At 47.5% G+C, this 71,505-nt stretch overlaps 2 long non-coding RNA genes across 3 annotated transcripts in view; both read left to right on the forward strand.

The window, feature by feature from the left end:
• The first annotated feature begins 24,205 nt into the window (after nt 1-24,205).
• On the forward strand, nt 24,206-52,729 carry LOC132682222 (uncharacterized). 2 transcript variants are annotated; one of them, XR_013554126.2, is made up of 2 exons: nt 24,206-24,332; nt 49,013-52,729. It is a non-coding gene; the product is annotated as an uncharacterized LOC132682222 (long non-coding RNA). The 2 variants fall into 2 exon arrangements; XR_013554125.2 differs by lacking the exon at nt 49,013-52,729 and adding an exon at nt 40,495-44,625.
• Nucleotides 52,730-59,703: 6,974 nt separating this feature from the next.
• The window catches only part of LOC145715410 (uncharacterized), a 16,232-nt gene continuing 4,430 nt past the window's right edge, over nt 59,704-71,505 (forward strand). Inside the window, exon 1 of the long non-coding RNA XR_014137532.1 lies at nt 59,704-60,285. This is a non-coding gene — a long non-coding RNA (uncharacterized LOC145715410). The remainder of the gene's footprint in view (nt 60,286-71,505) is intronic.

A 71,505-nucleotide genomic window follows, 5' to 3' on the forward strand; every position in this document is an offset into this window, starting at 1 on the left:
CGCCCGATGCAAGCCCTCAGAGAGGAAATGCATATTTAGGACCCACAGCGCTCTCCGGGATCCTTTACCAGACCGATATAGAGGGGGAAAAAAAACAAACAAACCTCACAGATGGTTCTGGCTTTCTCTTCGCCTCATTTAAGACCTTTCGGTTGCAAGCAATCCGCTTGAGCTGGCTCAAGCAGCCAGGGAAATGTGTGCAGAAAGCAGCGTCTTCCTGAAACTCAAGGGCAGATGGGTGCTAGGAACCCAGGCAGGACACCTTCTCCAGCTTTTGTCTCCACATCAGGTCTCTCTGTGCAGTCAGCTTTCCCTTCTCCACGGGCCGGGCCGCCAGCCCCAGGGCAAGACACCCCCTTAACAACTACCACATCTACTTCTTCTCTAGGGAAGAGATTCTGGCCCAGGACGGAAAGTGTGAAGGGTCCAGCCTGGGTCAGGTGCACAGCCCGATCGAAGTCAGGGTGGCCACAGGTGGGATCCCCTACCGCGTGACTGGCTGCCACGCGGGTCTTCCAGACAGAAGAAGGAAGCGCGATGGGCAGACGTTTATAAAGCGTGACTATCCTGGGCTTCAATCAAATTAGTTATTGACATAGAAAACGTGGAATGGTGCGGGTGGGAGTGTTGAGGAACGATTCAGACACTGGAGCCTAATTTCCGGAGTGATAAATTGTCTCTCTTCGAGCTGTGTCTTTTTAGGTAGCAGTTTCCTTATGATGCAACTCCTATCCTCTGGGCACTATTAAGAAAGCCCATCAAACAGACATCTTAATCTTTTTTTGTGTTTTCAATGTTTATTTATTTATTTTTGAGAGAGAGAAAGAGTGAGCACAGAAAGAGAGGGAGACACAGAATCTGGAGCAGGCTCCGGGCTCCCAGCTGTCAGCGCAGAGCCCAACCTGGGGCTCGGACTCACGAACTGTGAGATCATGACCTGAGCCAAGGCCAGATGCTTAACCGACTGAGCCACCCGGGCGCCCCAGACATCTTAATGTTTTATGTGACTATCGTATATGTTTTCATCCTGTTGATGGTGTGCTAGCTTAGACAGATACGAAAATGAAATAAAAGTGTAATTTGAAACTTATGTGTGCTGAAATACATATACGTGCACACACACATGTTTTTAAAAACCCCACCTATTTCCAAAAAGGATTGGAAGCAACTTCTAATAAAAACACAGAAGAAATGTGACCAAAAGCCATTAACACTAAAAAAAAAAAAAAAAAAAAAAAAAGTAAAAGGGATGCCTGGGTGGCTCAGTCGGTTGAGCGTCTGACTTCGGCTCAGGTCATGATCTCGTGGTCCATGAGTTCGAGCCCCATGTTGGGCTCTGTGCTGACAGCTCAGAGCCTGGAGCCTGCTTCCGATCCTGTGTCTCCCTCTCTCGCTGCCCTTCTCCCACTCATACTTCGTCTCACTCTCTCTCAAAAATAAATAAATGTAAAAAAAAATTTTAATAAAAAAAAAAAAGTAAAAGCCATGTAGCAAACAGGTTGCAGATGAGTGGAGTGACAGAGGCTGGACAGGCTCGAGTTCCCGGCCTGAACTGATTCGTAAACCTCGTTCTGAACTTTCTAATATTCAAGGCAAAGAAGAAAATGTTATGAATGACATTGCTCTTATTATTTAAATAGTGTCAACCTCTAGACTAGTTCTCAAAATATAGTCCAGGGACTGCTGTCATCCTGAAAACCCCTTCGGGGGGTCCGCAGATCAAAACTATTTTCGTCATGATACAAAGGCATCGTTTGCTTCTTTGGCTCCCATTGCGTGGTGCGTGTCCAGTGGAGTTTTTAGGAGCCACGTGTCATGTAACACCACCACAGAATGCAGAAGCGAATACGCGAATCCAGCTCCTACCGAGCCAGACATTCAAGAGATTAGCAAAACTTTAAAACAATGTCACTCTTCTCACTAATTTATTTTTACTTTTTTCAAAATGTTCATTGTATTTTTGAGAGAAGGAGAGAATGCGCTAGCCAGGGAGGAGCAGAGAGAGAGGGGGACAGAGGATCCAAAGCAGGCCCTGCGCTGACCGCAGTGAGCCCACCCCCGACGTGGGGCTCAAACCCAGGAACCGTGAGATCACGACCTGAGCCGAAGTGGGACGCTTAACCAAATGAGCCACCCAGGCGCCCCATCGCTAATTTATTCCTGTTTTGGAAATTTATTTTCATAAAACATTAATTACGTTGGTGTATTATGGGTTTATTGCTGTTATTTTAAATGAATTAGTAAAGAGTTAATTTTTGTTTTAATTTCTAATATGGCAAATACCTTGGATATAGCCTAGATACATAAAAACTCTTTAGGGTTCTTAATAACTTTTTAAGAGCGTAAAGGGATCCTGTGACCAACAGGTTCGAGAACCGCTGATCAAGAGTATTACTATTATTTATGCATCTGGGATGGTAATTTTTGCCCCAAAAGTTCCTTTCTAGAAGGCAGTGGTCACGGCTACATTTGCTCCCCTGCAAAATTAAAATCATTATATGAACAGATGAAGTGTCTTTTTTGTACACATACATTCACATACGTTCATTTATTCCTCATTATATCTGTTCAAGAAATACTTATTGAGCACCCGGTGCATATATTCCAGCTTTATGCCTGACTCTGTGAAGATAGTGAAAGGTAAGAGAAACATGACCCCGTCCTCACGCAGATCTGTGATCTAATTTGCAAAGGAGAAACAATGAGGACTTGAAAATAATTCAGGATCAATATAAAACCAGATGGAAATTGCTTTTGTTTATATTCACATGAAGTACCAATTAAAAAATATATATATATACTCGGGGTGACTGGTGGCTTAGTAGGTTGAGTGTCCAACTTCAGGTCAGGTCATGATCTCAAGGTTTGTGAGTTCAAGCCCCACATCGGGCTTGCTGTTGTCAGTGCAGAACCCGCTTCAGATCTTCTGTCTTCCTCACTCTCTGCCCCTCCCCCGCTCATGCTCTTGTGCACTCGCGCTCTCTCTCTCTCCCTCGCTCTATTTCAAAAATGAATAAACATTCTGGGGCACCTGGGTAGCTCAGTCAGTTGGGCGTCCCACTTTGGCTCAGGTCATGATCTCACAGTTCATGGGTTTGAGCCCCGTGTCTGGCTCTGTGTGGACAGCTCAAAGCCTGGAGCCTGCTTCGGATTCTGTGTCTCCCTCTCTCTCTGCCCCTCCCCTGCTTGTCCTCTGTCTATCTCAATCTCAAAAATAAGTAAAAATTAAAAAAAATTTTTTAAATTTTATTTATTTATTTATTTATTTCATTTATTTATTTTTGAGAAACAGAGTGAGACAAAGCGTGAGCAGGGGAAGGGCAGAGAGAGAAGGAGACACAGAATCTGAAGCAGGCTCCAAGCTCTGAGCAAGTGATCAGCACAGAGCCTGATGTGGGGCTCGAACCCACGAACTGTGAGATCATGACCTGAGCCGAAGTCGGACGCCCAACCGACTGAGCCACCCGGTACCCCTAAAAAAATTTTTTTAATGAATAAACATTCATTTATATATGTGTATATATATATATCTATATATATATATATAGATATATATATACACACACACACACTATTTATACATTTATATATAAAAATATATATATACTATTTATACATATATATAAAATATATATACTATTTATACATATAATATATATGAGATATATATATATATATATATAGTTATGTTACTGAGTCTGAAAATTTGAGGTTAAAGAGTTTCCTGACAGGAGTACATCTTTGACAGGTATTAGATTTTTTTTTTTTAATTTTTTTTTTTTTCAACGTTTTTTATTTATTTTTGGGACAGAGAGAGACAGAGCATGAACGGGGGAGGGGCAGAGAGAGAGGGAGACACAGAATCGGAAACAGGCTCCAGGCTCTGAGCCATTAGCCCAGAGCCTGACGCAGGGCTCGAACTCACGGACCGCGAGATCGTGACCTGGCTGAAGTCGGACGCTTAACCGACTGCGCCACCCAGATGCCCCGACAGGTATTAGATTTACTGGTGATTCAAGTTATAGCAGCCCTGATCTGTTATTATTGTGTTTCAAAGTACGATGTGTTTTGAGAAAATTCAGTGTAGGTAAACAGAAACCTACATTAGAAAGTACTATACTTGCAATACAAAAGGGTTTTTCATTTTTAAAATACTATAGTGGACTTCCACAAGGCATGATCAATAACCTTATTGAACAGTTCATGTATACTTAAAATACAATTCGCATTGTCACAATTGATTCATGACTTTTCAGTTACGTGCATCATACATTTAGGAAGGTAAAATTGTATTGTACAGTTACAGTAAAAAAGCAGGAAGAGAGTTTCTAGTTGTGGCCAGTGACTAATGTCAGTGGAGCCTTAGGACAGGAGGCAAAGTGGAGAATTGGTAAAAGAGAGGGGCCAGAGGAAATACGACCTGTGAGGTGTTCTACTTGAACTTCATTTCTTTGTTTGACAGTATGGTGGGGCTGAAAGGTCAAGGCAGGGCATGTAAATTTCAGTATGGCATCAGACAAAATTCTCTTAGAGTGTCTTTGTTGATTCTTGGAGAGATGTAGGGTAGAGGTAGGGCAAATTAGATTGGTTTGTAGCTGGCTGAACAATCAACTTCCCAAAAGTCTTGAAATGGATCCATTTCAATTTTGATGGAGGTCCCTAGTGACTTGCCACGGGACTCTGCCTTCAGCCCCACTCAGTACAATATTGTTATAAGTGATATCCTGAAGACATCTGTGGGTGACCCATATGGGAGGAACAGCTTACACATTAAGATGCTAGAGCCAGGGTCCAAAAATATTTTCAAAGTTGGAACCAAGTGTCACGTCTCATAAGATAGAATTTAATAGGGAAGCATCCCACAGTTCTGTACCTAAAAGCCATCCAGACAAGTTGAGGATGATTGGAACCTGGCATGTTTAAATGGAACCAGGATAAGGCACGTACAAAAATGTACCTGTAAAGACTTTGTTATGAGTCGGCCACCACCCGGCATCTAGGATGTTTCCGGAAGCTCCCTGGTATCGGTAGATGTTATTCCAGGGAACAGGAGGCTGAGGGGAGAGAAGAAACTGAAGTGGGGAGTGTGGTTTAAGAGGGCGATATGCAAATGAAAAAATAAAACCTTCTTTTTTTTTTTTAAGACTGAACTCCTCTGTTTTAATGTTTTATTTTTGAGAGAGAGAAAGAGAGAGGCAGAGTATGAGCTGGGCTGGGGCAGAGACAGAGGGAGGCAGAATCCACAAAGCAGACTCCAGGCTCTGAGCTGTCAGCTCAGAGCCCGACGCGGGGCTCGAGCCCGTGAACCACAAGATCATGACCCGAGCCGAAGTCAGACGCCCAACCGACTGGGCCACCCAGGCGCCCCAAAAATAAAAGCCTTCTTAAAATGGTCCACGAGAGGCTTTAGATTGTATCATTTGAAATCGCATGTCTAGAATAAAGGAGGGGATTGGCCCGCTCTACTCCGCAAGTTAGCCCTCTCCTGAAATGTGGGGGGCAATTCTGGCTTACTGCCTCTTGTGGAGACTTTGACCAGCTAGAATCTCGCAACTAATATGGAAGAAGTCTTGAAATGATGTCATGTCTCTCTGTCGTGCCGCTCTCAACAGGGCAAAGTATGGCCCTAGACCTTCAAGGCCACATGACTCCTGCTACCTGTCAAACCTCCCTTCTCTCCCTTACTTCTCCATTTCAGCCTGGCTCGCCTCCTTGCTCTTTCTCAAACGTCGAGCGTTTATCCTTGTGGGGTCTTTGCTCTTCCCCTCACATAGTCACATGGCTCACCCCTCAGTTCGGTCACGTCTTCACCCCTGTGTTACCTCCTCGTTTGGACCTCCCTTAACCTCCCAACCTAAACACTCCCAGTCTCTTCACCTTGCTTTTCCTTCAGTGTATTTATCATTCCCTGACATTATGTTATAAATTTACTTAACTGTTTATTTTCTGTCTTCGTCAATAGAACGCAGGTCCCAGGAGGGCTGGGGCTTCGTTCGGTTCCCCTAGCCATTCCCTTGCTGCTGATACACCTTAGGTACTCCCTGAGCACTTTTTGACGAACTCGAAGGCCACACTGCAAACCCACAGAAGGGAGGCCTCCGAGAGCTACAGCAAACACTGAAGGAACTACTTTGTGGAAGAGGCCTCTCCCACATGTCCAGGCCACAACGATGAGTGGGCGCTCAAGGCCAAGGAGCTCTGGGACCGACTCTCAAATATTTCTCAGAGTTGGAAAGGGTGGGCGGGCCGCCTGGACCATCCCCGCCACAGGTCATGGTTCTTCAGAGGTGAGAAAGTTACCCGGCAGAGGCATTGTTTGGGACTTGAATTCAATGACACTTAAGACTTTTTTTCTGTTCTGGGGGTGCCTGGTGGCTTAGTCGGTTAAGCATCCGAACTTTGGCTCAGATCATGATTTCGGGGCCTGGGAGTTCGAGCCCCGCATCAGGCTCTGTGCTGACAGCTTAGAGCCTGGAGCCTGCTTCGCATTCTGTGTCTCCCTCTCTCTTTCTCTGCCCCTCCCCCGATCACATTCTGTCTCTCTCTCTCTCAAAAATAAATAAACATTAAAAAAAAAAAACCACTTTAAATAATAATTTTAAAAAAAGACTTTTTTCTATCCCAAATTTTATGAGATTGTCACAGGTCAGACCACCTCTTTCTTGTGAAAACATTTCTGAATTTGGTCTGCTGGAATAGTTTTGCCCAGCCTTGTAAATAATTGCAAATGTTGCCTTCTCAGTATCTTTCTAGATAAGATATGGCATCTGTTCCAAGGAGAATGATTTCAGCACTCAATAGCTGAGAGAGGAAATGAATTCTCCATTGTGGCTCCTAGGGCGACTTAGGTAGTCAGGCATTATCCCGGGATGGACAGACAGACAAAAGGGTAAACCAGATTTTGGTATGCTTTTTGAACGAGGCAAAGTTTTCTTTCCGAACATCGCACTAACCATTTAACCCAGAGCTCAGAGAACACCGAACACAGAGGCCTGTGTATTTTTATAAATTAAAACAAACAAGAAACTCTTAACAGTGCTTGCAGAGGACTCCGTGTTTCTCACTTGGGGAAAAAGGGACAGAATATCAGTGTGGAGGGACTCCAGGTGCCTTCCAGTTAATATCTCCAGCACTGACTTACTCCCACAGTCCTGAAGCAGGCCAAGAACAGAGATACGCTTGAAAGTGTGCCATGGGAATTTGTGACTGCTTCTCTGGCTGTGTGATGAGATTTTAGCTGCCTGTAAATGTCTGGGGTTGGAACCCCATGGCTAGTGTTCCGTTAACCTAAAAAGTAGGAGGGAAAAAAAAAAAAGGCCTTCCCGAAATTCTAAATTTATAAAACGTATTTCAAAAAGCAAACAAAAAGCCCAAACATCATGTCAGCACGTTAAAACAACCACTACTGAGCGAGATAAAGGCAGACACTTCTTTCTCTCCCAACAGTCAGATTCTAGAACGTGATTTCAGGAGACGGGGAGGGAAGTATATGGATGTGTTGTACAGAAAGGGAGCCAGTGAAGCCAGGTCAGACCCAAGACGGGAAATGGGGGTGCTTCTATTACACCTAGGACATCCTGGGTGTCCTAGGACATGGGACAACTGATGTACTTCCCTGGACACCAGCACCTCACGGTGACTTTCCTAGGGGACTCTACGTTGTTTGGGTTGGCCTTCGGGTCCTACCCGGTGCTGCTGACTGGGCCTCCCTTTCTTGGGTCCTCTTGTACCCTACAGAGTAAATCAGTGGAATCAAGACAGCTAACCAGGATGGGCCGGGGGTCCGAGACGCATCGCAATTGTTCATTATGTTTTCCTGGCCTACTGCACGCTGGGCTACCAGTTCCTTAAGGACAGGGACGATATTGTCACCATTGTCTCCCCCGCACCTAGCACAGCCCCAGCCCCAGCCCCAGCGTCAGCCCTCCGTAGAGGTATTGTTGTTATTGTTAAATGATGTGAAAAGGTCCAAAGAAATGCAAGCCCGCCTTAACCTTCTTCTAACCAATGGCACAGATTACATATTTTTCATGAGCGCGTGGTTTTCTTCCTCCATGTTGTTTTGGACCCTCAAGTAATGGGCATCACATACATCTTGTCACCTGATGGATTTCTCTGGTGGTCTGGGTAGTGAGCACAGCGTCTGAGTCCTTGCTCACCACTGAATCTCCCATACGGTGGCCGGCACCCCATCGATGATCAAAAAACGTTCGTTAAATAAGTAAAAAAAAAAAAAAAAAAAAAAAAAAAAAAAAAAAATATATATATATATATATATATATATATATATATATATATATATTAAATTAAATTAAGTTTAAAAAAATAAAGTAATCGCTACCGGCCTCACTTGCACCTACCCGGCTGCTGACATTACCCAATAAAGGGGCCTCTTTCAAAACTCGACGTGTTAGGAAACTGAATTTCCCTAAAGGGAAAAGCTGTGAGGACAGCAGGCCCTTTTTCCTACTGCTTTCTGGGAAAGGTGAGGAGAAACAGGGGACAAAGGTTCCCAGGGTCCTGGTCCTGCACTGCCCGATGGCCTTTCAGAGGTGCCCCGGAGCCCCGGCCTCGCTCATCAGACCATAAAAGCCCCAGAAAGGAGAGCGGTCAGGTTCGCAGGCCAGGAAGGCATTTCGTCCCCCGCGCGACGAGGTAACTCGTCTCCCACCAAGGGTTCCAAAGGCGAGGACGGGGAGAAATGTGGTGGGGGGACAGAGGGCGACGCGGCTCTCCGCTGCCCCCGCCTCCCGGGGCCTCCATTTGGTGAGTTCACCGTGGGCCCCAGAGCCAGGAGAGAGACACCTGCCGGTGGCTCGCGGCAGTGCGTGTCCCCGCGAGTCCTTGGGACGCGCACGCAGGGCCCTGGGAGGCCGGCGCCGGCGGGGAGGGGGCCGCGCAGCACGGATCCCCCCCTTCCTCGGCGCACGACTTCTTGGACCCGGCATAATCTCTTCTTTGGACGTTCTTCGGATTTTGTATTTTTTTATTTTTTTAAAAACACACATGTTTACGTATAGGGGAGACCAAGTGTCCCCGTGCCTGGGCCCTTCTGGACATCTTGAGCCAGCGAGACTCCCCACACCTGCTTCTCTGGCAGTTGCTAGGCTAAGGCAGTACAAGAACAGGCTCAGCGGTCCTTGAAAGAGAGGGCAAAGTCTCACTAGGTTTCTCTTTCTCTCTTTCTCTTTCTTTTCTTTGTCTTTCTTTTCTTTCTTTCTTTCTTTCTTTCTTTCTTTCTTTCTTTCTTTCTTTCTTTCTTTCCCTTCCTTCCTTCCTTCCTCTCTCTCTTTCTTTCCTTTCAGTTATTTATTTATTTTTTTTTAATAGTAATCTCTGCACCCAAGGTGGGGCTCGAACTCAGGATCCCCAGACCAAGACTGAGTCAATCCAGCGCCCCTCACTAGGTTTCTTTAACGTTGTCGGTTAGCCGGATTGCTTTCTGGGAAACAGTCACCCTCACCGGTATTCGGCTTCAGGCGGAGTCCCAAACGGGTGCTTGCCCCCACGCCCTGGGTTTCTGCGCGTGCATGGGAGGATGTGCAAGGCAAAAACGGCATGTGAAGCCATAATGAAAAATGCGAGTTAAGTGCCCTGAGAACAAATACCTCACGATGAATGAGCCTGGGCCCTTGGGAGTACAGGCTGGTGGGAACCTGGCAATTCTTATTCATCGTTTGCCACGAACCAGAAGAAAGAACCCCATGAAGACTGAAGAAGTAAAAGGTCTTCTTGGGGCTGCTGGTCTGGAGCGAGTCCCTGCAGAAAGAGGAATTGGAGTCCTTGGAAGGCAAGGGACGAACAGGGCATTCTATTTCAGGAAAACGGTGGCTTAAGGTGAGACGCTACTGGCCAGGTAAGGTCTGTGGACCACGTGACCCACAGGGACCCGCAGCCGGTCCTCCGCAGTCCGGGAAGTGCATGGAACCTCTGGAAATTCCTCTGTGAAAGCAGCCAGTCTCAAAGCTGCTCTGGCCTCCGGGGAACTTCTTAGAAATGCAAATTTGAGGGCCCGCCCTAGACCTACTGAATCATAATCTCTGGGGGTGGGCCTCAGTCTTTAAGAAGCCCTGTGGGTGATTCTGATGTTCTATAAAGTTTGGGAAGCCCTGGATTAGGAAATGGAGAAGAAAGGAGCTGACTGGATGGCAGTCCAAGTGCGGGGCAGTGAGAGCTGAGCTCCCCGTGTATAAATAGGGGGGAATATAGGTGTACCACCGACGGGTATAGGATATGGGGAAGGGGGTTCAGTTTGGGAGGGGGAGAGCGCCAGATAAAGGTCATTTTGGGCCTGTTGAGTTTAGTGTGAGGGCAGGGCACCCATATCAAAATGCCTCGAGACAGTTGGAAGTCAGGGCCTGACACATTGGGGAGAGCGGGGATGGGGTCACGTCACCTGCGTGGAGTGGAAATGAAAGAGGGGGTCCGCTCACTGTGATCAGACAGAGACGGGAGGACAGAGAGTCCAAAAGCCTGCAGGGAAAAGCTGGTCAGAGAGGAAGGAAGAAGCAGCACAAACAGTGTGGTGCCACTGAGGCAGAGAAAGGAAAGAGATCTCAGGGTTGGTGAGTTTGAGCTCTGTGCTGACAGTGGGAACCCGCTTGGGATTCTCTCTCCCCCTCTCTCTCTCTGCCTCTCCCCTGCTCACACAGGACTCTCTCTCAAAATAAATAAACTTTAAAAACATAGGTATATATATTTGGGTGTCAACTATACTTTGATTTTTAAAAAGATGTATTTGGGGACACCTGGGTGGCTCAGTCCGGTTGAGTGTCCGACTTTGGCTCAGGTCACGATCTCATGGTTTGTGGGTTCAAGCCCCGGATGGGGCTCTGGGGCTCTGAGCTGACAGTTCAGAGCCTGGAGCGTCCTTTAGATTCTGTATCTTCCTCTTTCTCTGCCCCTCCCCTGCTTGCATTGTCTCTGTCTCTCAAAAATGAATAAACGTTAAAAAAAATTTTTTTAAAGATATATTTTGAGTGGGGGGGGCTACATCATTTCTGTGGCATTCTTGCCAAAAATGTCTAATTTCGGTACAATCATGAAAAAATATTAGACCAACTGAAAGGGAGGGACATTTGACAAAATAATTGATCAATACTCTTCAGAAGTGTCAAGGTCATAAAATTCAAGGCCGATGAACTCTCATAGATTCAGGAGACCAAGGAGAAATAATGAAATGCCGCGTGAGACACTGAATGGGGTCCTGGAACCCGAAAAGAGACATTAGCAGAAAACGGGAGTCCCTAGTTCGGTTGATAGAACAGCACCAATGTTAATTTCCTGGTTTTGACCATTACACTGGGGGAAGCTGGATGAGGACTAGGGTTCCTGCTGCTGTAACAAAATGGCACAGATTGGGTGGCATTTAAATGGAAATTTATTTCTCAGCCTCTTGGTTGGAAGTACAAGATCGTGGTGCCGGCAGCTTCCATGTCTGGTGAGGGCCTGCTTCCCCACTTACAGATGGTGCCTTCTTGCTACGTTCCTCGTAAGGTGAAAAGGCCTAGAGAGCTCTACGGAGCCTCCCTTGTAAGGGCACTAATTCCATCCCTCCCCGAGGGCTCCCTCCTCATGGCCTCCGCACCTCCCAACGCCCCAGCTCCTAATACCATCACTTTGCTCGTTAGGATTCCCACCTATGAATTTTGAGGGGGCACACGCTTTCGGACCACAGCAGGGGCTGTACGGAAATCCTGTGCCGTCTTCCTGCAACTTTTCTGAAAGTCCAAAATGAGTTCAGAACACAGTTTAAAAACAACACGTATTTTTGTCTGTGTGAACCGGGCGGGGGAGGGGACACGAAACAAAATGCGGTGAGTGGCGGTGAAAGAAGTTTGGGAGCCACACTTCCCCGGGGTGTGGAGGGCCTGTGCACCCGGCAGTGAGGGTGAACTCCTGCCCGCTGAGGTCCTGGGAGACTTTGTGCGTGTTTGTCGGGGAGGATGAGAAGCTGCAGGTAAAGGTAAGGGGTCATGGTCGGAGAGGGGGCCGGGCTTGTCCCAGCGCGTGCAGGCTAATAGATGCAAGCCTCCAGTTCTGCTGTTCGACAGATGCTGTGCATTCCAGAAGGAGAGGAATTCTGACCCCAGGAAATCTGCGAGGTGGGCAGGCAATGTGGATGTTAAAGCTGTCACAGCGATATCCTGTTACAACCCACAGCAGCCACTTGGGGAGAAGTCACAGGCCAGAAACGGATCCCCTGCTCCCCAGGGGAGAGTGGCATTTGTTAGTCTAGGGGTGTGTCCTTTCTTTGATTTTTGCTTTTTGGGGTGGGAGGAGGAAGAGGACCTAATTTCATCATCTAAGTTTCGCGATCAAAGTTATGATCGAAGACTTATTTTATAATTGAAGCCTCTCTGAAACCCCAAAGCTCTAGGCAGATAACTGTCCCTCCTTCATGAGGAATCCTTCAAGCAACCTGGAGGAATGGAAGATTCTGGTAATTCATTAGCTTCTAATTTCGCAAATGTTTTGAGTTAGAGCCTAGAGCCGTGGTTCTCCACTGAGGGCGATTTTGCGCCCTCCCTGCTCCCCGTCCCCCCGCCCCAAGACTTTGGCATTGTTTGGAGACACTTTCGATTGTCATGACTGGGTGTGCACAAGACAGCCCTTTACCCCTCAACAGAAAATTATCCAGCCCAGAATGTCCATAGTGCCGAAGTTGAGAAACCCTGAATTAGAGGAGATGAAAACCTGAGGTCTGTTTATGGTTAGGAACGTTGCCTGGGTGCCTCTCACAAAAGAAGGGTATTAAACTTCATTTCTTGGCTTCATTTCAAGTGGATAATTATAACCTGCCTACCTAAAATTTACACTTTAATTTTCAATGGGTATCTTTCTTCAGTTCATGCTTAAACAGGCTTGGTGTGGCTGTATTCTTGACAACAGGGCGATACTCTGTGCCTGAGTCGGTTACAGGTCAATAGCAGGTGAAACCATTGGTCTTGAAGTGATTTGAAATCTTTGGGCGGTAAGCACGAAAACCAGAAAGCTAGGACATTATCACCATTAGTAATTATTAGTAATATTACAGCACTCATTCTGCCACTCTCGGGATCCCCACAGGATTGCCATCAGTACTCAGGTCAAAAGCAGATTCCTGACCTTCGGTCGAACGAGACACCGCCCAGAATTAATAGATCAGCAGTTAAAAGCAGGAGCTGTCGCTCTGCTCGGCAGGGCTGCCGCTCTCAGCGTCTGAGAGGCTCCGAATTGGCAACATTGAGCTTCAAAGCAAATCTTCAATCTTCTATTTGTACTGGCTGTTCCCATATTTAGAACAGAGCGGCACATACTTGTCCATTGCTTCAAGGCAAGAGCAAACTCTGAAGGCATTAAACAGAGGCTTACTTCAAGCCAACAAGAGAGCCCCGGAAAAGTTAAGGGCAAGGCTTCACCTCTCTCTCTCCTTCCATTCTCAAGCTTTGTAATAATTCAGGGTGGCAAAACTTAAAATCACAAGTCAGGCTGCCAATTAATTGACAAACCGAACGATTACCTTTTTACGAGCCACGCCGATCAGTTTATGCAACCCGTTTTGGCTTTAAAGTAAAAAAAACAAAACAAAAAAAACCCCAGTATTTTAATGTGAAACAAGCCTAGACAGCTACATATTGGTATACAAAGAGCAGGCTGGGTTTTCTTTAGTTTGTAAAGGTTTTGTTTGTTTGTTTTTGTTTTTTTGTTTTTGTTTTTTTTTTTAAGTTTTCTTTATTTTCCCCTAGGATTTCTGTCTTTAAAAGCTTGTGGCAACCTCACCCTTAGAGATGTGAGCTTTGGCAAAGTATGATTTGGGGATTTTAAATAGTGATGTATGGTGCTTCTTTGCTTGACATGTCTTTATTTAAGTAGGTTTGGAATGGAGACTCTCCTGGCACGGTTCTTCCTTAAAAATCCATATTATTTCATAGTACAAGTGCTTTCTTTCATAAATGGGTAACATGCCACTGACTTTAATTCGATTTTTTTTAAGTTTTTTAAATGTTTATTTTTTTTTTAATTTTTTTATTTTATTTTTATTTTTATTTTTATTTTTTTTTTTGAGAGAGAGAGACAGACAGAGCACGAGTGGGGGAGGGGCAGAGAGAGGGAGACACAGAATCCGAAGCAGGCTCCAGGCTCCCAGCTGTCGGCACAGAGCCCGACGCGGGGCTCGAACTCACGGACTGTGAGATCGTGACCTGAGCTGAAGTCGGCCGCTTAACCGACTGAGCCACCCAGGCGCCCCAAGAGTTAATATTTACTGGCTATTTAGTATGTGCCAGCCTGAGTCCCAAGATTTTCTGTGGAGTGACTCACTTAAGCCTTGTCACTGGCCCCTTGACGAAGCTGTTACCTGTGGCCACTATTTCACAGCTGAGGAAACTGAGGCTCGCAGAGGTCAGGTACTTTAACCCAAGGTCATGGAGCAGAAAGACTCTCTAGAATTTGTAACAAGCCATCTGTCTCTAGAGCCCTTGCTCTTGACTCTTCCCAGCAAACATGTTTAAAACCTGAGTAAGATTAGCATGTGAAGGGCACCTGGGCAGCTCAGTAGGTTAAGCCTCAGACTCTTGATTTCCGCTGAGGTCATGATCTCAGGGTTGGTGAGTTTGAGCCCCGCAAGGAGCCCCGGGCTATTAGCGCGGAGCCTGTTTGGGATTCTCTCTCTCTGCCCCTCCCCCCCCCACGCTCTCTGTTTCTCTCTCTCAAAGTAAATAAATAAACGTAAAAAAAAAAAAAAAAAAGATTGGCATGTGATAATTATATAGTTTGCTTTTTAAACGTTCCAAGCTGTTTTCACACTCAGTGCCCCTTTTTGCCCAGGAGGCATGACGGTAACCAGAATCCTGGAAGGAGTCTTTTCACAAAGATTAGAGTTGAAGATGGCTAGACGCGGGCACACACGCTCCCTTTTCCTATACAACTCGAACGGGAGGCCTGCTCGCACACACTGGGTGTCCCGAGAGAGCACGTCAGTTTTCTTTTCCTTCTCCCGAAGATGAATTTAGCTGGTTGGGTGTTTTAGGTTGCCTTTCAGCAATACCTTTCTTTTTCCTCGCTTTTCCTGAATGGGATGCAATTGATACCCCTTTGAAGTTTAATTACACCTCTGGCCTCGCGTTGCACGGAACATTCACCCACGGCTGTGCTTTTGGAAGCGAAGTGTATGGCAGGAATGACGTATTTATCTTGGAATTGAGACTTGAGAAGCAAGTTCCTCCCTTGACCGTGGCCTGAGATATATCACCTCCCCGCCTGGGATTCCAACCTCAGGTACAGAAGGGAGCCAGCAGTAAATTTGAACAGTAAAGAGAGTAGGAAGACATTTGCCATGAATTTAGCTGAAAGCGGATGCCGGGCAAAGGACAGCCATCTAACATTTCGGTGGGCTTTTCGAACTGGCGTGTTCAGTGCACCTCCCCACCTTCCCACTCACCGTCCTGCAGGGGGAAAGACAAGAATGGCTGGCAAATCATCACTTTCAACAAAGTCTGCCCTGGCTTAAATATGGCCCTGGTGCATCAAGTTGAATACGGAACATGTTGATAACATACAGACGATTCTATGCTTCCGAGACATGTGGCAACCTGTTGGCATCATCTGGGAGGCCCTTTGAAATTAGTTCCCAACCTGCCCGGCTGGCTCAGTCAGTGGAACGTGGCCTCTTGATCTTCAGGGTGGTGAGTTCAAGCCTCACATTGGGCAGAGAACTTTCTTTAAAGAAAGAAAGAAAGAAAGAAAGAAAGAAAGAAAGAAAGAAAAAGATCTTTCTAGATCTAGCACCTGCCACTCCCTATCCTGCAGCTATACCAGATGGCCTGCACCTTTTTAGTCCAGGTGGGGTAAAAGGCCAGTGGGGGCCACATTTCAGAATTCCCAGGATTGGTTTTCTGCCTCCTCTAGGCTGTACCTTTGAGACCGGGTGATGTGGTCCCGAGATGACCAACTCAGGTGGCCCAAACCCGCAGAGACAGAGAGTATTCAATATCTTACTTAAAAAAAATTTTTTTTAATGTTTATTTATTTTTGAGACAGAGACAGAGTGTGAACGGGGGAGGGTCAGAGAGAGAGGGAGACACAGAATCTGAAACAGGCCCCAGGCTCTGAGCTGTCAGCACAGAGCCCGACAAGGGGCTCGAACTCACGGACCGTGAGATCGTGACCTGAGCTGAAGTCGGACACTCAACCGACTGCACCACCCAGGTGCCCCTCAATGTCTTACTTTATTTTTTTTTTCAACGTTTTTTTTTTTTTTTTATTTATTTTTGGGACAGAGAGAGACAGAGGATGAACGGGGGAGGGGCAGAGAGAGAGGGAGACACAGAATCGGAAACAGGCTCCAGGCTCCGAGCCATCGGCCCAGAGCCTGACGCGGGGTTCGAACTCACGGACCGCGAGATCGTGACCTGGCTGAAGTCGGAGGCTTAACCGACTGCGCCACCCAGGCGCCCCTCAATGTCTTACTTTAAAGTAAGAGACACCTCATGCCTCCACACATTTCATTCATGTGGATCCCTCATCGTGGGATGCTTTCCTTTATTTTGTCTCTAGAATTATACTTTTCCTTCCATATCCAATCATTTTCCAGCGACCCAACCCTCTGACTGAGATGCCCCCTCCATGCTGCCATAACACCCTGGGCTCCTGCGTTGTAGCACATGCCCCGGGGAGACCTCTTGGTGGTATCACTTCGTCTACGTTCCTACTAAACTATACAGATTCATTCTGGCTGCTCGTACGGGATCAGTATGGTTGTTGAAGAAACGATGTATCTTTCTTTCTGACAGAGCCTATTTGGGAAACAATTCAAGTCCGAAGATTACTTAGTGAATATAGAAGGCCCTCGGATGGGCTGAGCCAGAAAAGTCCCGAATCCACGTCTGAAGCCAGCTATCCTGTTTCATAGCCTTGCCACTCCGCCAGGTTGTTCTAGGTTCTTTAAACTCTCCCTTCTTCAGGACACCTGAAGGGTGTGGCTCAGTCGGTTGAGCGTCCGACTTCGGCTCAGGTCATGATCTCACGGTCTGTGAGTTCGAGCCCCGCGTCGGGCTCTGTGCTGACAGCTCAGAGCCTGGAGCCTGCTTTGGATTCTGTGTCTCCCTCTCTCTCTGCCCCTCCCCTGCTCATGCTCTGTCTCTCTCTCTCTCAAAAAAAAAAAACAACAAAAAACAAAAAACATTAAGCTCCATTTTTCAATGCTATGAGCATCTCTGTCAGCTCCGGTGCTATCAAAAGGACCCCCAAGTGGGTAATAATGTCCTTGGTTTTAAGCTTGGCCGTGACTGCAGTAAAGAAAAAAACCCAGGGGCGTGTGGGTGGCTCAGTTGGTTGAGTGTTCGACTTTGGCTCAGATCATGATTTCATGGTTCATGAGTTCCTGCCCCACATCGGGCTCTGCACTGAATATGGAGCCTCCTTGGAACTCTCTCTCCCTCTCTCTCTCTCTCTCTCTCTCTCTCTCTCTCTCTCTCCCCCTCCCCCACTCATGCACGCATGCTCTCTTTCAAAATAAACAAATAAATTTTGTTTTTAAAAAAGGGAAAGAAGAAAACCCGAGAAGACTCTCTCCTATGTTGAAGAAGTGATGTTCCTTCTCACCTGGGGATCATGAGTGGAGCTGGCCCAGCTTTCTGGGGTGTTCCATCCGCAGAAGTGTCCCATGTCTGTCTGCCTCTGGGCCCCAGCGATGCCATCCACCTGCTTTTTGAAAGGGTGTTAAGAATGCTTCTGTGCCGGTGGCGATGCAGGACACAGAAACGAGGAGGAGAATTTTCCCCTCAGAGACAGCTCTGCGTGAAGGGAAAGGAGGGGGCCTTCAACAGCTGGGAGGAGGGAAGCGGAAATGTTTGCTCGAAACGGTTCCCTCACTGCTCGCTGCACTGACATCCCACCATCAAGTCCAAAGACCTCCCGGAGAGGCTTGCGGACTTAGGAGTCTATTAATCTCTGCTAACACATTAGCACAAATTTATTGTGCAAGGACAGGGAGGGTCCTGTAGGAGCCTTTTGACCATTTTGACCTTGTAGGAAGGCTTCTGTAAGATCTATAAGTGCAGGGAATAGAGAAACTTCTGGGCAGTATGAGAATGCTAGCTTGGACCATTCTCTTGGTCATGTTGGAGGCCTCAGCCAAGCTCTCCGTGTGTCATTGTATCCTACAGTTCTGCATGGAAGTTACCTGTAGCCACTAGGACCTAATCAAGTGTAAATACCTTAAAATGCCATCAGAAGCCTGAGCGGCACTGGTCAGATGTTATCAGTGACTAATAGTGCATCTGAATTGCAAGATTTCATCCTTTTTTACGGCCAAGTAATATTCCATTGTGTATGTATACCTCATCTTCTTTGTCCACTCATCTATCAAAGTCTTGCTATTCACGACAACACAGATATTATCAGAGGATTATGCTAAGTGGAAGAAGTCAGACAGAGATAGACAAATATCTTGTGACTTCTATTCAGAATCTCAAAAACAACCCTAATGAGCAAACGCACAAACCACAAAACAAAAAACGGAAACAGATTCGTAACTGCAGAGGGCAAACTGGCAGTTGCCAGAAGGGAGGAGTGTGGGAGAGTAGATCAAACAGAGGAAGGGGCTTGAGAGGTACAAATTTCCAATTACAAAATAAATAAGTGATGGAATATAGTCAATATTGTAGTAACTTTGTATGGAGATAGATGGTAACTATATTTATGACAGCGAACATTTCACAATGATGTAACTGTAGAATCATGTGGGTACATCTGAAATGAGTTATCACATGTCAACTACACTTCAATTCAAAATGAAAAAAAAAATAATGAATCTGATCTCCCCTGAGTCTCCAGCATTCAGCACAAGGGCGGGCCCGCCCATCCCTTCATCTCCCCGAGCTTCTGAGAAGACTGGGCCATTCCCTTCTTCATTTTTCCATTCTTTGTGGCACTCACCTCAATATTTTACACGTAGGTGCTCAATGAATATTTGCGAATTGAATTGAATGCAACCGCCAAGGATTTGTATTTGGATGAAATACTACCTTTGGAGAGCCCAAAGATCTAGGAACTTGAGTGACTTTCGTAGCTTAGCTGGAACAGTCTGTCAATGGTGAGCCCATGAGACCCGCTACGCAGTCTGGAATTTTCCAGACGGCGTTGGATTGAAATAATCTATCTTGCCCTCTGCCTGAGTATACTGTACAGATCTTATTATACCCGAGTTCTTAATTTGGGACTTGAAAAATGTGACTGCTGTACCTGTGGGACATCCAGCATAACAACAATAACATAATGATGCCACCCAGTAAAGTGAACGTTTGAGAAGTGCCCAGCACGGAGCTAAGTAAGCACTCTTCCAAATGTCATGATCACCAAGGAACCAGGTCGATGAGAGGGTAGGCAGCGAGGATCTCTATTTACAGCTTAGCCTTTCTTCCGCTTTCCCTACAGACTCTTCCACCGTCTTAAGGTTCTTCATCACGGGCTCAGTATGGGTCTGACTGATGAAGGAGGACGCAGGGACCAAGTTGCTGGAAAGCTGCAACAGAAGTCCCCCATAGAGGCCTGTTTTCATGTTTATGGATTACTTATGGCAACTGTTAGCGGTTAATATAGACATCAATCTAAGGCCACCCTAACCACCAGCCTTATTTCTTCCAAGGAGGCCTGGGGTTTTTCCAAATGAGGATTATCCTTCTTTTCTAGAAATTCAACGGACCTTGTTTACTTAGAGTTAGGAAGTACAAGCTTTGTATAAGAATAGAATATTCTTTATGGTTTCCGGTCACACGCACTATCCTATTGTATGCTAAGTCATAAAAACGAGGGCAGGGAACATTCAAAACTTGGTGTCTCTACTCTCTTCTGATGCTTCCTGGGATCTTCTCTCGATGAAGGAAGGCTTCAAGGGCTTCCCCTGAAGCCCAGCTGTTTTGCTAACACTCCAAGTATTTCCTATGACCTGAAAGATCTGTTAATAGGCGAGAGAAAATTTACTAGTGCAAGCAAAAAAGTGTATCCCAAATCTCGAACATTTTCCACTGGAGGCAGTGAAATCTAGTCGGGCAGTAGGGTTTGATCCATTGTCTTTCTTCTTCCACGCCACAGATTCTCTTTCTAGTAAATCAGATTAGTGGGCTGAAGGGACTGGGTGAGGAAAAGGGTGGCCTGATGAAGGAGGAGCCCTCACCTCTCTGGGCTGTGGGCTTCACAGAACCAAGGACAAGCAAGATGGCACCACGGCCCACGTGGCCGCATTTTAATTTCATTTCTTGGACGTCAGGAGGGTTAGGACCAGTGAGTAAATCCCATGGATCCTGCAGATACACAGGGCACAATACACAACGCAAAGATGGTTTGAGACTACCTGAAACTCCAAAACTGTGTAGGTGATACTCTGACACCCTTCACCTTTTTTTTTTTTTTATTTTGGCAAATGGCACGCCATATCGAATTGAACCTCATAACATCTTAAAGCATACTCTTCAGTGGCATTAAGTACATTTACCTGTTGTAAATCGCCAACGTCCATCTCCAGAACTTTGTCATCTTCCCAAACTGAAAACTGTCCCCCTTCCCAAACTGTCCCCCTTCCCAAACTGTCCCCCTTAACTACTGACTCACCATTCTCCTGTCTACCCAGCCCCTGACAACCACCATTCTGTTTTCTGTTTCTATGAATTTGACTCTAGGTCTCTCACATAATTGGAATTATACAGTATTTGTCTTTTTTGTGATGGGTTTATTTCACTTGGCGTCTTATCCTCAAGGGTGGTCCATGTTGTAGCACCTGTCAGAATTTCCCTCCTTTTTTTCTTTTTTTTAATTTTTTTTTTAATGTTTATTTATTTTTGAGAGAGAGAGAGAGACAGAGCGTGAGTGTGGGAGGGGTAGAGAGAGAGGGAGACACAGAATCCGAAGCAGGCTCCAGGCTCTGAGGTGTCAGCACAGAGCCGGACGTGGGGCTTGAACTCACGAACCGTGAGGTCATGACCTGAGCCAAAGTCAGACACTTCACCAACTGAGCCACCTAGGCGCCCCAGAAGATTTGACTTTTAAGTAATCGCTCGACCCCGTGTGAGGCTCGAACACACAGCCCCAAGATCAAGAGTCACACACTCCACCGGCTGAGTCAGCCAGATGCCCTTGGAATTTCCTTCCTTTTTATTTATTTCTTTGTTTCTTTGTTTATTTATTTTGAGAGAGAAAGCATGTATGTACATGCATTTGAGCAGAGGGGGGAGAGAGAGAGAGGGAAAGAGAGAGAAAAGCCCAAGTAGGCTCCATACTGTCAGCACAGAGCCTGGGGTAGGGCTCGATCCCAGGAACCAGGAGATCACGACCTCAGTTGAAATCAAGATTCAGATGCTTAACTGACTGAGCCACCTGGGTGCTCCTCCTTCCTTTTTAAAGCTGAAAATATTCTTTTTTATTTATTTATCTATTTATTTATTTATTTATTTATTTATTTTTTAATATATGAAATTTATTGTCAAATTGGTTTCCATACAACACCCAGTGCTCATCCCAAAAGATGCCCTCTTCAATACCCATCACCCACCCTCCCCTCCCTCCCACCCCCCCACCAACCCTCAGTTTGTTCTTAAAGCTGAAAATATTCTATTGTATGTGTATCCATCCGTCCATGGACACTTGGGCTGTTTCCACCTTTTGGCTATTATGAATAATGCCACTATGAACATGAGTGTACAAATATATATTTGAGTCCCTGCTTTCAATTCTTGTGGATATATACCCAGAAGTGGGATTGCTGGATCATATGGCAATTCGACGTTTAATTTTTTTGAGGACCTGCTATATTGTCTTCTTTTCTTTTCTTTTAAAAATTTTTTATGTTACAGAGAGAGAGCGAGAGAGAGAGCACATGAGCGGGGTGGTGGGGGGAGTGGCAGAGGGAGAGAGAGAACATCAAGAAAGCTCACTCTTAGCATGGAGTCCAACGTGGGGCTCTCCCACAGCCCTGAGATCATGACCTGGGCTGAAATCAAGAGTCGGACACTCAATGGACCGATCAGGAAAACAAGGGACTATGGGAAGTATTATTGAGATCGGCTGGGAGAACAAATTAGGTTCAAAATACCCAGAGTTCCCAGGACCAGAGCCTATGCCTGTGCCCTTCTTTCCTCCGGTGTGAGCCGCCCCTCCTTCCATGGCACAGGTCAGGGTTGGGGGTGGCTGGAGGCCACGTCTGGGTGACGAGGGTCTGGTTATCGGTCCTGCTTATCACACACAGATGCCGAGGACCTTCTCTGAGGTCCTGGTATAAAGGACCACGCTCAGCCAGCAGACCATCGTGCTGCGTCTCTGACTTTTGTTTGAACTTGCCTCGTTCCCTCTCCTTTGGTGTGCTGTATAATTCCACAGAGAAGAGTGCCTACTCAATGACCATGGAAATCCGATCAAGATTTCATTGAAAACTTGATAGCTCCATTCTTTCTCTTTGTCTCCCCCTTTCTGTCCCCTGGCCAGTTCTTATTCAGGATGTCAGAAGCCCTGCCAATTTCAGAACACTTTCACTCTCTGATCCACCTCAGGGCTGCCCCATACCTAGCCCTTGGGCATCTTGTCCTTGGGAAGGCTGCCCAAGGCCATACCTCACCCCTCCAGCACCGTGGACGGTCTGGCCTTTCGGGTAGCTCCTGCCAGAGTTGCTGGGGTGTCCTCTGAAGGGGGGCTGCGGAGAAGCAGGGGAGCAGGGGAGCAGATGATCCGGCTGGAATTCTGGGCGATGCCTCGATCACAGCTCAAGGAGGCATCGCTACCGGGCATTTCTGCCGTATCTTTGGCCATGCCGCCGGCAGCAGTGAGACGTCTACACGACGACTCTGGTCCGCGCCGGATCAGGAACGGGGAGCAAGGACTCTTCGGGGCTGAATAGGAGGTGTCTAAGAAACAAGATCACACCTGTATCCGCCCGCAAAGATTTAACTGTTTCCAAAGCACCAGCTGGCCAATTATTTAGTCTCCAGTGGCCCTGTCATCTGAGCAATGGCTGGACCACAGAAGGGAGTCTGACAGGCTGCTCCCCCAGCCTGGACAGGCCTCGTGGGCTTGGCCTCTTGGAGATAACTCTCGCTCCCGGAGTGAGGGCCCCCGGCTGCAGGGAGCAGGCTCCCTGTTCACGCCTGCTTCCTCAGCACCTGGAATAGTGCCAGCCAGAGGACGCACTCGGTCAGTATCGGCAGAATGAATGAATCCACAGCTGAAATCTGGCCTGTGCTGGAGAGTGGGCTGGCCTCGTGTTCTAGAAGGCAGACGCGGCTGGAAAGGGGGCTGCTGGGGAGAAGCGCTTTGCAATTCCATTCAGAGAAGGCCTTGGGCTACAGATAACCAATGTTATTGTTCCTCCCTGGTCCTTCTGTAATTGAGTCATCACTGAAGACTACCCTTAGAGACAGGAGGAAGCAAAACATTGCACTGGGGGGGAGGGGAAGGGAGGGGAGTATTAAAATGAGCAGAGTAAGGATGTCACCTTCTGAGGGGGCTGGGTCCCTTTGGAGGCAAATCTGCATACGTTTGCATACCTGTGCTCACCACCACCCTAACCTACGAAGGGACACCCAGCTCTTCCCACCTATAAACAGACTAATCCCTTCGCTCTCTCCTTTGCAGGATACGCTGAATCAAAATTTAACTGCCAATGTTCTAGAAATCTCCAGGCGGGGGTGGGGGGGGGGGGAACCCACCCAACGAACATGCCATTTACATTTTAAATTTCAAAATGTCACTCTTAGTTTGTATTTTTTTCTAAGGAGGCAAGAATGTGTGTTGAAGACTTTCCAGGGAGGGAGACAGGAAAATAGTGAAAGGTCAAACCAAATCCTGAATCTTCGGTTGAAAAAGAGACTGGATCTCCTCCTTTTCCCTTTATTTATATGCATGCACTAGGGATCCTAACCTTATCCTAATAAGAAGGTTCCGGGGAATTGGGTCTCTTCTTTTTTCAGGATCATCATGCGTCTTCCAAGAGGAAAATGGACTCTCACTTTGGAAACCATAAAACCGTGTTTGTTCTATGTCCCTTAGCAAACAGCTCCCTGCGCCGGGCGGAGACAGGCTGGGCGCTGGGAGCCGGAGCCCAGGGCGGCAGCGCGTTGTGTAACCCGCCTGGGAATCACGTTGCACGGGCGAGATCCGCAGGCTTTCAGTGCAATAATAAGCTTGATCTTTTTATTCAAATACAAGGAACAACCACAGCCGGCTCCAAGTCACGTGGCCGGGTCACATGGTGCCGAGACACAGAAACCGGCTGGCAGTCATTAACTAATGCTTACTCCCAGGGAGAAAACGCAGGTTTTAAAGACACGAGCTCTGTTTTTGTAAACCACGCAGCACTGCAAGAGAAGGTATACAGGGTGGGTGTGTGTGGGGGGGGTGCCTTAAGCTTGCTAAGTGCTTTCCAAGGAAAGGAAAAGAGCCAACACATACTCCCGGGTGTCGTTCCGCTCCGACTCGACGAACTTGCCCGGGGTCACCCGCTTCCCAAACCTGGAGGAGCCTCGGGCTGCAGCATCCCGGGCGCTGCGCGGAGGGAGGGGGCAGGCGGCTTGGGCGCGGGGCCCAGGCGTTCGCGAACGGGGAGGACGCGGTTCTGAAATTAGCAGAACGCTACATTTTCTCTTCCCTGTGAAACTCGTGCTCCTAGGAGCCGACGGCGTGCGGGGAGGGGTGAGGGGGTGGGAAAAGGCAGGGCGAGCTCGTGGGCACTTCTGCTGGCGTTTTCATGGAAAGGAAGACCAGCCTCCAGAGCGTGGTTCCTTTAAGGCTTCACGTGGTGGGAACAGAGACTGGAAGGACGCTGCCTACCTGAATGTTTCCTTGTTCAGGCGGCTGAATTTAGAAAGAAGTTCTTTCACTTTCTCCAGCTTGTGGGGTGTTACTCTGTGCTTTCAAAAACGAATGATCCAGCTGAGTTTGTTTGATTTGGGTGTACAAGCGACAATAGCGAGCGTGAATACAGTTTAGAATCTCTGCTGGAGGCAAGGGATAGATAAAGGACAGATAAAAGATTTTAGCAGAAACTAAACTAACTTTTTTTTTTTTTTTTTTTAAGGCTAGGTGTGTTTTATTTCACGTTATGAAAAAGTACTTTCCCCCCAAACGCCTTGCGGTATGTGCTCAGCCTTGCAAGGAAATCCACCAGAATAGTCTGGAGCCTTGTATATTTACTTTATTTAAATCCTTCCCGATAGAACGGATACATAAGGAATTTCCAGTTTTCTAGATTCACTGACCAGGCTGTAATTATTTCAGGAAATTTAGTGAGGGAGTTTTATTGTCTCCATTCTCACTCCCCCCCACTCCGCATTCTACCCTCTTGAAAAAGATAAAAGTAGGTGACTCTAAGGGATGGACCCAGGTTTTGTACAGCCCGAAGCTTATAGGATGTGAGAGCCCCTTTTGAAGGGAATATAAAATTATAAATACAAAATTAGGTATTAAAGTATCCTCAAATTCAGAAACATACTTCTTAGTTGCTTATCATATAAGCAGATTTGCATATAAGCGTATTTGCTTATCATATATCAGATATTTACCTCTGATATCCTTTGTATCCTGTATTTTGGGGGGCGTGTTTCTTAGGTGGTCTCAAATTCATCTTGACCAGTTATCAATTTTAAGTGTGCCTACAGTTAGTTGTGAAGTTTGATGGTTGGAAAAGTTTTCCCCAGGCCAGCTTCTAACTAGTCTGTTTTGGTTGTGTCTATGCCACATCTTGATTTTCCTCCCCCGGGCCACGCTACCCGTGGTGCCAGAAACCACGGGACACATAACTTGTGATGTGACCTCTGGATCTGAGCCTTCATATCTCCATGCCGGGTGGGTCAACCCAGTGGGCCGTAGGAATGGTGCTGGCAACCTTCCCTGCTCCAGAACAGTTAGCAGTAACTGAACTGTAAATATATAAAATTTAAAACATAACCTGAGCCCAAAGTAACGGTATCTCTAACTCCTAATTCCTCTTAGCCAGATCCCCCAAAATACCCATGGCCACTCCAAAGTCACCCAGGGGCACCTGGGTGGCTCAGTCGGTTGAGCATCTGACTTCAGCTCAGGTCGTGATCTCGTGGTTCATGGGTTCGAGCCCCGCATCCATCAGGCTCTGCGCTGACAGCTCAGAGCCTGGAGCCTGCTTCGGATTCTGTGTCTCCCTCTCCCTCTGCCCCTCCCCCACTAGTGCTCTGTCAAAAATAAACATTATTTGTTTGTTTCAAACAAAATAAACATTAAAATAAATAAACATCAAAAACAAATAAACATTAAAAAAAAATTCTTTTTTCAGAGTCACCCAAAAGGAGGGGAAATGTGGCCCAAGGGAATTCAGAGTAGAAAGAGGCAGCGATCTTAAGCAGTCAAGGTCAGAGTATCTTACCACCGCCAAGTTTACAAAAGCCGATGGCCATGAATGCGTTGCTGGGGCTCCTGCCTGGGTGAAAGGCCTGGAGCTTCCTTTTCATCAGCTTCAAGGTAAACCTGTTTCTAGTGACCCTGGGGGCATACTAAGTGTATCTCAGGGAGTCGTTTTCTGGGTCCTAGAGTCAAAGATCCTTGTTTCGGGCAAGCTTGCTTATCTGAACATCTCTCGGGAATGATTTGTAAAAGTAGATTCCATTAATACAAAGCCTCTGTTGGGCTCTGACTCCGCCCCTTGCACCTCGACTTCACCCAACCAGGCTCTTGGGGGAAAACCAACCTCCCTCTCTACACGTGCAAGGGAAGGGAGGAGGGGAGAAGGTGGGTCAGGGCATTTATTCCGTGTATACTTTACCCCTCGGGTTTTCTGTGCCCAGCACCACCCAGTGCCCGTGTCACACACACATCACACCCTGTACTTCCCAGGACGACCCCGAGTGGCTCTTGCGAGTAGTTCCGCTCTGCAGATGAGGCACAAGGTGCAGAGAGATTGTTTTCTGCCGGGAGTTGCGTGGCGAGGACATTTCAAAGCGGGGACTCGGAACCAGGTCTGTCTGACTCCCCAGGCGGGTGCTTTCGTGACAGAACTCTGACCTTAAACTTCTCACGAAGCGAATGCCGCACGCATCTTGTTTTAGGTTCTGGAGTGAAGCCAACTTTATTTGCAGCGGTATCTGGTTATAGCTCCCCTTTCTTTGAGTCCGCTCTCGTGGAGGATGATCTCATCGCGTGCTAAAATAATTAGGGAGTGGGGCCAACAGGATTCCCTGACCAGCTTTAAAGTTCCTCTCTTCCCCTCTGCTGGTAGTGCTCTTTCCTTGCTTTACCTGTCAAAGCCCCCTTTAACCTTGTCAATTTCACACTTCTCTCCCCCCCGCCCCCCCCCCCCCCCCCCCCCCCCCGATTGCCCCTAGAACATGCCACCCGCCTTTATTCCGCGCAGCAACAAGAGTCACCTTGTTGAATCGCTTGCTTAGCTTGTCAGGGCAGTGTTCTGAGTGTGGACTGGCTTGCCAACGTGCTGTTTACGGGGGAAAGGAGGCTGTCCGTTCAGACAATCCGCAAATGCACTAATTAGCCCGGTGGAGAAAGCCCCACATGCAGGCGGTAGCATCTCCCCGGCAGGTGAGATGACCCGTCTGATACAGCTTCCTGCCTGCAGTAGCAGTGATTTTTCATCATCCCAGGCCAGGCCGGGGACAAGGGTTGAAGAGCAGGACTGACTCCTTTCGCTCAGGGTCTCCCACCTTCTACGCCATCCGACACCGGGGCCGGACCGGACCGGAGGTGGGGGAGTGGAGAGGCTGGCTCGTGCCATGGTTAGTAGCGTCCCCGGCTGCCGTTTAATACTCCTCCTCCTCCCCACCCCCAGTTGTGGTGATCGAACATACCTTCACATGTTGCCGAATGTCCCCGGGAAGTGACGTTGCCCCTGGTTGAGAGCCGCTTCCCGAGCCCTGTCTACAGATGGCCACCCGTAGCTTCCTGTTGCGTTGGTTCTTAAGGGGTCGGGTCGGGAGACAGAGTGGCTTTTGGCTGTCATAGGGAGGTGACTCCCAGTGGGAATGTTCTAAGGTAGACACGGGGCTCACGGTGCCAGCCCTGCTCCATGAGGATATTGTGAGGAAGAAGGCATGCTTGGGTATGGAAGCATATTCATTGCTCCGGTCAGTTAACCTGAGACGGAGGTGGTCACCTGAACGGTTCAGCTTGGTGGCTAAGATGTCTGTGGTCAGAGACCCCGGTTTGAATCCCAGCTTTGCTCTTAATTAGCTGTGTGACTCTGGATAAGTTACTTTACTGGGGCGCCCGGGTGGCTCAGTCGATTAAGCGTCTGACTTTGGCTCAGGTCATGATCTCGCGGTCAGTGAGTTTGAGTCCCGCTTTGGGCTCTGTGCTGACACAGCTCAGAGCCTGGAGCCTGCTTCAGATTCCGTGTCTCCCTCTCTCTCTGCTCCTCCCCCACTCATGCTCTGTCTCTGTCATCTCAAAGATGAATAAATGTTAAAAAAAAAAAGTTAAAATAAAAGTTACTTTACCTATCTGTGTTTTGGTTTCTGTATTTGCAATATGGGAATGAGTGTTTGAGAGAGAGAGAGAGCGAGCGAGCAGGGGAAAGGCAGAGAGAGAGGGAGACACAGAACCTGAACCAGTCTCTAGGCTCTAAGCTGTCAGCACATATGGGGCCTCGAACCCACGAACCGTGAGATCATGACCTGAGCCGAAGTCGGACGCTCAACCTACTGAACCACCCAGGCGCCCCTGATGATGATGGTTTTTAATGTAGATAAGTAGATCTCTGCTCAGATTGTCCGGATAATTGTGTCAACCTCCTGCTTGGCTGATTCCGGAAACAGGGTATCAGGCAGCAATTTAGAGCCTCCTTCTTGCTCTTTTTTTAATTTTATTTTTTATGTTAAGTAGGCTCCACGCACAATGTGGGCTCAAACTCACAACCCCAGGATCATCCTTCTTGAGGTCTTGCACGGTTATCAACGAAGTTCGGCCATCCTGAAAAAGCTCTGCTCGCTGCCAATGCCCCATCAGGGTTCTTGGCCATGAGCCCGTCGGTCTACAGTGTGCTTGGTCTGCTCAGGCTCAGCCCGAGGTGTTTTGCAAACATTTTTAACCCCATCATGTAGGGGCACATAAGGGCTTACTAATATATTCAATCCCAAACAAGAGATCATTTTAAAAAAAATGGAAATCAGTGAAAAAAATAGTGAATGTTGCCCTTGTGTGTGGACTGAGTCCTTCAACATTAGAGGAGGTTCTAAGGGACAAAGGGTAACTGTGTAATATATAGAAGCCGCCTTGCTTCTATAGTCGGTAATCAGCAAGAAATAGGACAGGCAATAAACAAAAACGAAAGGGTTCGAAGTGCCATGGCTTGCAGGCTCCCGTCCACAAAGAGCCTACCAGCCTCCTTCAGGAGCAGACCAGGATTTTGCAGAAACAGAGGCCGGAGTGATGATTTGCTTGCCCCAGGCCACGGATATTTCCTCCTTACAAGGCCCCTTTGAAGTGCCTGACTTCAGAGTCTAGGGGGGCAGTGGATACAAGTTAAGGAGATTCCCACAATATTTGCAGATCTTCTCTCCCTTAATGTGTTTTCGATGCAGTGAAGAACAGCTTTGTTGGGGAAAATATGCCAGAGGGAACATCTATCGGCCAAGAGGGGGGAACATGTGCTTGATTTTATTTATTAACACAATTTTTTTAAATAGATACTTAAAAATTTTTATTTTAGAGAGACAGAACATGAGCGGGGGAGAGGGGCAGAGGGAGAGAGAGGGTCCCAATGCGGGGCTCCATCCCACAACCCTGGGATCGTGACCTGAGCGGAGATCGAGAGTCAGGGGCTCAACCAGCTGAGCCACCCAGGCCTCCCGTGCATGTGCTTGATCTTGAAACACTCCTGTCTGATGGCCCCCAGTCTGAGGGCTGCAAGTGGAAACTCCTTGTCGGCAACCGGGGTGATAAACAGTGCGATTGAGAACCACCTTTCAGGACCTGACCTCCTTCCTCGGGGAGGAGCTTCTGAAGGGGAGAAACCCTGCCACTGCCTGGCAGCTACTTAGTTATTGCCCAACAAACGTGACATGTAAGCTCGGGTTTGTAAACACGGGGATCGGTTTTAAAATTCCGAGGACATAAACAGATGGTCTGGTTCCCACCTAGACTATGCCTTCTGTGATCTTTCAGACCCAAGAGGAGTGGCTTCCAGAGAGGTCAAGGTCGGAGCTCTGCAGGGTGGGAGCTGAAAGCCGCTTAGAAGCACACGGGAAAGCAGGCTCTACCCCCCCCTGGCCGTTTGCTCCCTTTCCCCTTTTTCTCATCCAGCAAAGTCCAAGGCCTCGGAATTCTGGCCAAACCTGTTGGCCGATGTAGCAAAACGAGCGGGGAGAATCAGCCAGCCAGCTGGTCCAGGCACCAGAATTCACCATTAGGTTTAAGCACTGGTGCCACGAGCATCTGTGAGACCACATCGGAGGTACCTCGCTGTGGCAGGTCAGCTAAGGATGTAAAATGACATTTTACCACAGTAGGTACTTTTTCAAAAGTTATTTATTTAAGTAATCTCTGCACCCTACGTGGGGCTCGAACTCACGATCCCGAGATCAAGAGTCGCATGCTCTTTCGAGTGAGCCAGTCAGGCGCCCCATAGTATGTACTTAAAAAAAAACACACAACTTTTATTTTGCAATAATTTCAGGCTTACAGAAGAGTGAAAATAGCACAGAGGGTTTTCGTATATCCCTCACCGAGCTTCCCCTAATGTTTACATCTTCTAGAATCTTGGTACGATGATAAAAACTAAGAAATTAACTTTGGTACAAATACTATTAACTAAACCATAGGTTTAGAGGGAGTTTGCCAGTTTTTTTCACTGACGGCCCCTCCCCAGGATCCCACACTGCATTTAATTGCCATTTCTCTTCAATCTCCTCCAGTCTGTCACAGTTCCTCAGTCTTTCCTTGTTGTTCACGATTTTGTCACTATTGAAACAACAACAACAACAAAACTACCAGTCAGTTATTTTGTAGCGTGTCCCTGGATTTGGGTTTGCCTGTTGATTTTTCATGAATTTTTAGCAAGAACACCATAGAAGTGATGTGCACTTCTCAGGGCATCAGACCAAGGGGTTCGTGATGTCAGTAATTCTTATGTTTTTATGCTGATTTATTTTGAGACAGAGAGCAGGGGAGGGACAGAGAGAGAGGGAGGGAGAGGATCCCAATCAGGCTTCCTGCTCGTTGTGAAACCCAGCTCGGGGCTTGATCTCAAGAACTGTAGAAATCGTGATCCCAGCTGAAATCAAAAGTTGGATGGTTAACCGACAGGGCCACCCAGGCGCCCCCCGCCCTCCACCCCCCTGCGATAATTCTTATAGCTAGTGATGTTTACCTTTTTTTTTTTTTTAACTTTATTTATTTATTTCTTGAGAGAGAGAAAGAGAGAGAGCATGAGCAGGGGAGGGGGAGAGAGAATCCCAAGCAGGCTCTGTGCTGTCAGCACGGAGCCCGGCGCGAGTCTCAAACTCGTGAACGGCGAGATCATGACCTGAGCCAAAGTCAGAGGCTTAACTGAATGAGCCACCCAGGCGCCCCATCTTCTACATTTGTTAATTGGAATTCTTCTATAAGGAAGAGCTACCCCTTTCTCCATCCATCTATCCATCCATCCATCCATCCATCCATCCGTTCACTCATGTATTTATATTAGTGTGGACCCATGGGTATTTGTTTTACTCTATGGGCTGTAATCTAATTATATTACCATTTATATTGTACTTCAGATTGTTCCAACTCTGGCCATTGGAAGTGCTTTCAGGTTGGTCCCTGTGTTCTTTGCATCCTGGGCCTTCATCCTTGGGGGTAACTTCTTACCTTCTGGCTTCACAAGATACTCCCGGGTCATCTCCTATTTCCACTCTCTGAGCTCGATCAGCCACTTCTGAAAGAGCCCTGGTTCCCTTTAATAGCTCACAGCACTTAGAGACCAACATCGAGGCACTAGGTGGGCTCACTCTTACTGGGGTGTCATTGCTTCGAGGCCTGCTCAGCAGGCAGAGCTAGGAAATATATGCATGTATAATAAGCCAAGTCTATACACATATTTATGTTCATTTCTTTGTCTATTGAACTGTGTACATATTTAAAAAAAACACGAGAGTTCATGTCGATACCCTTGACTCCAGTCACACACCACAGGGATTATTCTAGCCTTTCTCCGTTCCCTATGTGTAACTTCTTTCTCTGACCGTGAGAAGGCCTGGTTCTCGTGCTCAATACCGTATTTACTATTCCGTTCGACCCTAGCATCCACATAAGTAATTTGAGAATTGCTAACCCACAGCCCTCTGAGAAACAAATGTACTGACTAGAATGCATATTTGCATCGAGTTCTTTCTGTCCGAAGCCTTACGGTATCCTGTTAAAACACCGTTGTCGGTGGGGGCGGGGGTGGGGTTGCTCGATTAAGCCTCCGACTCTTGGTTTCCGCTCAGGTCATGATCTTGCTGTTTGTGAATTTGAGCCTGAGTTGGGCTCTGTGCTGCCAGTGCGGAGCCTGCTTGGGATTCTCTCTTTCTCCCTTTCTCTCTGCCCCTCCCCTGCTTGAGCGCTCTCTCTCTCTCTCTCTCAAAATAAATAGATAAACTTAAAAAAAAAAACAAAAAACCCACTGTTTTCAAAATTCTTTTCACCCCTTTCATGTGGTTATGTTATTCGTTTATAATACACTTAGGTGAATTTGTTATGGTTTAGATCCCTGTGGGGTTCCCTCCCATACCCTGATTCATTTGGTTTTTTAAATTTATGTACAGCAAACTTCACACTTGCTGGTGTACGGGTCTGTGGGTTTTGACAAACGCATAGAGTCGTGTGTCCACCACCGCAGTCATGATATAGAATAATTCGATCACAAAATTTCCCTCACGCTGCCCCTTTGCAGTCAACCCCTCCCTGCACCTCGTTCCCTCGCCATCACTGATCTGTTTCCTGTTCCTGTAGTGTGGCCTTTTCCAGGAAGTTAGACGAACGGAATTCTATAATAGCCTTTTGATCTGGCTTATTTCACTTAGCAAAATGTGTCTGAGAGTCAGTCATTCCGTTACATGAATCGATAATTTGCTCCTTTTATTGCTGAATTAATATTCCACTTTTTAGGCACCTCAGGCTGCCGTTGCCATTGCCGTCACACTGCCTTGAGGCACGGCGGGATATTCTGGGAGACAAAAATGTTACAATTACTGCTGGTTTGGGCGTCCTCTGGATTCTGGTCTCCTATCTCAGTCTGCCTGTTCCCGTTGACTTTTTTGATTCCCCAAACAAATGCTGCATCGTTCTGTCCGGGTTTTAGAATGGCAATCCATGGGAGAGTCCGGGCGGAGGGTACGTTCACCGTCGTACCCAGAACCGGACCCTCTGTCCTTTGTCTCTTGGCTTTGAAAAGTTGGAAGTCGATGTGTTTCCTGATCCTTGTAATTGACCAATTTTATCTTCATGGAAGCCCGTAGGATCGTGTTTTGTTCCCAGTGGGTCCCCAGGGGTTAGAAGTTGCCCAGTGATGTTCCTTGGGCCATTTTCGTCCGTTGTGTTGGGTCCGTCGCGCTAGACCCTTCCATTCTAGAATAGCGTGTCCTGTCCTTGGAGAACAGCTCAAGTGATTTTGTCGATGATCAACCCTCTATTTCTCTTTTCTCTCTTGCTGAGATCTCTTCCATTCTTTAAATGTCAGACTTCTTGGACCCATCCTCTACTTTCTTTTCTCCTTCATTTTCCATCTCTTTGTCTTTTTTGCTGTCGTTTCTGGGATACTTACCATCAACTTCAGTTTCCAGTCTCTCTATATTTAATTTGTCATCTGTGCAGTTTCGTTTTTAGTTCCCGAGAGCTCTTTGGCTGTTGTTCTCTATGTTTCTTCTTCTTCTTCTTCCTCTTCTCCTTCCTCCTCCTCCTCTTCTTTTATAGCATTCTTTGCTTAGGTTTTCTTTTGCTTGGATCGTCTGTCGTTGCTCTGAGGATATTATTTATTGTGGGGAAAGTTTTCGTCTCCCTGCATAGACTCCAGGTGGCCTTTTTCTTTGGTTTGTGGTGTATCTATCTCCACGGTAGCGTTGGGAACCAACAAGCCAGAATTGGAAGCTCTGAGCTCAAGGTGGGGGTTTGCTGACTGTAAGCTTCCCTGCAGGGTGAGCTCACTGTGTGGGCTATTTGTTGAGCACTCCCTAACTTCAGTATCTTTGGGAGGTTTCTCTGGGGCTGGTCAGATTCTCCAGAGGAGAATTTTAGTCTCCTGCCTGGAAGCTTAACATCTGGCTGCCAAAGTCCTGGGAGCTGAGCTGGGGGGATGGAGGTCTCTCTCGGCACTTGGCACTCATTGTGTATACACTCGTTTAATCTTCTTTGCCTGGACATGGTGCTTCCAAGTTCCCAGTCCACAGACTTCTATTTTCCACTCTTAGGAGGATGAAATCCCTAGACTCTGGTTAGATGGGGTAAAAGCAGTCTCCCGGGATACGGCGGGGGGGTGGGGGTGGGGTGGGGGTTGGGGGGGGAGGAATCTAGAGATCTGTCTTTGGGGGTTTTCACCCAGTCCTTCCCGTAGCCACCCCGTATATATCCACCACTGCCTGGAGCTGTTGGTTCCTGACTTTTTTGGAAGATTCTATAGTGCCAAACGGGTTGATCCTCAGCTTTATGTACTGTCAGCTCAAGGCCTGGTAAGTCCTTTTATCACTCACTCACCTGCTTCCTGCCTTCTATCATCTTGTTGCTGTTTTCTCCTCTCTTGTCCTGCCTGTCTTTGTGGGGTGTGTCTTTAAAGAGTCTCTTTTTACCATAACGTTCGTGCATTTGGGGAGGAAGCAAGTTAGATGTATATATTCACTCTTGCATCCTAAAAAAAGAAGTTGAGAATGGTTTTTGTTTTTGTTTTTGTTTTTTTTTAATATCAGAAATCATGACTCTTAACGCCAAAATGGTGGTTGGATACCACTTTTGTTGGGCCTTAGTTGGACAGGACTCGTACAAAGTCACATAGCTAGTTAGAGGAAGAACAGTTTTAGAACCTGGGACCTGACTTCCTAATTTTGTTTCTACTGTACCAGCACAGTGCCCCTTATCATTATCAAATGACATTTAACGAATCCTTTATTTTGAACTAGTTCCAAAAAATAGAAAAGAGGGTTCCCGTGTGTCCTTCACTTAGTTTCCCCCGACAGTAAAGTCTTAGATGACAACAGCACATTGTCAAAAACCAGGAGCTTGACGTTGGTATAATACTGTGACGAAGGTCAGGTACAGACCTTCAGGCAACGTTTTTTGAGTGTCTTAAACTTGCGTATTCTGCTCAGCAAAAGCCAGAAAAAGACTCAATCTTTTCATACGAAGGAGCCTCTGATCTAAATAGACATACAAAGATAACTCACCAAATAACGACACTCAAGTACAGTCCAAAATATATTTTGGGGCCATCCTCCAGAAAAGCAAGAGGTGGTAAAAAGAGTGCAGGCTTTGAAATCAGACAAACGTAGGTCTGAATTCAGCTTTGTTGCTTAAGATTTGCGTGTCCCTGGCCGAGGAATTTCCCTGAGCCTCATTTTCTGGGTGTAAAATGGTGAAGATTATTATCTACTTCTTAATATGGTGGGAATTAAATCACATATACTATAGTCTGGAACATATAGTCTTGGTACATAGTAGACATTCACTAAACAGTCACCATCAGTGTTATTTAATAAGGTCATAATCCTCAAGGGTCATAATCCTCTAGCTGTCCACTTGATCTTGAGTCCAGCTCAAACACCAGGTAGGATTCTACCTCTTAATTCACTCTGTTGGGTTTAGATAGAAATCAGAGAACAATTCCTCCCGAAGAGAGGCCTCACGGGGCCACATGACTTTCCCAAAGAGGTGGCATAGGTACGTCCTCTGGGCCTCTTGCTTTTACACCAGTGTTTCAGTGAAGTATGGGAAGATGGTCAAACATTTAACTAAATGCAAGTAATTTATGAAAACTTTGGAAAAGGACTATGATTCTTTTGGGTGGAGTGCAGAGTAGGGACGCGTATCTGACGGCTGAAAGGATGATGCTTAGCTCTTGCCTACATTATGTTGACAAGCAGTTCATCTTAAGCCCAGGTTAAGACACTTGCTCCTCCCCACCCCCCAACCCCCTACCACTCCATTTGCAAGGCCAAGAGTCTCAGGCCCAGAGAGGAAGTTGCCGTCACAGGCACAGCAAGAACGCTTTGGAACTAGAAACCCATGCAAATTCGAAATCGAGCTTTGTTTGATTATCTAAACAAAAGTACTTACAGGTCAGTGTGCGAACTAGCGACCTGGGGCTTTTCAAAGGCCCACACTTGGGCCCCTCTCAGCAGGGGGTTGTCCCATGAGCATCCTGCTTTGTATCACACCTGATCTCCCCGCTTGCCCACCTCCGGCTTGGATTTCCTGCCCTTGGCATCCACGGAGAGGGGGGCTCAGAAAGGCCTGGGCCCACAGCAAGGGAGGAGCTCTGCGTGCAAACCTGGCCGTTTGTTTAGGTGGTAAAGTCATGACTTTCCTTTGGGGGGGCGGGGTGACCCTGCAGTCCATCAGACTACTTGGTAGTCTGATGGTAAGACAGGATCTGAGGATAAAGAAAAAGCTACTTCATGGTCCTGTCTCTCTTCCTGTTCTGTTGCCTGCCAGGCTTTCCTCTGTGTCTCCAACGGGGGTTGGAGACCCCCAAAGATCTCACCAAAGATCACATTTCCTTCTGCCAGTTTCTCTCTTGCCTGTCTGCGGGGTGTTTTTTTTTTTTTTAGGGACTCAGGTACAGCTTTTGGTAGTTTAGTCGAGGGGCTAATTCACGAGATTCTCTCTTCTATTAATCATCTCGCTACTCCCACAACCAGAACATCCTAAAGGAAATTAGGCTACATCTAAATGAACTGTGTGGTAAGTGCTGTCATATAAATGGAAAACCATGTTTGTCACAGGCTGAATTGTGTCACTTCCCCCACCCCCTGTTGAAGTCCCAACCCCCAATACCTCTGACCGTGACCGTATTTGGAGACAGGGACTTCAAAGAGGTAATTACGTAAAAGTGAAGCATTTAGGGTGGGACCTAATCCCATAGGAACACGTGTCCTCTCAAGGATATTAAGACACAGACAGGAGCAGGTGTAGAGGGAAGACCAGGCGAGGACACAGGGAGAAGGTGGCCATCGACAAGTCAAGGGGAGGGGTCTCAGAAGAGACCAACGCCGTTGACACTTGATCTTGGGCCTCTAGACTCCGGAGCCATAAAGCAGTAAATCTCTGTTGCGTAAGCCATCCAGTGTGGTACTTTCTATGGCAGCCGGGGCCGACCAGTACATGGTTTAATCATAACTGCGCTGTGGTTCTAATCAATCAATTCACAAAAGTTAACGGGCACCTATTTTTTGCGATCACCATGTAAACGGGGTGTACTTGCTGTCTTCTTTTCTTTTTAGCAGCTTAACTGAGGGATAATCAACGTCCGATAAACTGGACAGACTTTAAGCGTACAACCTGATAAATTTTGACACCTCTCTACACTCAGAACCCCATCACCACAATCAAGATACTGAACATATCTGTCATCTTCAGAAGTTTCCCTGAACTCCTTCGTGCTCTCTCTGGCCCCCTGCTTCCGCATTTTCCAGGCCACCACTGAATCCGCGTTCTGTCACTAGAGGTGAATTTGTCACGTCTAGAGTTTTACATACATGGAATCGATCACACAGTGTGCATTCTCGTTTGTCTAATTGCTCTCACTTTGTTTAATTATTTGGAGATTCATCCAAATGAATTTGGATTGTTTGTGTTGAGCAGTGGTGGTATTCCACGGTACGTATTCGCCAAGGTCCATCTACTTACGTGTGAAAGGACTCTTCCCGGCTTTAATTTTCTTTCCAACAAAAAATAAGTTTTCATTGATTAATAATATAAGGTGATTAAGTACCACAATGTCTTTATTTACTGTCTTACCCATGTTATTTTATTTTAAGGATATGAAAATAATTGTAATAGCTTTTCTGATGGTACCAAGGGTCTCTATTGTTTTCCAAAAAGGGTTTAATGTCTTAATTATTGGGGTGCCCTGGAATAGGGGTTTCAAGACCGTGATCTGGATTTTAGTTGATTCTTAGTTATTATCTTTGATCATAATGGATTTTTTTCCTCCTTTTTCACCCAATTTAATCAGGTGTTTGTTTATAATCGTTTGAGATTCTGAGTAGAGTTGCCATAAACATGCGCAAGTCTTTCCGTGGACATATGCTTTCTTTTCTTTTGGGAAAATACATAGAAGTGAGATGGTTGGATCATATGGAAGGTGTGTTTAACGTGTTTTTTAAAAAATTTTTTAATGTTTATTTATTGTTGAGAGAGACAGACAGCATGTGAGCGGGGGTGGGGGGGACGGGGGCAGAGAGAGAGGGAGACACAGAATCCGAAGCAGGATCCAGGCTGTCAGCAAAGAGCCCGACGCGGGGCTCGAACCCATGAGCAGTGAGATTGTGACCTGAGCCGAAGTCGGACACTCAACCGACTGAGCCACCCAGGTGCCCCAGTGTGTTTGATTTTTTAAAAATTGCCAAGCTTTTCCCAAAATGGCCGTACCATTTTGTCCCATCCCCAGCAGTAAATGAGAGTTCTGGTTCCTCTGCATCTTTGCCAATATTTGGAATAGTTGATCTTTTTGACTCTAGCCATTCTAAAAGGAACGTAATGGCATATCATTGTGAGGTTAATTTGCATCTACCCAAAGATGTTGAGTATCACTGCCGTCCATGTATCTTTTTTTGGATGACATGTCTGCTCAGATCGTTTGCCTATTTTTAATTGGGTTGTTTGTTTTCTTATTATTGAATTTTGAGGGTTCATTATATGTTCCAGATACAGGTCTTTTATCAGATATATACCTTGCAAATATTTTTTTCTAGTCTGTGATTTGTGTTTTCATTCTCTTTTAGTAGCATCTTTCAAAGAAGAGAGTTTTTAAATCTGACGAAATCCAATTTATCGGCTTTTTAAAAAATTTTTTATTTTTCATTTTACTTTTTTATAGATTGTGCTTTTGGCATCACATGTAAGAAATCTTTGCCTACTCTTGTCACCAAGATTTTCTCCCACGTTTTCTTCAAAAAGTGTCTCGGTTTTAGGTTTTACATTTGCGTTTAGAGCCCCACTTGAGTTAATATGTGTATATGGTGTGAGGTAGGGGTCAAGATCCTTTTACTTATTTATTTTTTCATGTGGGTGTTGAATTGTTTCAGTACCATTTGTTCTTTCTCTAGTGAGTTGCCTTTGCATTGTTGTCGTAGATCAGTTAGTTGTCTTTATATGCATGGGTTTATCTTTGGACTTTTAATTCTAGTCTAGTGATAGGTTTATCTGTCTTTATGTCGGTAGCCATGTTGATTGCTATAACTTTGTAGTAAGTCTTGAAATTAGGAAGTGTTAGCTTCTCAACTTTGTTCTTTTGAATGTCTTTTGTAAACAGCATGATCTTTAATGCCTTCATTGCCACACAGAGATCCTTTTGGGTGGGCTTAATTGATTTCCTCTCTGAATCTCCACAGTGGCTCTTACAGATTTGCGCACTTCTTTTTTTTCTCTTTTATTTATTTTGAGGGAGAGAGAGAGAGAGAGCACGTGCATGGGGAAGGGGCAGAGAGAGAGAGGGAGACACAGAATCCGAAGCAGGCTCCAGGCTCCAGCTGGCAGCCCAGAGCCCAACACGGGGCTCGAACCCATGAGCCTTTGAGTGGTGAGATCATGACCTGAGGGGAAGTCGGCCGAGCCAGCTTCTTAAACTTTAGCATGCATCAGAATCTCTGGGAAAGTTTGTGTGTGTGTTTTGTTTTTTATTTTGGAGAGAGAGAGAGAGAGAGAGAGAGCCCATGTGCATGGGAGAGAGGAGGAAGGGCAGAGAGAGAGAGGGGGGAGACAGAGAATCCCAAGCAGGCTCCTCGCTGCCAGTGTGGAGCCCAAGGCAGGGTTCGAACCCACAAACCACGAGATCATGACCTGAGCCGAAATCAAGGGTTGGACGCCTAACCGAATGAGCCACCCAGGTGTCCCTATCCGGGATGGTTTATTAAAGCCCAGTTTCCTGGGCCCCACCCTGGAGTTTCTGATTCAGTGGGCCTGGCGTGGGGTCCGAGAATTTCCGTTTCTAGCAAGGTCCCAGGTGCTGCTGACACTGCCAGTCTAGGGGCCACCGTCTGGGAACCAGTGGGTTACAGAATGGTCACAAGGGCTGGAGACAGAGGCTCCAGACTGGGCCTCCAGACGCAGCCCCCAGAGTCTCGCTGCAGAACTGGCTTGGCCAGATAGTTGGTGCACCTGCTGCTTGCACCGCTGACCCAGAGTCACACTGCCTCTGCTGCAGGCGGGGACAGCTGCAGAACCGGGAGGCTGTGCTCGGTCCCCGGGGGGTTAGAGACTGACCCACGTTAGCGCCTTTGTCACCCTCGCTGGGGACGGCCCAGAGCATCTCCACCTCCGTGTGAGACAAGGGAGCCTGGGAAAAAACTGCCTGTTTTGCCCCTTTTCCCGTTTCTCTTCCAGCTAGGACCTATACGCCCACCTCGTAGAACAGATCGCGTGTGTCCCCCTTGTAAAGGTCAAGGAGTTCGCGCTTTCTTTGCAGTCTTCCAGCACAAGAGGTCAGATCAGAGGAGCGACCAGAAGAGGAATGTCTTCCTTCCCTCCTGGTCCGTATGAAGGTGTTCCAAGACCCACTGACTTACCAAGACCCCTGACGCTCTCTCTAGCTCCTTCCCTCCCAGCGCTCAGAGACTGGAACCCCGGTGTGGTACCTCAAACCGGTTTGAGACCGACTCCATTCCTGGAAGGAAGATCTGATATCCTTCTCCTAATGAGTTGCAAAGTGTTTTGGAGCCAATCCTCTCTCCCCGGAGCTTGCAGACCTTCCGGTGGTTTCCAGTGGACCCTGTGGGCCATAGATGCAAATAGCCAAGGTGCCTGTTCCCTGCCATTAGCTCAGGTCAAGGTGTCACTTAGACGGCTTCTCAGGCTTGCTCGGTTCTCCTGCCTCCGAGCCCAGAGGTGCGGGTTGGGGACACAGGACGGGTGTGATCAGAGTTCAGGCGATACTTTCTCCCATCTTAAGGTACAGCCTCTTCCTTTAAAGCCACGCTTCAGTGCCACCCACAGCCTTTGCCGACCATGACATAAGCCAACTGTTTTAAAATTTTGGCAATGCTCATGGCGTCGGAAGCCAAGCCTTAAACAGAGAGGCATCATGACACAGCGGAAGGAGCATGGGATTTGGAGACAGAAGGTCTCCAAAAATTGACTCTTTTCTCCCTATTGACTCCTGGTGTGACCCTGGACACATTTCTTAACCTTTTCTTGCCGCAGCGCCTTCACCTGTGAAAAGAGAAAACGCTGCACCCGAGGCTTGTGAGGATTTAGTATTAAGTGCTTGGTACATATTGTCGAACGGCAGCCGTTAGTAACATTTATAGTGGGGAGCACGGAGGAGGGTGACAGGCCCATGGCTCATTTGCCTGTACTTCTAAACACGTGTACCGTCTCCGTAAATGTATGGTCTTAGTGGGACAGAGACCGTATTTAGAAATTCTATTCATTGGCCCTTTCACATCCTGTCTAGAATAAGGCAAGGTATAAACATTATTTTTTATGTTGCACACTCACTTAGTAAAGCGAGCTCTTCCCCTGTTCGGTGCCGGAGAGAGATCTGAGCAGATCTGAGAGAGACAGCGGCTGACCTCACGGACCTCACGGTCAAGGCGGCGAGGCCATCGCGCACCTCTGATCACAGGCAGTGAGATGGGTTCAGTCGCAGGGATGCGCCCGAGGTGCTAAGGGCCCGGGGGGAGGGGCAGCAAGCGCCATCTGCAGGCACCTGCACGCCGGACCAAGGAGGTGGGACTCTTTTGTAGGCGGTGGCACCACGCTAGAGAGAGCTGGCTGGGTGTGCATTTGGAGCCCTCACTGCTGCAGCTGGGGCTGGAGGGCCAGGGGCACAAATGCCACCGTCCAGGCGAGCAGTGGCAAGGGACTGGAGCCCACGGGCCGCTCCCAGGGCTGGCGAGAGGGCCACTCAACAAGATGAGGGGGCTGACTGGATGCAAGGATAAAGCCAAGAGGCAAGGACACGATGACTTCAGGGTTCCTGGCTTCTGCAACCGGGTGGATGGTCGTGCTTTGGGCCACATTTTCTCTTCTTTTGTTTTCTTTTTTTTTCTTTTCTTCTCTTTCTCTTCAAATTTATTTATTTATTTTGAGAGAGAGGGGAGCGCGGGAGGGGCAGTGAGACAGGGAGAGAGAGAATCCCCAGCAGGCTTTGCACCATCAGCGCGGAGCCCGATCGGAGGCTCGAACTCACAAACTCAGATCACGACCCAAGCCGAAGTCAGATGCTTAACCGCTTAACTGGCCGAGCCACCCCGGGCGCCCTGGGCCACATTTTCTTTGAACGCAACGGCAAAAATCATGGCATGTTCTTAGTAATTCTGATTTCCTATGGGTGACTTTTGTGACCAGAGTTTATTTACTTGTCCCATTTTCTCTAATACAATTCTATCTGGTAACTAGTAGGGACTAGAACAGATAAGAACAGAATAAGGGCATGAGTCTTTGCCTTCTGCTCCACACCCCCACCCCCCCGCCCCCAAATAGGAAGCAATTCAGGGTAATTTATGGGCTGTTAACTTACACAGCTAGGACAGAGAGCGGAGTAGGAGTGGCAGTCTGGGCACGGATGGGGAGGTTGCCCAGTTGCTGGGCAAGTGCTCAAAACAGCTTCTGGCTTAGCCGCTTTGCCAGGCACCAACCTCCGCCCCCCCCCCCCCCCGCCCCCGCCAGGTTATGAAATATTTAATACTGTATTTTTATGGGAGAAATGCAACCAGGAGAAAGAAATGTGCCATAAAGGTGGCCTGACCAGATTTTGCCCAACTGACTGGCTTCAAGAACAGGAACGTTTCTGGCCAGTGCATTCAAGGAAGAGAAATGAGAACAAAAACAATCAAATTATATTTTTCTGAGAGTTGGGTGAACCTGAAAGGAAGGTGTTTTCTCAGTTTGAGAGAAAATTTTTTTTTTTTCCCTAATGAAGATGAATGTAAAGTTTAGTTACAAAGACCCCAGGTAAACTAAAAATCTACTTTGGTGAATTTTATTTTGTTATTATTTTTTAAAGTTTTCTTTATTTATTTTTGGGAGGGAGACAGGGAGAGTGAGTGGGGGAGGGGCAGAGAGCGAGAGGGAGAGAGAGACTCTCAAGCAGGCTCTGTGCTGTCAGCACGGAGCCCGATGCGGGGCTCGAACTCACACACGGCGAGATCGTGACCTGAGCCGAGACTAAGAGTTGGACTCTTAGCCGACTGAGCCACCCAGGCGCCCCTGGTGAATTTTAAAAGGTAAAAGAATTCATGTTGGAAGAAGTGGACTCTAGCCGAGTCTTAGACGGCTCAAGCATCTTTTGGTTTATTGAGTATTGAGATTTTAAGCTGCGGAGTATATATGCTTACCGTTGCTCTGTGTGTGTGTGTGTGTGTGTGTGTGTGTGTGTGTGTGTGTGTATTTCACACCAAAGACCGAAATCGCAAAGAAGCCTCCGTTAGCAGGTGTCATGATTATCCTACAAACGCAGCGGCACACTGGATTGCTGCCATGGAGTTATTTTCTTCAAACCTATCTTTCTGGTATAATGTTCTCTTTCCGGAAGCAAACAACTTCTAATGCGGGGAGTCTTGAGTGTATCGTTAAGCCTCCCCGAGCACAAATCCATCCACTGCATTTTAGAAGTAATGGCCTGCATAGCTAGGTATCTCTGTGACTGGAGGGACGTGGCCGAAATGGGATCTAAGAGCTGTTAATGAAGGAACTATCCCCGAATAGCGAACAGTCAGAACGGAGCCTTCGATCCACACCAAAGAGGGGAAGGAAGGTTCGAATCCTGACCGCGCGTCTCGTTAACCTGCAACCACGCAGGGGTCAGACGTGTGTCTCAGGGCCCTGTGGCGTCTGCTTGGAGCCCCACGGCTGGCGGATCGAGAGCTGTTTGCTCGCCTTGTCCAAATCAGGAGGTGCAAAGGGACAGCAACTGAAAGACGAGTCATAATTTGTAGCTGACTGGCTGCGCTTGTCGTGCCCCGTGTGTTTATAATCTTTCAAAGCCCAATGCAAAGATTCCTGTGCCTCGTTAATCATCCGGCTGCAATAGTCTTGCTTATCGTGCTGTTTGTCACCACAAAACCTGAGCTAAAGTAAACTTTTCCTTCCCAAGTTTTCCCTCCTAGCCGAAGAGCTATAGCTTCAGCCTTTCTCAGTTATAGCAACCAATGTCTGTTTCAGGCGGGTCCCTGGGGGCTATAATTGCAGAAGTCTAACCTGGCAGTTAGATCACGTGGTCCCAGAAACCGCCAGGGCACCAACGTGCTTCCTGCCAGGCGACCTTTGGCAGCTGAAGATACCCGTGCCCCATCTGCAGCCACCGTCCTTGCGGGCACAGCTCTCCGATACTCCCAGGGCGGAGTGGAGGTGCCCGTTGACAACACCCAGTCAAAACTTGGAACCCTGAGCTGTTGTTCAGCCACCGTATCAGTTTCCTGTTCAGGGACTGGCTTGCTCAGGTGTTAGTTGGCAAGGATGTTTGTTTGGTTTTGTTTTTTTTTTTTTTTTCATAAAAAGGACTGCATTTTGGTATGAGGCATTTCCTACTTTTGAATCAGCTTAGGGCATGTTTCCTACTAAAAAGATAAGCATTATCTACACAAGGATGCAGAATATCTTGTTCAGTGTAACCCTTGGGAATGGAGAGCTGGCTCCGCAGCTGAGGGGATTCAGGCAGTGCACACACAGCCTTCGTGGTTGAGAAGGTGGGTGCCGGGGAGGGGGGCGCCTGGGTGGCTCAGTCTGTTAAGCCCCTGACTCTTGGTTTCGGCTTAGGTCATGAGCTCACGGTTTCATGGGTTGGAGCCCCGCATCGGGCTCTATGCTGGCAGCGTGGAGCCTGCTTGGGATTCTCTCTTTCCCTCTTTCTCTGCCCCTCTCTGCTCTGTCTCTCTCAAAATAAATAAATAAACTTAAAAAAAAAAAAAAAAAAAGGTCTAGTAGTACAGTTTATTTCTCAAAGGGTAAGTCCCTTCTGTGTGGCCAGGTGCCAAGCCAGCGTCAGTGGGGGGTTGGTGAGATGCCACCGTGTTGCTGCCCAATAGGACCACGCCAGTGGTGGGACACTGGAGGCCACGGGGTGATCTTGATGGGGGTTACGTGGGAGCAGAGCTGTGTCGGGGAGGAGACACTTGACCTGTGTGCATGTGTCTAGGGAGGTGATGGAGAACCTTATAGGAGAGATGCCTATAGGATGAGACGGCATGCACAGGTTTGGGGTAGCCGGGACTCTGGCATTTCCTTCCAGAAGGCTAGCGATGCCAACCGTCCTGTGCTGAAGCTTGCTTTAGAGTTTTACCCGTTGTGTAATTCTGCTCCATGACTGGCCAATCGCTATTGTAGGGTCTGGCCATTCAGAGATAGTAGAAAACACAGCCTTTGCCCTCAAGCAGCAAATGTTCATGGGAAGAGAAGGACCCATAAACAGAAAGTATAAATCAATAGGGTAATCCAGAGGTAAGCATGGGGGATCATGGAACCTTCGAGAAAGACATCTAACCCTGGGAAGGAAGTGGTGGGGTCAGAGGTGGCTGGTAATATCTGCCAAATGTCCGCCTCCAAGGCAGAAGGCAGTGGAAGCATAATTCCAGGTGTAGGCAGGTGTAGGTAACAGGGAGGCGAGAGTTGAGCGGTTTTGTCTTGACGGGGCTTCAAGTCTTAGGTAAGGCAAGGTTGGGGAAAAAGATGGGGAGATAGGGCCATGTGTACCAAAGGAAGGATCTCGGGCTTCGTTGACTCTCCAGCAACGATGGTGTGTGTCATCAGATACAGGAGTTGCTCTGTAAAGGGATCCCTCTGACAGCAGTATGGAGGGTGGAATTCATGAGAGACGAGGCTGAGCCAGAAAGGTCTGTTGCAGTGCATCCAGACGAGATGATAAGGGCTGGAGCCACGACTGTGATCATAGGAAGGCCAGGTAAATAAACTGAGCGGGACTTGATGTTTGATCGGTTACGGGTGGAGGGTTGGAGGAGAAAGAATTCAGTGTCGACTCCCAGGTTTCTAGCTCGGGTGGCTGGGAAGGTGGTGGTACAACCACTGAGTTTGAAACGATAGAAGAGCTGGGCTAGAGCAGGAGATGATGAGGTCGGTCTTGAACACATTGAGTCGGAGGTGCCTGATGGATATTTAAATAGAGGGTCCAGGGGTGCCTGGGTGGCTTAGTCGGTTAAGGTTAAGCATCTGACTCTTTTTTTTTTTTTAATTGTTTTTTAATGTTTATTTATTTTTGAGAGACAAAGAGAGACAGAGCACGAGTAGGGAAGGAGCAGAGCAAGAGAGGGAGACACAGACTCCGAAGCAGGCTCCAGGCTCAGAGCCAGCAGCACAGAGCCCAACGCGGGGCTTGAACCCACTAACCGTGGGATCATGACCTGAGCCGAAGTCGGCACTTAAGCGACAGAGCCACCCAGGCGCCCCGAGCATCTAGTGGATTGTTGAAATCTTGGAGGAGAGGTGGGCTCAGGGGGGAGCTGACCGGTGCTCTGAGTAAGGATTGTGGCGCTGCTGGCGGCCAGAGCCCTGCAGGGGCACCGGCTCAGGGCATCCGTTGCTCTGAGGTTCAAGGGCTCCGGAATAGAGCAAACTCCGGTGGGCAGAGATGCTGCAGCCTCGGCTGGCTTTACGGGAGAACTGGGGATGGTAGGCCTGTTTCAGGGCTTGGGACGTTGTGTCCCAGGGCTGGTTCTGGTTCAGGACCCGGGAGAAGGGTAGGCCTCGGGAGGGGATGTGAGTCACAGTCTCCTGCTGGCTAAGTGGGCTCTTTAAAATGGGAATATTGTGGGGTGCCTGGGTGGCTCAGTCGGTTAAGCGGCCGACTTCAACTCAGGTCACGATCTCGCGGTCCGTGAGTTCGAGCCCCGCGTCGGGCTCTGGGCTGATGGCTCAGAGCCTGGAGCCTGCTTCCGATTCTCAGATTCTGTGTCTCCCTCTCTCTCTGCCCCTCCCCCGTTCATGCTCTGTCTCTCTCTGTCTCAAAAATAAATAAACATTAAAAAAAAATTTTTTTTAAATGGGAACATTGAAACTACGGGTGAAACACCGTGAAATGGTCTGGTCGGTGGGGCCTCAGCACAGGTTCTTCGGCAGGTGAAGGGGAGGAAATCACCTCCCAGGCCTCTTCAACTTGTGCAAGCCCCCCCCTCTTCCCTGCAGATTCTCACGGTCATAGGCTTGTGACAGGCCTGGGAGCTGTCCTCTGGGGAGGGGGTGGTGTGGGGCCGTTTTGAAAAAGCTCCTGGGGGTGATTTCCCCCCGGGTGGGTGGAGATCCCCTGCTATGGGGGACCCGGGGCTAACTGGGGAGAAGTCTTGGGACCCTTCTTATACTTCGTAGCCCTTAAGTTGAACTGTTTTCCTCCCAACACTTCAAAATGTCCTCTAGCCTAACCGGTACAATCCCACCACTTAGAATTTCTACGCTTTTACTCCCGTTGCAGTCATCGTAGAATCGTCACCCAGTCACCCGGGATTGTCAGGGAGGCTAAGGGAGCACCGGAATCCACGATGCTCTTTGCAGAATACCATGAAATAGTGACCTATTTATTTCTATTAAATAACTTAAGACAATTTTATGGGCAGAAAGTTTGACTCTATAATATATGTATGCAATCTAAAATTACCACCAACTGTCCATGAAAAAAAAAAAAATCAAGCTGTCACACCAAGCCTAATTGGTGATTTCTGCGTTTTTCAGCTAATTTTTGTTAGCTATGCTCATTTATTTGTTTTATCATAGAAGTCTTCCCTGGCAGACGAATGGTAGCAGTTGCCAAAGTCTTCAGAAAAAATGTAGGAGACAAATTTCAGCCGAGTACGCTAAGGCTGTGGGGCCTTGGGACAGGAGTACAACTCCATCACCCCTGAAAATTGATACTAACTGCCATCGACAGGTTTTACTTGTAGAACCCCGGAGCCCAGCTTATGGAGTAAGTCCTCGGGAACCACTGACTTAAATGATGACACTTCTTTCTTCCTTCGCTGTCGAACAGCAACTGTGTCGATACATATATTCTTGCCCAAGTGACGGGTGAGCTTTACGGCATGGGAGAACCAGACTCAAAATGAAAAGCAGCTCGGAGCCCCAAGCTCCAGGGACTCGGCCCCTGGGTTCTTTCTGCCCTTCTCCCCTCGATCCTTGCTTTCTAGGCTCAGCTCACAGGCCATTCGCTGAAATCATCATACCAAGAGATGAAGGTCTCCCAGAGAGAGGCCTCACCCAGATGCAGGCACTAGCCCACAGCACTGAAGGTAGCTCTGATTTCTGCTTGGGTACCTTCAGGGCTGGGGAGCTCACTACTTCACAAAGAAAAGGTTTTCCTGAAGCAGCTTTGGTCCCCATCTCCAACTTCTAAAATCACCCAACCCATAAATTCTGCTTCATTTTTGCCATCAGCCCTTTCTCCCTTATGTATTTTTTTAAATTGTTTTTAAAAAATGTTTTATTTTATTTTTGAGGCGGGGGGAGGTGGAGGGGCCGAGAGAGAGAGAGAGAGAGGGAGACACAGAATCCAAAGCAGTCTCCAGGCTCCGAGCTGTCAGCATAGAGCCCGACGCGGGGCTCGAACCTATGAACCGTGAGATCATGACCTGAGCCGAATTGGGGCTTGACCGACTGAGCCACCCAGGCGCCCACCTTATTTTTGTATGGGTGCTTACTTGTCACTATCTGGTAAGGGGCTCAGGTTTGGGAATCATTTGGGCCAGAACCTTAAAATCACAATTACCTTCACCATTTTACCAGCTGTTGTGGCCTTGGCAAGTTACTTAACCTCTCTGAGCCTCAGTTATCACATGTGTAAAATGAGTGTCACATTAGTGTCTATTTCAAGGATTATTATGAGGCCTAAGGTAATGGAAGGAAACTGCCTGACAGAAAGCCGTCAATGCAGCTTAGATATTATTATTATCCCCTCTCCTAGATTACAGAGTCACCGAGGGCTGGGACCCCTTCTTGGATGTCTTTGAATCTCTGCATACCAGTCAGCAAAGTGCCAGCAAGAGGAATCTAATGAACGTGGGACATGAAAGAGACTGGGCTGACCAAGACAGACAGGAAGCTCGGATAATTATTTGAAATGTCTAAAGTCATCAGAAGGCTTAGAAAATGTAATGCCAGTCCTTCCTGCAAAAGAAATGTGCACAGCAGAAAACAAAACCCAGAGCAGAAAGCAGAGAGCAAGGGCAAGTTGGGACAGGAAATGGAGAAGAAATTGGGAAAGGTCGCGCAGAATGAGGTCAAGTTCCGGGGGACGGAGGAGCAAAGCACGCATGATGTGTGAGCGCTAATTAACGTGGTTAAAGAGAACAGCGTGGAACAGTAAATGCCAGCAGAGCAAGGAGCCCAGCTGCAAGGCGGACCCAACGTGAAAAAGAAAAGCAATCCTTGCGCCACACAACTCCTTTTATAAAGCAGCAAATTCCCGTAAATCTGTTCGCCTCCCGTTGTGGCTGTATAGGTGAGGAGTAGGATGGCCGAGTGGTGGACCTCCCAGCATGTATTACCCCTAGAACGAGCTCCTGGCGCCTGCTTAGGCCGCAGCCTCTTCTGACATCCTTTTCCTCCGCGCGTGGCTGTAGATGCTCATCCGGGAGCAGGAAATGATTGCATGCTTGGGCTTTTCTGCAGTTCGTCTTCTAAAGAGAGAAACGAAACAAAGCAAAAAAGAAAGCTGGATGTTTAGAGATATTCTAAAACCTTTTCAAGGCGTGCCGTTCACTGAAGCAAGGAAAGGAAGGTGGAGGCCGGCCTTTCAGATTCCCTGGAGCGGGGATATGGAAGAATTCATCGCGGGCTAGTTTCTGTGTATTCTGCACTTCAAAGTGACTTTACAGGTTTATTTGGGGATTCCACTCCAGCAGAGAAAGGAACACCTTGCCAACTCTCGACCGTACGATCCATTTTTTGAAGAGAGAACACCACTCTGGGAGCGCTTAAGAGAGCAGGCACGGGGGCCAAGGCCACGCACAATCAGTCACTGTCCAGATCAAATCGTGGCCTTTTTTTTTCCCCCCCTCCTGGAGAATCAGCTGTTAAACATTTACCAGCACGCTGCCGTGTACAAACGAGATCCAAGAGGAACCAGTTGACCGTCTAGAGTGAACAAAGAGTTTAGCCCAAAACTGTGGGCAAGTAAGCAGATAAGGTTAATTGTATTATGGATCCCTTCATGAATGACCGCCTGATGGGAATGCTGCCTTAACATGACTCAACAATTCGTGCCCTTTGCCGTACATTCTTGGAAGCAATAGAATTGCCTTTTATTATTATTTTTTATTATTTTTGAGAGAGAGAGAGACAGAGACAGGGTGCAAGCAGGGGAGGGGCAGAGAGAGGGGGAGACGCAGAATCCGAAGCAGGCTCCAGGCTCCGAGGCTTGAACGCGGGGCTTGAACCCACGACCTGTGAGTGAGATCGCGACCTGAGCCGAAGTCAGACGCTTAACCGACTGAGCCACGCAGGCGCCCCGCCTTTCAGTATTTCTTTTCGTTTGTTTTTTTGCCCCCTACAGTGGAGGCCCCCAGTTCCAAAACTTCCAGTTTACAGATTACACGTGTGTGATGGGTATGGAAGAGCCTGGTATGAGAAGTCAGGGTGTTGCCGGCAGCTGGTGGCCACAGCTAGAGCAGTGGAGTTCAGGGTTAGGGGGAGGTCGCAGAGGTGCGGGCTAGACTCTGGTGTGTTTATCTCAAAGTTGGTCTATCCCTCTCTTTTAAACCTTATAACAATCTTCCTTCAGTAATCCTGGGTACCAGGAGTGCCGTTGAGGCCCGAGGGCGGGGCCTGTATGTTGTTTGGGGATCGATCTCCGTACTCCAGAAGCTGCAAGCCTCAAGATCCACCCTACCAGTCGACCAGCTTTTTCAGCCGAAAGACTATGGCCCATCTTCCCCAAGTCCTGTGTCTGTAGAGTCCGGCGAGGTGCCACCTGTGGTGGCCATTGGATTAATTTCAAAGATACAACATGGTGTAATGGGACAAGACGGGACGTGGAGTTCGGAGTCAGAAGACTGAGGTTCAACGAAAACTAATCGCTGGGGTAGAAATCAGATAGTGGTCTAGGGTTGAGGGTTGAGTGGTTCTGGGAAAGGGCCGGAGGGGATTTCCTAGGGGATAGAAATGTTCTATACCCTTCGCGGGAGGTAGTTACATAAGCATATACATCTGCCCAAATCCAGCAAAGACGCCGATGATCCGTGCATTTTATCGAATGCAAATTGTATAGCAATTGTCTCTCCTACTGTCCAGACAACTCCTTCGTCTCTATGAGCCTTCGTTTCCTGCCTGAAAAATGGAAGGACGACTTCTACCCGTGCCGTGGGTGATCACACATATTATTAAATGGGACCACGTGAGTCCAACGTGCTTTGTACGTGATAAAAAGCCCTGTGCACGGTGGCTACCATTGTTCTGCTTTTCATCTAGCTGCCTTCTAGAGCAGATTGAGTTGGTACAAATCTGTGGGCTCTGCCCTGCAACTTTCCCTTGGAGATTAGTGTTTATCTGTCTATTTTAAGGAGACTCTGGAGGTATCAAAATGCTGCAGAAAAGCAAATGGAATATGGATTTGCTGGGGAGAGGAGGGCGGGCCGGAAAGGGAACAGCTGGGGAGCAAGCCATCAATCCAGCCGGGCAGCAGGGCCAGCCGGGTGCCGAGAGGGAGCCGCTTAATGCCTGTGAGAGCGTCGTGACCAGGAAAAGCAACGTGAGTAAAAAAAAAAAAAAAAAAAAAAAAAAAAAAAAATCACATCTTGCCAAACAAACTGGGTCACATTCGTGATGGAGTTAGTCACCGAGCAGAGACGGGAAAGCATTTTCAGAGGAAAAAGCAGAAGGTTGGGGGACCACGGTGACTCAGCTGAAGTGGCCAGGGCCACTTTGGCCTCCTGGCCCCTCTTGGTAGTTAAGCGAGAGTCCTTCTGTGGGTCCTGCAGTGCGTCTTGCGGTCTTTTGGGTTTGAACTTGATCTTTACGCCTAGAGGCAATCGCAAACAACCTTTACATTGGAATCAAGAGCACAGCACACATTTTAAAATAGAAAAAAAAAAAAAAAATCATAGCGAGAAGCCAAGTTAAACTAAGACCGGAAGAGCGGGGAGGCCGTGGCGGAGTTCACCCCCCGGAGCTCGAGTGGGAGGTAACAACTGGCCGAATGCAGCCGAGCTCCTGAGTGATTACACTGGCAAAGTCTTTGAATTTAGCAACTTTGAAGTCAGAGCAAAGAGCAACTGTCCTTTGGCAGCAAAAGCCTATAAGATGATTGAACAACGCTGAATTCAAATTTAAAATTGTTGGCCACTAAAATAAAGCTGAAACAGGGAACGATGTAGCAGGAAGAAATAATCTACAAGACAAATCTGATGTGTGAAATTTTGATTTTATCCTCATTATAAAAATTTTGGTGCTTTCTGCTAGATGGTTTTGCCAAGAAATGTGATATGTTGAAAAAGCAGAGGAAATGTACCCTAGACGCCGAGGCTATAAAAGGCTGTTTAAAGTGATAGGAATCAGTCGAGGCTCTCCCCGTGACCGAGGTTATAAAATTAGGATCTTAAAACTACCAAATCTGGGTGAGAGCAAAAGCTCCAGTTAAAAGCCATGTCTCAATTTATTTTAATATAACTTCCATTTTCCCACAGTGTTTGTCTTTTCTCTGGGCATGTCGGATTCCTTATGCTGTTAATTCCTTCCCGAAGCGCGGTCTCTGTTGGAGCGAGGTGGGGAGCTGGGGTGAGGAGGCACAGTGAGAAAGCGGGGGTGTCCTTCCTGCAACCTCTGAATCAGAAGGAGGGTGACGTCTGGCACAGGCACTTGCATGTGGGGGACATCACTGTGTTGATCCCAGCTGAAGCAAGCCTGGCTGGGAGCACCCTTCCCACCCGGATCTTTGTCTCACTGGTAATCGGCCACCTCAGACCTCCACCTGGACCCTCGGTGATACGGTCTCTAGCTGTGTCACTCTGTTCCGTAGCACGTGGAGTCCGGGACCTCCTGCAGCCCGGTGCTGGCTCCAGGTGCTTCTTAACCCTGCTTCTCCGAGGTCTTCAGGAACAGTTGGACACATGACTTACCCCCCCCCCCGCCCCCCCAGATCACCAGTGGGCTGTGAATCATGATGGAATCTCTTATTTCTCCCCGGCTGCAGAGGGAGATTTGGGTGTGACAGATTTGGGTTTGAAGCTCAGGTCCATGACTTACTGGCCATCCGGGAAACCTCCGTGAATGCCGAGTTTCTTGCCTGGAGAGGTGACACAGAGTAAGGAGCCAAAACACAGGGGCTATAATTAGCTGGCTTAACATTTTTGCCAAAGACTGCGATGGACCTTCACGGCAGGATAACCAAATCGACGTGCGGTCAGTTACCTTCCGATAAAAAGGGACAAAGGAGAGAGATCATAGGCTCCTCAAAGGCTGTGTTTTGGTCCCAAAGCAACTTTCCAAGGACAGAACTGGCAGCACTAATGTCATAGTGTGATCTGATGAGAAATATGCATTTCGTCGTCTTGCCTGGTTCTTGGCACAACATCGTCTAAACCCCTTTGCCTAAATTTCCCAAATTTCCCAAATGATAGGAGTGAGCCGAGCTTGTTTTGTTAGTCACAACAAGCCCCTCTCAACCACACCTGAGTTTATGCTCAGGAAGTGACGTCATCCCTTCAGGATAGGAGCTGGGTGTCAGAGGAACCAACTCTGTGATGAGATGATTGGAGCGAGGGGGCTGGAGACGGAAGTAATCACCAACAGCCAGTGATTTAATCAACCGCACTTCTGTAACGCGGCCTCCATGAACCTCCATAAACAGTGGAGTTCAGAGAGCCTCCAGGCTGGTGAACACAGCAAGGTGAGGGCAGGGGGTGCACCCAGAGAGGGTGGGGAAGCTCTCTGAACTCCACTGGCACAGCTTATGGGACTGAACCCTTCAGTTGTGGGGCCTGTACTAACTCTGGGGACAGAGTGTCAGAATTAAATTGTAGAACACCTAGTTGGTGTCCAGAGAGCTGGGGAACTGTTCGGTGGGGGGAAAAACCCACACTCATTTGGTGCCAGAGTGTCGTGAACAGAAACAGGCTATGAAACAGATTTAGGAGTCTGGCCCACAACGAGCCCCCTGCTGGGACTGTGGCCAAACAAGGTAACCTGATGGTGTCAGAGTTTTTTGGTGGCAAGCACTTGAAAGAGATTCTGATGAACTTAATTGGAAAAGGACTTTGCTAGAAAGGGATGGAAGTGTTGGCTGTTGGATACTGAAGAGCCAGGCCTCGGGAGGAAGGAAGGCTGGCTGTTAGCAGGAATAAATGGACAGACTCTATGTTCCTCCATGAGCACTTCTAAGCTCCAGTGTTTTCTGTTATTTTCTCAAAGGTTCCAAACCCTAGGAGCCAGCTTGAATGGCCTAGATTGGGTTTTATGCACCAATATCCTTCCAATAGGAGAGGTCATGGAAAATCTTTGACTGACAGGCCCTCAGGACTTCTCAGAATGGGGGAAGAGTTAATTCCCTACTGGGAAACCAGGGTACTTTTACCCCAAAAGGTGGAAAGGCATGGCTGGCCAAAGCAAGAGATCCCTGGCATGCTGATTTTAGGCTCCACTGTTAAAAGAGTGTAGAAAAACAAGGAAATGATTCCATCTTGCTCTTCCCTGGCCAGGATCAGGCCCAGTTCTGGGAAGCACACTGTCAGGGGCCTTTGACTACTTGGGAGGTGTTCAAAAAGAGCAATTAAGACAGGAAAACATGACACATAAGAAATGGGTGGAAGACGAGGAGAAGGAACCCAAAGAAGAGACGATGGAGTGCGCCTCTACTGGCTGATCTCGGATATCTGAGGGTCCGGAATGCAGAAGAAGAAAAATTTTGTATTTGGTGGCTCTGAGAGGAGAAACTAAAACCAATAATGGGAATAGATTTCAGTTCTGGGTATTCAGGAAAGATCTTTCAAAAAAAAAAAAACCCAACTCCCGGAACCGAAATGAGCTGACGTAAGGTAGGGAACTTTCCATCCCTGAGAAACCTTGGTTCTTTAGCAAGAGCAATAAATACACCCTTCACGTTGCATTCCAACACACCAGTGTGTTATGTTCCTGCTTTTGAGGACCCCGACCTAATGGCTGTCGATGACACAGCACTTCCTGTTTGGCCACGTCTGCTACAGAGCACTTTTCCACATGTGGAGTTCTGGATGTGTGGCGTGAGTAATGATGGATGGAAAGGACAGGAGCTCCTCCAAATATCCTTTCTAACCACTTGCCCGGGGCCACATGGGACAGACATACCACAGGGAGGCCTTAATTTAGAGCCTTGCTTCATTCAAGGACCTTTCTTGCCATAGTTAACATTAACATGCATCCTTCATGGACCTCCCAGTGCAAATCGAGCCAACATCTTGCTTTACCACTGAACAATCTTCAACAAAACTATATCAAGTCTCTTGGGCTATTCCTATTACTAGGAAGCTACCATATCAGTGTTGGAAGGAATTTTGCGGTCAATGAGTTTACAACGCTTGAGTACATCCAATGGCATTCTAGACAAGTTGGTTCATAGCCTGTTCTTGTTTTTTTTCAGACACTCACAACCTCATAGAGTAATGCACAGCACTTCGGGCAGTGTTGGTTGGTAAAATCCTTTATTATTTTGGGGTCAGATCTACCCTCTATGTGACTATATCAACCAAATTTAAAATGCACAAAGCCTCTGACCAACGATTCCACTTTTAACCTGTATCCCGTATCCTGTAGATACAGTCCCCATGGGTTCAAAGACATGTGTGCAAAGATATTCATTAGAGCGAAGGGCTGGAAATTATTTAAATGTTTGACTGGGGGACTGATTAAACAAATTATGGAGCAGTATCTGTTTTGTGGAAAATCAGGCAGCTGTTAAAAAATGAAACTATTTTCGGGGCGCCTGGGTGGCTCAGTCAGTTAACCCTCCTCCTCTTGATTTTTGGCTCAGGTCATCATCTCACAGTTCATGAGATGGAGCCCTGAATTGGGCTCTGTGCTGACGGCACGGAGCCTGCTTCGGATTCTCTCTCTCTCCCCACCTCTCACGACTCCTCCCCGACTCGTGTGCACGTGTGCTCCCTCTCTCTCTCAAAATCAATCAATATTTATACACAAAAACTTCTTTATTTTTAAAAAAAAAAATTTTTTTTTTAACGTTTTATTTATTTTTGAGACAGAGACAGAGCATGAACGGGGGAGGGGCAGAGAGAGAGGGAGACACAGAATCGGAAGCAGGCTCCAGGCTCCGAGCCATCAGCCCAGAGCCCGACGAGGGGCTCGAACTCACGGTCCGCGAGATGGTGACCTGAGCCGAAGTCGGACGTTTAACCGACTGAGCCACCCAGGCGCCCCCGAAAACTTCTTTAAAAATAGGTCTTCTTACAGAGAACAAACTGAGGGTTGATGGAGGGAGGTGCGTGGGGGATGGGAGAGAGGGGGGATGGGCATTAAGGAGGGCACTTGTTGTGATGAGCACGGAGTGTTGTATGTAAGTGATGAGTCACTCGATTCTACTCCTGAAATCAATACTGCATCGTATGTTAACTAACTAGAATTTAAATAAAAATTTGAAAAGAAAAAAACATGTCTTCTTAGGCAACAAAACCAAAAATAGGCAAATGAGACGATATCAAGCTTAAAAACCTCTGTGCATCAAAGGAAACAAGAGTGAAAAGCAACCCACAGAATGGGAGAAAATATTGGCAAATCATGTATGTGATAAGGGATGAAGAACAAAAATATATAAGGAACTTCCATACATTAACAACAAAAACCCCAAATAACCTGATTAAAAAATGGGCAGCGGACCCGAACAGGCTATTCTCTGAAGAAGATATTCAGATGGCAACAAGTATATAAAAACATGCTCAATATCCTTAATCATCAGAAATATGTAAATCAAAATTACAATGAGCTATCACCGCAGGCCCATTAGGAGGACCATTATCAAAAGAAAAGAAAATAACAATCGTTGGCAAGGAGGCAGAGAAATCGGAACCCTGTGCACTGTGGGTAGGGATGTAAAATGGTGCAGCCATATGGAAAACAGTATGGAAGTTCCTAAAAAAAATTAAAAATAAAATTACCATATGATCTAGCAATCCCACTTCTGGGTATATATCCAAAAGAATTCAAAGCAGGGTTTCAAAGAGATAGTTGTACGTTTATGTTCCTTAGACCGTTACTCAAGATGACCAACAGGAAATGACCCACACGCCGATGGGCAAACGAAACAAATGACATGTGGTATATACACACAGTGAAATATTACGCAGCCTCAAAAAAGAAGGAAATCCTCACACATGCTACCTCACGGATGAACCTTACGCACGTTATGCTAAGAGAAATAAGTCGGTCACAAAAAGATGGGGACGGCGTGACCCCGCTCACGTGAAGTGTCTAAAGCAGTCAAAATGATAAAAACGGAAAAGAGAAAGATGGTTGCCAAGGGCTGGGGGACGGGCAGGGGAAATTCACGTTTAGCGGGGACAGAGTCAGTTTGGCAAGACGAGAAAGTTCTAGAGATCTGTTGCGCAACAATGTGAATATACTTAATGGTACTGAATTGTACATTTTTTTTTTTTTTTTTAATTTTTTTTTTTTTTTTCAACGTTTATTTATTTTTGGGACAGAGAGAGACAGAGCATGAACGGGGGAGGGACAGAGAGAGAGGGAGACACAGAATCGGAAACAGGCTCCAGGCTCCGAGCCATCAGCCCAGAGCCTGACGCGGGGCTCGAACTCACGGACCGTGAGATCGTGACCTGGCTGAAGTCGGACGCTTAACCGACTGCGCCACCCAGGCGCCCCTGAATTGTACATTTCAAAATGGTTAAGATGGCTTAAAAAAAAAAAAAAATCTGACCTCTTAAATCCTAGGACAGGGCCCACCCGGTTCTACCTCTAAAACTGTACAAAATACTTTCGTCTTTTTTCTGCTGCGGCAGGCCTTTCGAGACCTCTCCCAAGGCCCCTTAAACTGGCTGCCTCTTCTCCAGGTGAAACAAGCTCTTATTTCCATCGGTTCTGCCCCTGTCGTCTTAGCGCCCTTCTCCCGGCAGACCCAGAACCGGCCGCTGAGGTGCAGCAGGATGGTGGGGCTTGGGAGAGAGGGCTCCCAGACACGCACCCCTGCCCGGGGAGACCCTGTCCTGAGCACTCAGGGGGAGCATAGTGGCTACCCGGTGAGGGTATCTCACAGTGGGTATCTGGGGGAGGGAAGGCCCTTGAGTGGGACGTGGACCAAGAGGGAACTGAGCCTGCGTATGAAAAGGCAAGCTTTGCTAAGCGTGTGATGGCCCGACTTTATTGCGTGAATGTTCCCTACACGCAGTCACGAATTTGCTGGAACAAGACAGAAAACCGGTATCGCTTACGTTCACATGGCTCCTTTATACTTTTTAAGGCATTCTGCAACCGGATTAAAGGTGCCACTCACGACAATTCTTTGAGGAGGGCGGTCAGCAACTATTTTTCTCATTTCAGGAAGAGGTGACCTCAGCCAGAAGGATTAAGGACTTACTCTGTCTTCTGTGTCATCCTTACTGGGCTGACCCTTTCCACTCTGCAGGCTGCCTCTGATTGCACATGAAAACAAGCAAAACGAAAAGCAAAAGCAAAAATGACCATTTTGCTCAATTGTCCCAAGCCTTGTAATTTTGAAAGACGAGAATGTTTTCTATGGAGATAGATGCAAGAGGCCGAACTATTTCCAGCTCATAATGCACACCCGTAAGTGCCAAAGACTATTTGTGGGGTACCCTTGGACTAGTGCCCTCACTGAGCCTGGGGACCTGGGGCGGCTTCTTTGATTAACACCTGAACCTGCCTCCACCAGCGGGTAAGAGACCAGTTAAACGTCCCGCTCTGGGGAAAGGGAAGTCCTCTCCCCTTGGCTATGTAAGAGGATCTGAACATCCTTAGGGCCAGGAGTCTCCTAGCCTGGGCCCTACACAGGGCCCAGGGGATCCCTCTCCCGCAGGGGCTGGAAACCAGGATGGCAGCTGACAGAGGTGGGAAGGCAGAGGCAAAGGGGGCCTCGGGCAGCCAGGATTAAAGAACGTGGGTATTCAGAGGCCTCCAGCAAAGCAGCGCTGTGCACGTCACCCTGGCCCTGGCTGTTTCTCCCCGTCAGTACGTGGCCCTGACGCTGCCCTTCTGCCTATGGTAACTTTATTTTCCCCTTTTAGGCTGCTCTCCCCGACCATGTTAACCTAATTTCATCGGGGTAAACAAGTTAGGGAAGTAAAAGGAAGCGGCACATAGGAAAATTTCCTTGCAGTCCGGAGCATCAAGGTCCCCAGGGGAATGAGTTAAGGGGCTTCTCTGCTGGCACAGAGGAAAAGCCATTTTGCTGCAAAAGACACTCCCAGGTGTCCTAAGCTGGCAGATTCCGGGCTAGGGAGAAACGGAGGCAGGGAGAGGAAGGTGGAGGGCTCTCTGCAGGAAGCCGGCTTTCTGGCCTCTGGCTGGGCGATCTAGTGGCAGGGAGTGCTATTTAAAATATTTAACCGGCGGGCCTGACCAATCAGAGCCCGGCTTCCAGCGCCGGCTCCGGGAGGCCCTCTGCTGGTCCGTAGGTTCCAATTCGGCTGCAGCGGGGGTGGGGCAGCCAGGGGAGGGGCCGGGGCCGTGGCCGCGGCTGTTTACCACCCGGTGCGGAATCGTTCCCACGTGAACACGTGGTGTGGCTGCCGCAGTTCACAGCGGCTGGACGCCGTCCCGGTGGGGGTGGGGTAAGAGCCGGTGGTCCCGGGCGCCTCCCCCGCCGCCTGGCGCTGCCCCGAAGTGCCAGTGCCGAATCGCGGCTGGCACCGGTGGCCTCTTCCAGCCTGGCAGAATCGCGCACGTTCGTTCTCCCTCCTGCCGAGGCAGGCGGTGCCCGAGCGTCCCGCGGGCGCGGCCAGGCGCCCCTCTGCCCGAAGGAGCTCCCGTCTGACCTCGGAAGCGGAGGCACGTCTTGCTTCACCAGCAGGAACCCCTCTCCTGCCTTCTCCCCCTCGCCTTCCCGGGTGACGAGCAGCTGCAACGAGCCGGCGGACCGGATGCCTCAGCCCGGGAATCCGGGGCTCTTCCTGCGTAAAGAGGAGGGGCCTGGGCTTCCAGAACCACTGACAGATGTCTGTGGGAAAGGGCTTCCACACCTGCCAAACCGCCAGCTTCCTTTCTCATTCTCGAGGGCTCGAGGTAACACGAGCTTGTGAAAAATGTGTCGTGTGCGCCGCGGTTTCCACTTTCACCCAAGGCCAGCCAGCTCGTCTCCCGAGCGTGAAAAATCAGGTGGCTGAGTTTCCTAAGGCGGGAGGCGAGTGGTGGCCTGTGAAACCAGGTGCGCGTCCCCCTTCCCCCCGCCATCCCCCCAGGCGCCTTGCAAACCAGACCAGCCTGGACCACGCACGAGAGGGGGGCCGGAGTAGACCCTTAGACCCTTGGTCCTGAGAGGGAGACCTTAAAGATCCCTTTTGATTTTTCCCAGTCTGAAAACTTGTGCCGGGGGAAGGCTTGAAATGGAGAGCTTCATCTCATTCCTTTGATTTCTACACATAGTACTTTCACTTTCAGTCCATGTATAAAGAGTTTTAAAATTCGTATGTTTACGAGGCGCATGAAGAAATCACAACACAGTAGTCTCCCCCGCCTTACCCATTCTTCTCTCCATTTATTGATTCCCGGAGCCAACAGCTGTCTGTGATTTTAGTTGTACCCCAGGTATGCGCAGCGATCATTGCCGGATAATATGCTTATAAAGCTGCATCTTTGTTAATTTTAGAAATCACCCGCCGACTGGGGCACCTGGGTGGCTCAGCCAGTTAAGCGTCAGACGTCGCTCAGGTCAGGATCTCACATTCGTGAGTTCAGGCCCTGCGTTAGGCTCGCTGCGGTCAGCACAGAGCCCGCTGCGGATCCTCTGCCCCTCTCTCTCTGTCCGCCTCTCTCTGTGCCCCTCCCCCTCTTGTGCATTTTTCTCGCTCTCAAAATGAACAGATTAACTAAAAACACAAAACAAAACACAAAACCAGAAAGAAATCATCCGCTGACTTATTTCTGTGCAAGATGAGGTTTTAGCCCTTTCGTCCTCCCCCCCGGACACAGGTACCCCAACTTCTCCGTCACTTCCCGACAGAGATCCTGTATTTCTTCTCTTCCTAGATGCCATCCATTATACGATGGAGCATTATTTATGAGTCACTACAAAAGAACAAAAGTGCTTTCGATGACACTATGATCCAATACTTCAAAACCAAATTCATGTCTGTTTATTTATTTATTTTGAGAGAGAGAGAGTGCATGCCTGTGCATGGGGGAGGGGCAGAGAGAGAAGGGGGAGAGGGAATCCCAAGGGGGCTCCATGCTGTCATCATAGACCCCTACCTGGGGCTCCATCTCACAAACCATGAGATCGCGAGTGAGCCGAAACCGAGAGTCAGACGCTTCACCCACTGAACCACCCAGGAGCCCCTGATCCAATACTTTATCACGTTGGCTACAAGATGCAGTTTGCTTTTCAGGATGTTAGAATGTGAAAAATATGTGCATTGTAGAATCTCGTGAATTAGGGGACATCACAATGTCCGGCTAAATCACCGATCAGTATATACGTTATTTTAACTGTGTTAATATTGTTCACAGTGTACTATAATTACATTTCTACTCTTGTACGTCTTTTCCCCTTTGGAGCTAATAACTGCCTGCTCTATTTAACTGTGTAGTTTTGGGGGGGTATTTATGAGTAATTCATCCCCAGGCTCTCCCCAGTGTGGTGAACGCATTGGCAATCTCTCAGTTGCAATTCCTTCCCCGTGGGGACCCCCTCCCCCCCCACCCCCCGAGCTGTCTTCCTGCTCCAAATTCAGCGCCGGGTTCTCCTGGGCCTACGGCACTTGGCATCTCAGAGTGTCCCTTCCACATCGTCCTGGGATTTCTCTTTTCTTCTTTTCTATGTTGGATCTCCTGTTCCCCGGAGCTCCTGTCTTCTTTCTTGGTCTGTTCTTTGTTTTGTTGGAGCACGTCTTCCTGAGAAAGGCCTGTGGCAGGTAAATGTTTGGAGACCTTGTAAAAATGTCTTTAGTCTACTGTGGCGCTCGATAGCTTGTCTGAATGTATTACTAGACCTTGGAAAGAATTTTTCTTCATGTGAGAGGCGTCCCTCCAATGTCTGGCGATATACTGCTGCCACTAAAGGGACGTGTGCGTGGGCGAAGCTTGTGGACCAGAGGGCTCCCCGTCCGTGACTCTGCAGTGATCTGGATGCTTCCCTGGGGGAATCCTGCTGGATTGGTCTCCGTAAGTCTTCTCCCTTGGACTGGTTGGCTTCCCCAGAACCGGATCATCTGTTCTTTTGCCTGTGGAGTATAAGCCTCATTGCCAGTGTCCTGGGAGCCAAGAGGGTGAAGGGGACTGTGGAATCTTACAATCTAAAATGCAGCCTGTCATTTAATCTCGTTTCGGTAGTGTGTCAGTCACATGCCAGCTCTCCGTTGTGCCCACGGTGCAGATGATCTCTGATTCAACCTTTTCTCCCAGGGCTGGGCAGGGGCAGTGGTCCGGCTGCACAGGTGCAGGAAAAACCGTGGGGAGTCTCAGTGCTCCTTCCACAAATTTCCGCCCACCTGCGCCCATGTTCGGCAACAGAGGGAACCAATTTCTGTTTCTTTCTGAGGTTCTGTGGTGTAGCTAGTTTGCTTCTTACAGGCTTCCTTTTCTGTGACCTTGGTTTTGGCTTTATCTTCTCTGCTAAATTAATTACCTCTTACTCGTCTGCTTTTTTAGTTTCCAAAAGATTGTTGCCATGTTTTGTTTGCTGTTGTTTTTGCGCCTGTCTTCTCCTTGTCCTTATGGGTCTAGACAGGGTGTGCTTCTAAATGTTTGGCAACTGGCTTTTGGGGGGAGGGGGAGCCCTGATTTGTAGCAGTCCAGTTTCTGTGGTATAAATACTCCTACTGTGGCTAATTTCAAGCTACCAAAAGGACATCGCTGAACATGCAGATGGGAAGAAATGCAAAGTTGCATATCATTATATAATACAGATCTGCCTTGACGTTACAGTGGGGTTACAGCCTGGTAAACTAAGTTGAAAATGCATTTAATACACCTCACCTACTGGTCCTCACAGCATAGCTTAGCCTGCCTTAAATGTGCTCAGAACTCTTACATTAGCCTACAGTGGGCAAAATCGTTGAACACAAAGCCTGTTTTATAATAAACATTGAATATATAATGGAACTTACTGAATACCGTACAGAAAGTGAAAATCAGAACGGTTGTCTGGGGACCGAACGGTTGCCAGTGTATGGGTTGTTGGCTCTCGTGATCGCGGGGTTGACTGGGAGCTTCTTCTGCCCAACATCAGGAGAGAGGATTGTTACTGCGTATCACTAAGCCAGGAAAAGATCAAAATTCAAAATCTGAAGCCTGGCTTCTATCAAATGAGAATTGCGTTTACACCGTCATAGAATCAAGAAATCTTACACCGAAACGTCAGTTGGGGACTATCTGTATTTCCGCCGTGTGGGCACAATAGCTGTGAACAGTAGACCTAAATGACCTCAACAGAGTAGATAATTATAAAATTACTATGAATAGTAAGTTCGGAGAGTTTGTTAGGTTTGTTTTTAATATAATTTAAAATATTTTAGGCATATGTAATTTAGTTTTTAAACTGGCTGTATTTCACAACCGGCTCAAAAAATTCCTACAAATTTCACAATCAGTTTTCACGAGCCACTAGCTGCTCTCCTGCACATAATTACCTTTCCTCATCTATTGGGGTTTTCCCCAAGTTTTATTGACATATGACTCGTATATTATTAACACAATGGTAATCCATGCAGGATTCACATGCAGAAGAAAGGATGACACTTCATTCGAAGGAAATGATGCTTGATTTGAGGGGCAAAAAGAAAAGTTAAGCTCAAATAAGGTGTGGGGAGGTCATCAGTCCCCACGGGTAGTACTCCGAGGGAAGCCATGTCAACACGATTAGGCATGAGGTCTTACTAGGACAAGGTAGTGAGTTGGCCAACCTTTCTGTTCTGATTTAGTTTCAGTTTTGAAGACCATTTAGTATATCTACATTTCTTTCTTCTTTTTTTTTAGTGTTTATTTATTTCAGAGAGAGAGAGAGAGAGAGAGAGAGAGAATGACTGGGAGAGAGGCAGAGAGAGAGGGAGACACAGAATGGGAAGCAGGCTCCAGGCTCTGAGCTGTCAGCACAGAGCCTGATGCGGGGCTCGAACCCGTGAACCGCAAGATCATGACCTGAGCCAGAGTCGGACGCTTAACCGACCGAGCCACCCAGCCGCCCCAGTATATCTACATTTCTTAGCAGTTCTCTGAAGTGGTGCCAACCAACTTCTTATTCCAAACACGCATGACCACCAAGGGTCCGTGTGATAATGTCAGTGCTTGCACAGCACTGTCTTTAGCCCAGCCCAAAGCATTTTACCAACAGTGCCTCATTAAGTCCCACCACACCCTAGTGTGGGAGTAGAAGGGGAATAACACTATCCCGATTTTACAGATGGAAGAAACAGGCCTTGAAGCAAATCCACCGCTGCTGAAACTAGCTTTCCAGCCTGCGGATTCCGTGGGCTAGCTCTCCATGACAGGATTTAGGCACTAATTTGCGTCTGCTGCCTGTACCTAGCCAGGTAAGGGTACGGCTTTATTATCTGCAATATCAAGGAGTTCCTTTAAGTCCTAAACTATGCGATTCTGGTTTGGGCCTTTGTTGACCCTCCCACACCTTCCAGAATGCAGGGTTTTGTGTATGTGATTCAACAGAATTCCAGTCTGGCTGTAGGAATGCGGGAGCGTCGGCAAGAATGGAAGACCAGATAATTGTGGTTTGGTCTCCGTGTGGAGCAGATCACAGGGCATTAACGACTGCCAAAATAGGCAATGGACTTTGTGAACCGTCACCACGTGCCCGGTACGGGCTTCAGGACTTGATATACACTGTCTCATTTAGCTTATTTCAACCTTCACAGCAACACTTTGTGGCTGGTGTTGACATTTTCCCCGTCTTACAGATGAGGGAAGTGAGGCTTAGGGAGACTACGTAAACACGGCTGGCCTCTTGGTTATAATGACTGGTGTAGACATCGATGTCACCCAACAGAGTCCCAACGCTGGACGTTCCTCGCAGGGCCTAGCCGAAGAACCGTCTCTTCTCTGGTCGCAGAGTCGTTCGACTGCGACCCAGTGAGGTGGACTCCCGTGTTGTGTGAAGAAAAGCTCTCTGTAGGAGGAGAGAAGGCAGTCCTCTCACAGAGAAAAGCGGAGACGAGGATGGGGAGAAAGAATTCGGAGGGCATTCAAATCCTTGCCTCCCAGTCCCCACCTTCCTTATCTAAGCCAATTTGGTTGAGTTCAGCTTTTGTCACTGGACCAGTGGGTGAGTTCTGGACAACATAGTGCTTACGCATCTTGCTATCCATTTTTAATTTTTTTTTTTTAACGTTTATTTTTATTTTTGAGACAGAGAGAGACAGAGCATGAATGGGGGAGGGGCAGAGAGAGAGGGAGACACAGTATCGGAAGCAGGTTCCAGGCTTTGAGCCATCAGCCCAGAGCCCGACGCGGGGCTCGAACTCACGGACTGCGAGATGGTGACCTGAGCTGAAGTCGGACGCTTAACTGACTGAGCCACCCAGGCGCCCCTAGCCTAATACATTCTAGTTCCATCCACGTTGTTGCAAACGGCAAGATTTCGTTCTTTTTGATTGCCGAGTAATATTCCATATACATCTTGCTATCCTGATGCTAGACATTACCATATTTACCAGCATAGGAGAGCCCACCACCGGGTCCCTTGGACTTACCCAGGTCTGTAAGCAGGTACATTCTCCCCATGCTACAACTTTTCTTCCACTTCTTCTTTTTTTCCTTTTATGTACTTATTTATTTTTAAACTTGCATCCAAGTTAGTTAGCATGTAGTGCTATAATTATTTCAGGAGTAGATTCCAGTGATTCATCCCCTATAACACCCAGTGCTCACCCCAACAAGTGTCCCCCCTAATGCCCTTTACCCCTTTAGCCCATCTCCCCACCCACAACCCCTCCAGCAACCCTCAGTTTGTTCTGTATTTAAGAGTCTCTTCTGTTTTGTCCCCTGCCTTGTTTTAATTTGATTTTTCCTTCCCTTCCCTTATGTTCATCGGTTTCGTATCTTAAATTCCTCATAGGAGTGAAGTCATGACATTTGTCTTTCTCTGGCTAATTTCACTTAGCATGATACCCTCTAGTTCCATCCATTACTTGCAAATGGCAAGATTTCATTCTTTCTGATTGCCGAGTAATATTCCATTGTATATATATACCACATCTTCTTTATCCATTCATCAGTTGATGGACGTTTGGGCTCTTTCCATACTTTGGCTATTGTTGATAGTGCCGCTCTAAACATGGGGGTGCATGTGCCCCTTTGAAACAGCACACCTGTATCTCTTGGATAAATACCTAGTAGTGCAGTTGCTGGGTCGTAGGGTAGTTCTACGCCATACTGGTTTTTTTTGTTTTGTTTTTTTTTTTTAATGCTTATTTATTTTTGAGAGAGACAGAATGCAAGTGGGTTAGAGGCAGAGAGAGGGGGAGACACAGAATCCAAAGCAGGCTCCAGGCTCCAAGCCATCAGCACAGAGCCCGATGTGGGGCTCGAACTCACAGAGCTGTGAGATCATGACCTGAGCCAAAGTCAGACGCTCAACCGACTGAGCCACCCAGGCGCCCCAACGCCATACTGGTTTTTTTTTGAGGAACTGCCATACTGTTTTCCAGAGTGGCTGCACCAGCTTGCATTCCCATCTACTTCCCCTTCTAAGCACGTTCTGTATCTCATCCATAAGATTCTTCTCTTTCTTCTTACTTGGCTCAAGCCTCCTAATGTGGACCTCTTAGAGTTGATATGCATTACTTAGTCTTCTGACCTCAAGAGGCAGAACAGCCCTGGTATTAACAGTACAAATGACATGATGGCAGTACCGGGCCCAGTAAGGGTCCCCAGACTGCACAATTTCACGGGTAGAATTCCTTTTTTTATTATGGGGTAGGGGTAGGGGAAAACAGAGTTGCTGACTTTTATTTTGCCAAACTGGGGCCAGTAAGCTTACATGAATCCTCCCATTGTTAATTCATTTATTTGTTAACAAGGCTAGTAAAGACTCTGCTGTAAGCCCTGAGGGTATACAACAAGCTTACATTCAAGTCACTGGAAGACTTTAAAGGGCCACACTAATTCTACTCTTCACTTTCCTTGATACCTTTGATTAGGGTCTAGAATTTAGGGGATGGTATAGGGAGATTGTCGGTCTTGTTGGCAACAATCTAAACGATGACGGAAGCAAGAAATGGAAAAGGAGGTGAAGAGGAAGCCAAGGCGGTAGTGGAAGGTGATGTAGGGCATTGATCAGAGCAAGACTCAGAGGAAATCAGCGGGAGTGGCACTCATACATGGGACCAGATGCAGAGGAAAAAAGCTTCTTGATGTGTATCGTGTTTGCATCTGAGCAAAATAGATTTATGAAAATCTCCTTGAAACTCCTGGCAAGGAAACCTGAAAAAGGTTCTGGTAAAGCAAAGCGTTAACAAAATGGAAATTAATTGTATGGTACCTGGTACCTCTAATCTAATGGCATTGGTAAGCTCTTTATTTACCGTATTGTCTGTTATTTTGTGTTAATAAAATTAAAAATTTACCTATTAGAAATGTTGCAGATACATTTGCAAGCCTGGTCCTCCAACCTCATTTCGTTTTGGCGGCTTTAGGTTCCGGGGCCCCCACTTCTCTTGCTGAGGGGTTTCAGCATTGTGGCATCTTGACTGGGGGATGCGGTAGGCCGCCTCCAAGATGGCGCCTCATGGTGCCTGCCTCCTGCTGATCTCAGCTGTCTATAGGTCTCTGGTAGAGGAGTTGAGTCACCTTCGCTTCCTTTGCTGAACTGGGGGTACTGGTGTTTTGAATGAGATCTAGAATGATATTTCCCTTACATTCATCATCATACACTTCTTTTTTTAAAGTTTATTTACTTAATTTGGCGGGGGGAGGGGCAGAGAGAGAGAATCCCCAGCAAACTCCACACTGTCAGTGCGGAGCCTGACATGGGGCTCGAGCCCACGGACTGTGAGATCATGACCTGAGCTGAAAGCAAGAGCTGGACACTCAACTGACTGAGCCATCCAGGCACCCCAGTCATCGTACACTTCTAATCCCTTGTCTGTTCCTTTGATATTTGCATGGATGGATGATAAAGCACACATAGAATCTAGAGGATGACGCAGACAGTTCTTTCTGTCCCTGTTCCAGCTGGGTGGAGTATGGAAAACATTTTTTGTGCACATGCAGGCTTTAGAAACTGGTCGAAATAAGAACCTCTCTCTCTCTCTCTCTCTCTCTCTCTCTCTCTCTCTTTTAATTACAAAAGCAGTAATATCTGTGGTGTAAAAAATAAAAAGGCAAAACCATTAGACACCCGTAATTTCACTATCTGGATATAAACACTATTAGCAACTGGAGCATTTCTACAACTATTTCTATCTGTGTTACACAAACAGGTAATATAATGAGTGCCGTTTTGCAAATTGTTTCTTAATTAAGTATAGTATGAGCCTGTGTTTATGCCGTTAGTGTATTATATCATCTACAATTATAATTTTATTTATTTATTAAACATATTTTTTTAAGATTTTATTTTTAAGTGATCCCTACACCCAATGTGGGGCTCGAACTTACAACCCCGAGATCAAGAGTTGCAGGCTCCACCGACTGAGCTGGCCAGGCACCTCTCACCTACAATTATAGTTTTAAATGGTTGCACAGTACCCCATTATGTGTCGTGCATTTTTAAGCCATTTCCTCGTTCTTGGATATACGTTTATTTCCATTTTTGCTAATGAAAGAGATGCTATAAAGAAATGCTATAGATTCAGCGTGTAGCTAAATATTTGTACCTATCGTTGACTTTTCCCCTTTAAGATAAATTATTAAGGTGGAACGGTTAGATTAAGGCATCTGTACATTTTTAGAGCTTTTTCGACATATTGCCAAACTGCCTTCCAGAGAGGCTATACCGGTTGATACTCAGTGAAATTTATTAGTGTGTCTATTTCCTTCTGCCCTTGCCGGCATGAGAATTTTTTTTTTTTTTTTTAAATCTTTCTGGCCTGTATTTGAACGGGAAACATAAGAATTCTTGAAGTGCAGCTTATAGTCACCAACTGGCCACAGCTGTGAGTGTCAGCAGCCTCCACTTTAACCCAGCGCCCACCAGGCGTGAGGGAAACGAAACGCTGAATCGAATCTGGCTCTGGCAGGTTGTGTTCCTAAGACGAGAAGAAGGTCGAAGCTCACGTGTTCAAGATGGAGGAACAAGGGTCAAACGTACAACAGGCAACCCCTGTGGTTTTGTAGTTATAGTTTTGGGAATTTAGCCTAAAGAAAATTCCCAGGAAGAGGAAAAAGCACATGTATGTGAAAAAAGTGTATTGTAGGGGCGCCTGGCTGGCTCAGTTGGTGGAGCGTGCGACTCTTGATCTTGGGGTTGTGGGTCCGAGCCCCACACTGAGTGTGAATATTACTTAAAAAATAAAATTTAGGGGCGCCTGGGTGGCTCAGTCGGTTAAGCGTCCGACTTCAGCTCAGGTCATGATCTCGCGGTTTGTGAGTTTGAGCCCCGCGTCGGGCTCTGGGCTGATGGCTCGGAACCTGGAGCCTGCTTGGGATTCTGTGTCTCCCTCTCTCTCTGCCCCTCCCCCGATCATGCTCTGTCTCTCTCTCTCTCTCTCAAAAATAAATAAAAATTAAAAAAAATTATCGTAACATTACTTATATTAGGGAAACAAACAACTTGACATAGGAGAAATGGTTTAAGAAATTGAGGTGTATCAACCTAATGGAATTGTCTGCAGTTGTTAAATTAGTAACTATAATGGTGACGTCCAAACATAGGAATATGTTCATGGTGTAATGTTAAGTGCAAAAAGGGGATAGAATTGTTCGCATTTGAGAACGATGTACCAGTTAAATCTGCGTGGACGAAGACTGGAAGAAAATACAAAAACTAAAGCCAGTGGTGGAAGAGAGGGACACCCCCAACTTGACATTTTTCTTTCAAGTCTTCCTTGTGCGATTACAGTGAAAAGCAACAGTTTTGAAAGAGGTGGGAAAGGGGTCATATAAAGAGGCAAATAAATGTGCTTGAGGGACAGCCGCGGAAAATGCTCGGTCAGCCCCGGCTAGTTACGGAGGGAGGCGTTGTGGAAGATTGGGAAGAACGAGGCACTGGAGGCAAATAGAGCTGGGCTTGAAGCCAGCCTCCACTTCATACCAGAAGTATGAGCCGAGGCAAGTTATTTAACTTCCTGCAGTTTAGTTTACATAGCTGTAAAAATGGATGAAAAATGCGTGTCTGTGCAGTTGTTGGGGGAGGGGAGCACGCATGCTCCGCGGCAGGTACATGGTCGGTGCCCAACCGGTGGGGGGGTGGGGATCGTAGAAGCGATGCTGCTCTTTTTCTGTATTTATCCTTTCATCATTATTGATCCTGCAATAGCGAGAAGCACATTCAGCCAAGAGAAGCGATTTGCAAGTGTGCTGCTTACGAACGTGAGCCACCTAGTTCTGTCCGGGACAGAAGCGGGGTGAGTGAACGAAGATTCTTTTCTCGGCTGGATCGTTATTGAACGGGCTTAGCGGGGTCTCTGCCGCTTCTCTGTGAAGCAACTTATCTGGGCGCCTGGATTGATAATGACACGGCATAAATGGTATCACAGCGGCAAAGCTTGCGCTGTGCATATGGCAGAGATAAGATTGGACGGCAAAAGGTGACAGCCAGAAAACATTTTTGGGGAACAGAAGATCTTACATAATTATCTATCTCCATGTTATTTTTAAAACACCAGTTAAATACAGTGTAATTGGGGGCGAAAAGTCAGTGTTGGCTCTTGGTAATCCAGTGATTTGAAATCAGCCCAGGAAGAGCAAACCGCACTGAATTTTGCCCTCTGTGACCTCTACGCAACTTGCCAATTACCTATGGATTTCCAGATTCTCTAGCACTAGGGAAAACTCAGAAGGTGGAGAGAAAATGCCCTGACTTACAGATCCTGAGAGACTCAGTGGCCACTCGGCACAGAGAAACTTTCGACCTAAAAAGGCTGTCTGTGTCTTCTCAGGGACTTGAGGCAATTTCTCAAGGGCACCCATCCCTTTTATAGGGAAAAGTACATCAGCACCTTGTTTGTACCCGGTCCTTTCTGACAAATTCTTTGTCATATGGAGAAGCTTTTTGCTTTGTCCTCTTCAAAAATCTTTTAGCATCAGAGCAGCTCTAATAGCTGGACTTATTTCAGCATTAAAATGCAGGCTCGGTGACCCTCTTCTGCAGGCAGATGTAATTTCAAAGGAAAC

This window comes from Panthera onca, chromosome A1 (assembly GCF_046562875.1).
Source record: "Panthera onca isolate mPanOnc1 chromosome A1, mPanOnc1 haplotype 2, whole genome shotgun sequence".
NCBI lineage: Eukaryota > Metazoa > Chordata > Mammalia > Carnivora > Felidae > Panthera > Panthera onca.